The sequence below is a fragment of the Argentina anserina genome, unplaced genomic scaffold (genome assembly GCF_933775445.1).
Source record: "Argentina anserina unplaced genomic scaffold, drPotAnse1.1, whole genome shotgun sequence".
Lineage (NCBI taxonomy): Eukaryota > Viridiplantae > Streptophyta > Magnoliopsida > Rosales > Rosaceae > Argentina > Argentina anserina.
The window spans coordinates 589,836-661,924 of record NW_026089443.1 but is presented as its reverse complement, the minus strand read 5'-3'; positions in this window follow the sequence as shown (position 1 = coordinate 661,924).

Here is a 72,089-nt window from a genome sequence, read left to right as displayed (position 1 = left end):
GTGTATCTTTACATCGTTTGCGTATCTTTACTATTCCAATTGTGTATCTTTTCATTTCTCGTTTGAGTATCTTTCTGTAAGGCTTTCGGATGCGAGTTTCTATTGAATTTGAGAGTTTTGCAAGTGTGGGAGTGTGTTTCTTTCAAACTGAGTATCTTTACATCGTTTGCGTATCTTTACTATTCCAATTGTGTATCTTTACATCGTTTGCGTATCTTTACTATTCCAATTGTGTATCTTTTCATTTCTCGTTTGAGTATCTTTCTGTAAGGCTTCTGATGCGAGTTTCTATTGTATTTGAGAGTTTTGCAAGTGTGGGAGTGTGTTTCTTTCAAACTGAGTATCTTTACATCGTTTGCGTATCTTTACTATTCCAATTGTGTATCTTTACATCGTTTGCGTATCTTTACTATTCCAATTGTGTATCTTTTCATTTCTCGTTTGAGTATCTTTCTGTAAGGCTTTCGGATGCGAGTTTCTATTGAATTTGAGAGTTTTGCAAGTGTGGGAGTGTGTTTCTTTCAAACTGAGTATCTTTACATCGTTTGAGTATTTTTACTATTCCAATTGTGTATCTTTACATCGTTTGCGTATCTTTACTATTCCAATTGTGTATCTTTTCATTTCTCGTTTGAGTATCTTTCTGTAAGGCTTTTAGATGCGAGTTTCTATTGAATTTGAGAGTTTTGCAAGTGTGGGAGTGTGTTTCTTTCAAACTGAGTATCTTTACATCGTTTGCGTATTTTTACTATTCCAATTGTGTATCTTTACATCGTTTGCGTATCTTTACTATTCCAATTGTGTATCTTTTCATTTCTCGTTTGAGTATCTTTCTGTAAGGCTTCTGATGCGAGTTTCTATTGTATTTGAGAGTTTTGCAAGTGTGGGAGTGTGTTTCTTTCAAACTGAGTATCTTTACATCGTTTGCGTATCTTTACTATTCCAATTGTGTATCTTTACATCGTTTGCGTATCTTTACTATTCCAATTGTGTATCTTTTCATTTCTCGTTTGAGTATCTTTCTGTAAGGCTTCTGATGCGAGTTTCTATTGTATTTGAGAGTTTTGCAAGTGTGGGAGTGTGTTTCTTTCAAACTGAGTATCTTTACATCGTTTGCGTATCTTTACTATTCCAATTGTGTATCTTTACATCGTTTGCGTATCTTTACTATTCCAATTGTGTATCTTTTCATTTCTCGTTTGAGTATCTTTCTGTAAGGCTTTTAGATGCGAGTTTCTATTGTATTTGAGAGTTTTGCAAGTGTGGGAGTGTGTTTCTTTCAAACTGAGTATCTTTACAACGTTTGCGTATCTTTACTATTCCAATTGTGTATCTTTTCATTTCTCGTTTGAGTATCTTTCTGTAAGGCTTTCGGATGCGAGTTTCTATTGAATTTGAGAGTTTTGCAAGTGTGGGAGTGTGTTTCTTTCAAACTGAGTATCTTTACATCGTTTGCGTATTTTTACTATTCCAATTGTGTATCTTTACATCGTTTGCGTATCTTTACTATTCCAATTGTGTATCTTTTCATTTCTCGTTTGAGTATCTTTCTGTAAGGCTTTTAGATGCGAGTTTCTATTGAATTTGAGAGTTTTGCAAGTGTGGGAGTGTGTTTCTTTCAAACTGAGTATCTTTACATCGTTTGCGTATTTTTACTATTCCAATTGTGTATCTTTACATCGTTTGCGTATCTTTACTATTCCAATTGTGTATCTTTTCATTTCTCGTTTGAGTATCTTTCTGTAAGGCTTCTGATGCGAGTTTCTATTGTATTTGAGAGTTTTGCAAGTGTGGGAGTGTGTTTCTTTCAAACTGAGTATCTTTACATCGTTTGCGTATCTTTACTATTCCAATTGTGTATCTTTACATCGTTTGCGTATCTTTACTATTCCAATTGTGTATCTTTACATCGTTTGCGTATCTTTACTATTCCAATTGTGTATCTTTTCATTTCTCGTTTGAGTATCTTTCTGTAAGGCTTCTGATGCGAGTTTCTATTGTATTTGAGAGTTTTGCAAGTGTGGGAGTGTGTTTCTTTCAAACTGAGTATCTTTACATCGTTTGCGTATCTTTACTATTCCAATTGTGTATCTTTACATCGTTTGCGTATCTTTACTATTCCAATTGTGTATCTTTTCATTTCTCGTTTGAGTATCTTTCTGTAAGGCTTTTAGATGCGAGTTTCTATTGAATTTGAGAGTTTTGCAAGTGTGGGAGTGTGTTTCTTTCAAACTGAGTATCTTTACATCGTTTGCGTATTTTTACTATTCCAATTGTGTATCTTTACATCGTTTGCGTATCTTTACTATTCCAATTGTGTATCTTTTCATTTCTCGTTTGAGTATCTTTCTGTAAGGCTTCTGATGCGAGTTTCTATTGTATTTGAGAGTTTTGCAAGTGTGGGAGTGTGTTTCTTTCAAACTGAGTATCTTTACATCGTTTGCGTATCTTTACTATTCCAATTGTGTATCTTTACATCGTTTGCGTATCTTTACTATTCCAATTGTGTATCTTTACATCGTTTGCGTATCTTTACTATTCCAATTGTGTATCTTTTCATTTCTCGTTTGAGTATCTTTCTGTAAGGCTTCTGATGCGAGTTTCTATTGTATTTGAGAGTTTTGCAAGTGTGGGAGTGTGTTTCTTTCAAACTGAGTATCTTTACATCGTTTGCGTATCTTTACTATTCCAATTGTGTATCTTTTCATTTCTCGTTTGAGTATCTTTCTGTAAGGCTTCTGATGCGAGTTTCTATTGTATTTGACAGTATTGCAAGTGTGGGAGTGTGTTTCTTTCAAACTGAGTATCTTTACATCGTTTGCGTATCTTTACTATTCCAATTGTGTATCTTTACATCGTTTGCGTATCTTTACTATTCCAATTGTGTATCTTTTCATTTCTCGTTTGAGTATCTTTCTGTAAGGCTTCTGATGCGAGTTTCTATTGTATTTGAGAGTTTTGCAAGTGTAGGAGTGTGTTTCTTTCAAACTGAGTATCTTTACATCGTTTGCGTATCTTTACTATTCCAATTGTGTATCTTTACATCGTTTGCGTATCTTTACTATTCCAATTGTGTATCTTTTCATTTCTCGTTTGAGTATCTTTCTGTAAGGCTTCTGATGCGAGTTTCTATTGTATTTGAGAGTTTTGCAAGTGTGGGAGTGTGTTTCTTTCAAACTGAGTATCTTTACATCGTTTGCGTATCTTTACTATTCCAATTGTGTATCTTTTCATTTCTCGTTTGAGTATCTTTCTGTAAGGCTTCTGATGCGAGTTTCTATTGAATTTGAGAGTTTTGCAAGTGTGGGAGTGTGTTTCTTTCAAACTGAGTATCTTTACATCGTTTGCGTATCTTTACTATTCCAATTGTGTATCTTTACATCGTTTGCGTATCTTTACTATTCCAATTGTGTATCTTTTCATTTCTCGTTTGAGTATCTTTCTGTAAGGCTTCTGATGCGAGTTTCTATTGTATTTGAGAGTTTTGCAAGTGTGGGAGTGTGTTTCTTTCAAACTGAGTATCTTTACATCGTTTGCGTATCTTTACTATTCTAATTGTGTATCTTTACATCGTTTGCGTATCTTTACTATTCCAATTGTGTATCTTTTCATTTCTCGTTTGAGTATCTTTCTGTAAGGCTTTCGGATGCGAGTTTCTATTGAATTTGAGAGTTTTGCAAGTGTGGGAGTGTGTTTCTTTCAAACTGAGTATCTTTACATCGTTTGCGTATCTTTACTATTCCAATTGTGTATCTTTACATCGTTTGCGTATCTTTACTATTCCAATTGTGTATCTTTTCATTTCTCGTTTGAGTATCTTTCTGTAAGGCTTCTGATGCGAGTTTCTATTGTATTTGAGAGTTTTGCAAGTGTGGGAGTGTGTTTCTTTCAAACTGAGTATCTTTACATCGTTTGCGTATCTTTACTATTCCAATTGTGTATCTTTACATCGTTTGCGTATCTTTACTATTCCAATTGTGTATCTTTTCATTTCTCGTTTGAGTATCTTTCTGTAAGGCTTTCGGATGCGAGTTTCTATTGAATTTGAGAGTTTTGCAAGTGTGGGAGTGTGTTTCTTTCAAACTGAGTATCTTTACATCGTTTGCGTATTTTTACTATTCCAATTGTGTATCTTTACATCGTTTGCGTATCTTTACTATTCCAATTGTGTATCTTTTCATTTCTCGTTTGAGTATCTTTCTGTAAGGCTTTTAGATGCGAGTTTCTATTGAATTTGAGAGTTTTGCAAGTGTGGGAGTGTGTTTCTTTCAAACTGAGTATCTTTACATCGTTTGCGTATTTTTACTATTCCAATTGTGTATCTTTACATCGTTTGCGTATCTTTACTATTCCAATTGTGTATCTTTTCATTTCTCGTTTGAGTATCTTTCTGTAAGGCTTCTGATGCGAGTTTCTATTGTATTTGAGAGTTTTGCAAGTGTGGGAGTGTGTTTCTTTCAAACTGAGTATCTTTACATCGTTTGCGTATCTTTACTATTCCAATTGTGTATCTTTACATCGTTTGCGTATCTTTACTATTCCAATTGTGTATCTTTTCATTTCTCGTTTGAGTATCTTTCTGTAAGGCTTCTGATGCGAGTTTCTATTGTATTTGAGAGTTTTGCAAGTGTGGGAGTGTGTTTCTTTCAAACTGAGTATCTTTACATCGTTTGCGTATCTTTACTATTCCAATTGTGTATCTTTACATCGTTTGCGTATCTTTACTATTCCAATTGTGTATCTTTTCATTTCTCGTTTGAGTATCTTTCTGTAAGGCTTTTAGATGCGAGTTTCTATTGAATTTGAGAGTTTTGCAAGTGTGGGAGTGTGTTTCTTTCAAACTGAGTATCTTTACAACGTTTGCGTATCTTTACTATTCCAATTGTGTATCTTTTCATTTCTCGTTTGAGTATCTTTCTGTAAGGCTTTCGGATGCGAGTTTCTATTGAATTTGAGAGTTTTGCAAGTGTGGGAGTGTGTTTCTTTCAAACTGAGTATCTTTACATCGTTTGCGTATCTTTACTATTCCAATTGTGTATCTTTACATCGTTTGCGTATCTTTACTATTCCAATTGTGTATCTTTTCATTTCTCGTTTGAGTATCTTTCTGTAAGGCTTTTAGATGCGAGTTTCTATTGAATTTGAGAGTTTTGCAAGTGTGGGAGTGTGTTTCTTTCAAACTGAGTATCTTTACATCGTTTGCGTATTTTTACTATTCCAATTGTGTATCTTTACATCGTTTGCGTATCTTTACTATTCCAATTGTGTATCTTTTCATTTCTCGTTTGAGTATCTTTCTGTAAGGCTTCTGATGCGAGTTTCTATTGTATTTGAGAGTTTTGCAAGTGTGGGAGTGTGTTTCTTTCAAACTGAGTATCTTTACATCGTTTGCGTATCTTTACTATTCCAATTGTGTATCTTTACATCGTTTGCGTATCTTTACTATTCCAATTGTGTATCTTTACATCGTTTGCGTATCTTTACTATTCCAATTGTGTATCTTTTCATTTCTCGTTTGAGTATCTTTCTGTAAGGCTTCTGATGCGAGTTTCTATTGTATTTGAGAGTTTTGCAAGTGTGGGAGTGTGTTTCTTTCAAACTGAGTATCTTTACATCGTTTGCGTATCTTTACTATTCCAATTGTGTATCTTTACATCGTTTGCGTATCTTTACTATTCCAATTGTGTATCTTTTCATTTCTCGTTTGAGTATCTTTCTGTAAGGCTTTTAGATGCGAGTTTCTATTGAATTTGAGAGTTTTGCAAGTGTGGGAGTGTGTTTCTTTCAAACTGAGTATCTTTACATCGTTTGCGTATTTTTACTATTCCAATTGTGTATCTTTACATCGTTTGCGTATCTTTACTATTCCAATTGTGTATCTTTTCATTTCTCGTTTGAGTATCTTTCTGTAAGGCTTCTGATGCGAGTTTCTATTGTATTTGAGAGTTTTGCAAGTGTGGGAGTGTGTTTCTTTCAAACTGAGTATCTTTACATCGTTTGCGTATTTTTACTATTCCAATTGTGTATCTTTACATCGTTTGCGTATCTTTACTATTCCAATTGTGTATCTTTTCATTTCTCGTTTGAGTATCTTTCTGTAAGGCTTCTGATGCGAGTTTCTATTGTATTTGAGAGTTTTGCAAGTGTGGGAGTGTGTTTCTTTCAAACTGAGTATCTTTACATCGTTTGCGTATCTTTACTATTCCAATTGTGTATCTTTACATCGTTTGCGTATCTTTACTATTCCAATTGTGTATCTTTACATCGTTTGCGTATCTTTACTATTCCAATTGTGTATCTTTTCATTTCTCGTTTGAGTATCTTTCTGTAAGGCTTCTGATGCGAGTTTCTATTGTATTTGAGAGTTTTGCAAGTGTGGGAGTGTGTTTCTTTCAAACTGAGTATCTTTACATCGTTTGCGTATCTTTACTATTCCAATTGTGTATCTTTACATCGTTTGCGTATCTTTACTATTCCAATTGTGTATCTTTTCATTTCTCGTTTGAGTATCTTTCTGTAAGGCTTTTAGATGCGAGTTTCTATTGAATTTGAGAGTTTTGCAAGTGTGGGAGTGTGTTTCTTTCAAACTGAGTATCTTTACATCGTTTGCGTATTTTTACTATTCCAATTGTGTATCTTTACATCGTTTGCGTATCTTTACTATTCCAATTGTGTATCTTTTCATTTCTCGTTTGAGTATCTTTCTGTAAGGCTTCTGATGCGAGTTTCTATTGTATTTGAGAGTTTTGCAAGTGTGGGAGTGTGTTTCTTTCAAACTGAGTATCTTTACATCGTTTGCGTATCTTTACTATTCCAATTGTGTATCTTTTCATTTCTCGTTTGAGTATCTTTCTGTAAGGCTTCTGATGCGAGTTTCTATTGAATTTGAGAGTTTTGCAAGTGTGGGAGTGTGTTTCTTTCAAACTGAGTATCTTTACATCGTTTGCGTATCTTTACTATTCCAATTGTGTATCTTTACATCGTTTGCGTATCTTTACTATTCCAATTGTGTATCTTTTCATTTCTCGTTTGAGTATCTTTCTGTAAGGCTTCTGATGCGAGTTTCTATTGTATTTGAGAGTTTTGCAAGTGTGGGAGTGTGTTTCTTTCAAACTGAGTATCTTTACATCGTTTGCGTATCTTTACTATTCCAATTGTGTATCTTTACATCGTTTGCGTATCTTTACTATTCCAATTGTGTATCTTTTCATTTCTCGTTTGAGTATCTTTCTGTAAGGCTTTCGGATGCGAGTTTCTATTGAATTTGAGAGTTTTGCAAATGTGGGAGTGTGTTTCTTTCAAACTGAGTATCTTTACATCGTTTGCATATCTTTACTATTCCAATTGTGTATCTTTACATCGTTTGCGTATCTTTACTATTCCAATTGTGTATCTTTTCATTTCTCGTTTGAGTATCTTTCTGTAAGGCTTCTGATGCGAGTTTCTATTGAATTTGAGAGTTTTGCAAGTGTGGGAGTGTGTTTCTTTCAAACTGAGTATCTTTACATCGTTTGCGTATCTTTACTATTCCAATTGTGTATCTTTACATCGTTTGCGTATCTTTACTGTTCCAATTGTGTATCTTTTCATTTCTCGTTTGAGTATCTTTCTATAAGGCTTTCAGATGCGAGTTTCTATTGAATTTGAGAGTTTTGCAAGTGTGGGAGTGTGTTTCTATCAAACTGAGTATGTTTACATCGTTTGCGTATCTTTACTATTCCAATTGTGTATCTTTTCATTTCTCGTTTGAGTATCTTTCTGTAAGGCTTCTGATGCGAGTTTCTATTGTATTTGAGAGTTTTACAAGTGTGGGAGTGTGTTTCTTTCAAACTGAGTATCTTTACATCGTTTGCGTATCTTTACTATTCCAATTGTGTATCTTTACATCGTTTGCGTATCTTTACTATTCCAATTGTGTATCTTTTCATTTCTCGTTTGAGTATCTTTCTGTAAGGCTTCTGATGCGAGTTTCTATTGTATTTGAGAGTTTTGCAAGTGTAGGAGTGTGTTTCTTTCAAACTGAGTATCTTTACATCGTTTGCGTATCTTTACTATTCCAATTGTGTATCTTTACATCGTTTGCGTATCTTTACTATTCCAATTGTGTATCTTTTCATTTCTCGTTTGAGTATCTTTCTGTAAGGCTTCTGATGCGAGTTTCTATTGTATTTGAGAGTTTTGCAAGTGTGGGAGTGTGTTTCTTTCAAACTGAGTATCTTTACATCGTTTGCGTATCTTTACTATTCCAATTGTGTATCTTTTCATTTCTCGTTTGCTAATCTTTCTGTAAGGCTTCTGATGCGAGTTTCTATTGAATTTGAGAGTTTTGCAAGTGTGGGAGTGTGTTTCTTTCAAACTGAGTATCTTTACATCGTTTGCGTATCTTTACTATTCCAATTGTGTATCTTTACATCGTTTGCGTATCTTTACTGTTCCAATTGTGTATCTTTTCATTTCTCGTTTGAGTATCTTTCTATAAGGCTTTCAGATGCGAGTTTCTATTGAATTTGAGAGTTTTGCAAGTGTGGGAGTGTGTTTCTTTCAAACTGAGTATGTTTACATCGTTTGCGTATCTTTACTATTCCAATTGTGTATCTTTTCATTTCTCGTTTGAGTATCTTTCTGTAAGGCTTCTGATGCGAGTTTCTATTGTATTTGAGAGTTTTACAAGTGTGGGAGTGTGTTTCTTTCAAACTGAGTATCTTTACATCGTTTGCGTATCTTTACTATTCCAATTGTGTATCTTTACATCGTTTGCGTATCTTTACTATTCCAATTGTGTATCTTTTCATTTCTCGTTTGAGTATCTTTCTGTAAGGCTTCTGATGCGAGTTTCTATTGTATTTGAGAGTTTTGCAAGTGTAGGAGTGTGTTTCTTTCAAACTGAGTATCTTTACATCGTTTGCGTATCTTTACTATTCCAATTGTGTATCTTTACATCGTTTGCGTATCTTTACTATTCCAATTGTGTATCTTTTCATTTCTCGTTTGAGTATCTTTCTGTAAGGCTTCTGATGCGAGTTTCTATTGTATTTGAGAGTTTTGCAAGTGTGGGAGTGTGTTTCTTTCAAACTGAGTATCTTTACATCGTTTGCGTATCTTTACTATTCCAATTGTGTATCTTTTCATTTCTCGTTTGAGTATCTTTCTGTAAGGCTTCTGATGCGAGTTTCTATTGTATTTGACAGTTTTGCAAGTGTGGGAGTGTGTTTCTTTCAAACTGAGTATCTTTACATCGTTTGCGTATCTTTACTATTCCAATTGTGTATCTTTTCATTTCTCGTTTGAGTATCTTTCTGTAAGGCTTCTGATGCAAGTTTCTATTGTATTTGAGAGTTTTGCAAGTGTGGGAGTGTGTTTCTTTCAAACTGAGTATCTTTACATCGTTTGCGTATCTTTACTATTCCAATTGTGTATCTTTACATCGTTTGCGTATCTTTACTATTCCAATTGTGTATCTTTTCATTTCTCGTTTGAGTATCTTTCTGTAAGGCTTTCAGATGCGAGTTTCTATTGAATTTGAGAGTTTTGCAAGTGTGGGAGTGTGTTTCTTTCAAACTGAGTATCTTTACATCGTTTGCGTATCTTTACTATTCCAATTGTGTATCTTTACATCGTTTGCGTATCTTTACTATTCCAATTGTGTATCTTTTCATTTCTCGTTTGAGTATCTTTCTGTAAGGCTTCTGATGCGAGTTTCTAATGTATTTGAGAGTTTTGCAAGTGTGGGAGTGTGTTTCTTTCAAACTGAGTATCTTTACATCGTTTGCGTATCTTTACTATTCCAATTGTGTATCTTTTCATTTCTCGTTTGAGTATCTTTCTGTAAGGCTTCTGATGCGAGTTTCTATTGTATTTGAGAGTTTTGCAAGTGTGGGAGTGTGTTTCTTTCAAACTGAGTATCTTTACATCGTTTGCGTATCTTTACTATTCCAATTGTGTATCTTTTCATTTCTCGTTTGAGTATCTTTCTGTAAGGCTTCTGATGCGAGTTTCTATTGTATTTGAAAGTTTTGCAAGTGTGGGAGTGTGTTTCTTTCAAACTGAGTATCTTTACATCGTTTGCGTATCTTTACTATTCCAATTGTGTATCTTTACATCGTTTTCGTATCTTTACTATTCCAATTGTGTATCTTTTCATTTCTCGTTTGAGTATCTTTCTGTAAGGCTTCTGATGCGAGTTTCTATTGAATTTGAGAGTTTTGCAAGTGTGGGAGTGTGTTTCTTTCAAACTGAGTATCTTTACATCGTTTGCGTATCTTTACTATTCCAATTGTGTATCTTTACATCGTTTGCGTATCTTTACTATTCCAATTGTGTATCTTTTCATTTCTCGTTTGAGTATCTTTCTGTAAGGCTTTCAGATGCGAGTTTATATTGAATTTGAGAGTTTTGCAAGTGTGGGAGTGTGTTTCTTTCAAACTGAGTATCTTTACATCGTTTGCGTATCTTTACTATTCCAATTGTGTATCTTTACATCGTTTGCGTATCTTTACTATTCCAATTGTGTATCTTTTCAGTTCTCGTTTGAGTATCTTTCTGTAAGGCTTCTGATGCGAGTTTCTATTGTATTTGAGAGTTTTGCAAGTGTGGGAGTGTGTTTCTTTCAAACTGAGTATCTTTACATCGTTTGCGTATCTTTACTATTCCAATTGTGTATCTTTACATCGTTTGCGTATCTTTACTATTCCAATTGTGTATCTTTTCATTTCTCGTTTGAGTATCTTTCTGTAAGGCTTTCAGATGCGAGTTTCTATTGAATTTGAGAGTTTTGCAAGTGTGGGAGTGTGTTTCTTTCAAACTGAGTATCTTTACATCGTTTGCGTATCTTTACTATTCCAATTGTGTATCTTTACATCGTTTGCGTATCTTTACTATTCCAATTGTGTATCTTTTCATTTCTCGTTTGAGTATCTTTCTGTAAGGCTTTCAGATGCGAGTTTCTATTGAATTTGAGAGTTTTGCAAGTGTGGGAGTGTGTTTCTTTCAAACTAAGTATCTTTACATCGTTTGCGTATCTTTACTATTCCAATTGTGTATCTTTACATCGTTTGCGTATCTTTACTATTCCAATTGTGTATCTTTTCATTTCTCGTTTGAGTATCTTTCTGTAACGCTTCTGATGCGAGTTTCTATTGTATTTGAGAGTTTTGCAAGTGTGGGAGTGTGTTTCTTTCAAACTGAGTATCTTTACATCGTTTGCGTATCTTTACTATTCCAATTGTGTATCTTTACATCGTTTTCGTATCTTTACTATTCCAATTGTGTATCTTTTCATTTCTCGTTTGAGTATCTTTCTGTAAGGCTTCTGATGCGAGTTTCTATTGAATTTGAGAGTTTTGCAAGTGTGGGAGTGTGTTTCTTTCAAACTGAGTATCTTTACATCGTTTGCGTATCTTTACTATTCCAATTGTGTATCTTTACATCGTTTGCGTATCTTTACTATTCCAATTGTGTATCTTTTCATTTCTCGTTTGAGTATCTTTCTGTAACGCTTCTGATGCGAGTTTCTATTGTATTTGAGAGTTTTGCAAGTGTGGGAGTGTGTTTCTTTCAAACTGAGTATCTTTACATCGTTTGCGTATCTTTACTATTCCAATTGTGTATCTTTACATCGTTTGCGTATCTTTACTATTCCAATTGTGTATCTTTTCATTTCTCGTTTGAGTATCTTTCTGTAAGGCTTCTGATGCGAGTTTCTATTGTATTTGAGAGTTTTGCAAGTGTGGGAGTGTGTTTCTTTCAAACTGAGTATCTTTACATCGTTTGCGTATCTTTACTATTCCAATTGTGTATCTTTTCATTTCTCGTTTGAGTATCTTTCTGTAAGGCTTCTGATGCGAGTTTCTATTGTATTTGACAGTTTTGCAAGTGTGGGAGTGTGTTTCTTTCAAACTGAGTATCTTTACATCGTTTGCGTATCTTTACTATTCCAATTGTGTATCTTTTCATTTCTCGTTTGAGTATCTTTCTGTAAGGCTTCTGATGCAAGTTTCTATTGTATTTGAGAGTTTTGCAAGTGTGGGAGTGTGTTTCTTTCAAACTGAGTATCTTTACATCGTTTGCGTATCTTTACTATTCCAATTGTGTATCTTTACATCGTTTGCGTATCTTTACTATTCCAATTGTGTATCTTTTCATTTCTCGTTTGAGTATCTTTCTGTAAGGCTTTCAGATGCGAGTTTCTATTGAATTTGAGAGTTTTGCAAGTGTGGGAGTGTGTTTCTTTCAAACTGAGTATCTTTACATCGTTTGCGTATCTTTACTTTTCCAATTGTTTATCTTTACATCGTTTGCGTATCTTTACTATTCCAATTGTGTATCTTTTCATTTCTCGTTTGAGTATCTTTCTGTAAGGCTTCTGATGCGAGTTTCTATTGTATTTGAGAGTTTTGCAAGTGTGGGAGTGTGTTTCTTTCAAACTGAGTATCTTTACATCGTTTGCGTATCTTTACTATTCCAATTGTGTATCTTTACATCGTTTGCGTATCTTTACTATTCCAATTGTGTATCTTTTCATTTCTCGTTTGAGTATCTTTTTGTAAGGCTTCTGATGCGAGTTTCTATTGTATTTGAGAGTTTTGCAAGTGTGGGAGTGTGTTTCTTTCAAACTGAGTATCTTTACATCGTTTGCGTATCTTTACTATTCCAATTGTGTATCTTTACATCGTTTGCGTATCTTTACTATTCCAATTGTGTATCTTTTCATTTCTCGTTTGAGTATCTTTCTGTAAGGCTTTCAGATGCGAGTTTCTATTGAATTTGAGAGTTTTGCAAGTGTGGGAGTGTGTTTCTTTCAAACTGAGTATCTTTACATCGTTTGCGTATCTTTACTATTCCAATTGTGTATCTTTACATCGTTTGCGTATCTTTACTATTCCAATTGTGTATCTTTTCATTTCTCGTTTGAGTATCTTTCTGTAAGGCTTTCAGATGCGAGTTTCTATTGAATTTGAGAGTTTTGCAAGTGTGGGAGTGTGTTTCTTTCAAACTAAGTATCTTTACATCGTTTGCGTATCTTTACTATTCCAATTGTGTATCTTTACATCGTTTGCGTATCTTTACTATTCCAATTGTGTATCTTTTCATTTCTCGTTTGAGTATCTTTCTGTAAGGCTTCTGATGCGAGTTTCTATTGTATTTGAGAGTTTTGCAAGTGTGGGAGTGTGTTTCTTTCAAACTGAGTATCTTTACATCGTTTGCGTATCTTTACTATTCCAATTGTGTATCTTTACATCGTTTGCGTATCTTTACTGTTCCAATTGTGTATCTTTTCATTTCTCGTTTGAGTATCTTTCTGTAAGGCTTCTGATGCGAGTTTCTATTGAATTTGAGAGTTTTGCAAGTGTGGGAGTGTGTTTCTTTCAAACTGAGTATCTTTACATCGTTTGCGTATCTTTACTATTCCAATTGTGTATCTTTACATCGTTTTCGTATCTTTACTATTCCAATTGTGTATCTTTTCATTTCTCGTTTGAGTATCTTTCTGTAAGGCTTTCAGATGCGAGTTTATATTGAATTTGAGAGTTTTGCAAGTGTGGGAGTGTGTTTCTTTCAAACTGAGTATCTTTACATCGTTTGCGTATCTTTACTATTCCAATTGTGTATCTTTACATCGTTTGCGTATCTTTACTATTCCAATTGTGTATCTTTTCATTTCTCGTTTGAGTATCTTTCTGTAAGGCTTCTGATGCGAGTTTCTATTGTATTTGAGAGTTTTGCAAGTGTGGGAGTGTGTTTCTTTCAAACTGAGTATCTTTACATCGTTTGTGTATCTTTACTATTCCAATTGTGTATCTTTACATCGTTTGCGTATCTTTACTATTCCAATTGTGTATCTTTTCATTTCTCGTTTGAGTATCTTTCTGTAAGGCTTTCAGATGCGAGTTTCTATTGAATTTGAGAGTTTTGCAAGTGTGGGAGTGTGTTTCTTTCAAATTGAGTATCTTTACATCGTTTGCGTATCTTTACTATTCCAATTGTGTATCTTTACATCGTTTGCGTATCTTTACTATTCCAATTGTGTATCTTTTCATTTCTCGTTTGAGTATCTTTCTGTAAGGCTTTCAGATGCGAGTTTCTATTGAATTTGAGAGTTTTGCAAGTGTGGGAGTGTGTTTCTTTCAAACTGAGTATCTTTACATCGTTTGCGTATCTTTACTATTCCAATTGTGTATCTTTACATCGTTTTCGTATCTTTACTATTCCAATTGTTTATCTTTTCATTTCTCGTTTGAGTATCTTTCTGTAACGCTTCTGATGCGAGTTTCTATTGTATTTGAGAGTTTTGCAAGTGTGGGAGTGTGTTTCTTTCAAACTGAGTATCTTTACATCGTTTGCGTATCTTTACTATTCCAATTGTGTATCTTTACATCGTTTTCGTATCTTTACTATTCCAATTGTGTATCTTTTCATTTCTCGTTTGAGTATCTTTCTGTAAGGCTTCTGATGCGAGTTTCTATTGAATTTGAGAGTTTTGCAAGTGTGGGAGTGTGTTTCTTTCAAACTGAGTATCTTTACATCGTTTGCGTATCTTTACTATTCCAATTGTGTATCTTTACATCGTTTGCGTATCTTTACTATTCCAATTGTGTATCTTTTCATTTCTCGTTTGAGTATCTTTCTGTAACGCTTCTGATGCGAGTTTCTATTGTATTTGAGAGTTTTGCAAGTGTGGGAGTGTGTTTCTTTCAAACTGAGTATCTTTACATCGTTTGCGTATCTTTACTATTCCAATTGTGTATCTTTACATCGTTTGCGTATCTTTACTATTCCAATTGTGTATCTTTTCATTTCTCGTTTGAGTATCTTTCTGTAAGGCTTCTGATGCGAGTTTCTATTGTATTTGAGAGTTTTGCAAGTGTGGGAGTGTGTTTCTTTCAAACTGAGTATCTTTACATCGTTTGCGTATCTTTACTATTCCAATTGTGTATCTTTTCATTTCTCGTTTGAGTATCTTTCTGTAAGGCTTCTGATGCGAGTTTCTATTGTATTTGAGAGTTTTGCAAGTGTGGGAGTGTGTTTCTTTCAAACTGAGTATCTTTACATCGTTTGCGTATCTTTACTATTCCAATTGTGTATCTTTACATCGTTTGCGTATCTTTACTATTCCAATTGTGTATCTTTTCATTTCTCGTTTGAGTATCTTTCTGTAAGGCTTCTGATGCGAGTTTCTATTGTATTTGAGAGTTTTGCAAGTGTGGGAGTGTGTTTCTTTCAAACTGAGTATCTTTACATCGTTTGCGTATCTTTACTATTCCAATTGTGTATCTTTACATCGTTTGCGTATCTTTACTATTCCAATTGTGTATCTTTTCATTTCTCGTTTGAGTATCTTTCTGTAAGGCTTTCAGATGCGAGTTTCTATTGAATTTGAGAGTTTTGCAAGTGTGGGAGTGTGTTTCTTTCAAACTGAGTATCTTTACATCGTTTGCGTATCTTTACTATTCCAATTGTGTATCTTTACATCGTTTGCGTATCTTTACTATTCCAATTGTGTATCTTTTCATTTCTCGTTTGAGTATCTTTCTGTAAGGCTTTCAGATGCGAGTTTCTATTGAATTTGAGAGTTTTGCAAGTGTGGGAGTGTGTTTCTTTCAAACTAAGTATCTTTACATCGTTTGCGTATCTTTACTATTCCAATTGTGTATCTTTACATCGTTTGCGTATCTTTACTATTCCAATTGTGTATCTTTTCATTTCTCGTTTGAGTATCTTTCTGTAAGGCTTCTGATGCGAGTTTCTATTGTATTTGAGAGTTTTGCAAGTGTGGGAGTGTGTTTCTTTCAAACTGAGTATCTTTACATCGTTTGCGTATCTTTACTATTCCAATTGTGTATCTTTACATCGTTTTCGTATCTTTACTATTCCAATTGTGTATCTTTTCATTTCTCGTTTGAGTATCTTTCTGTAAGGCTTCTGATGCGAGTTTCTATTGAATTTGAGAGTTTTGCAAGTGTGGGAGTGTGTTTCTTTCAAACTGAGTATCTTTACATCGTTTGCGTATCTTTACTATTCCAATTGTGTATCTTTACATCGTTTGCGTATCTTTACTGTTCCAATTGTGTATCTTTTCATTTCTCGTTTGAGTATCTTTCTGTAAGGCTTTCAGATGCGAGTTTATATTGAATTTGAGAGTTTTGCAAGTGTGGGAGTGTGTTTCTTTCAAACTGAGTATCTTTACATCGTTTGCGTATCTTTACTATTCCAATTGTGTATCTTTACATCGTTTGCGTATCTTTACTATTCCAATTGTGTATCTTTTCATTTCTCGTATGAGTATCTTTCTGTAAGGCTTTCAGATGCGAGTTTCTATTGAATTTGAGAGTTTTGCAAGTGTGGGAGTGTGTTTCTTTCAAACTGAGTATCTTTACATCGTTTGCGTATCTTTACTATTCCAATTGTGTATCTTTACATCGTTTGCGTATCTTTACTATTCCAATTGTGTATCTTTTCATTTCTCGTTTGAGTATCTTTCTGTAAGGCTTTCAGACGCGAGTTTCTATTGAATTTGAGAGTTTTGCAAGTGTGGGAGTGTGTTTCTTTCAAACTGAGTATCTTTACATCGTTTACGTATCTTTACTATTCCAATTGTGTATCTTTTCATTTCTCGTTTGAGTATCTTTACTATACCAATTGTGTATCTTTTCATTTCTCGTTTGAGTATCTTTCTGTAAGGCTTCTGATGCGAGTTTCTATTGTATTTGAGAGTTTTGCAAGTGTGGGAGTGTGTTTCTTTCAAACTGAGTATCTTTACATCGTTTGCGTATCTTTACTATTCCAATTGTGTATCTTTTCATTTCTCGTTTGAGTATCTTTCTGTAAGGCTTCTGATGCGAGTTTCTATTGTATTTGAGAGTTTTGCAAGTGTGGGAGTGTGTTTCTTTCAAACTGAGTATCTTTACATCGTTTGCGTATCTTTACTATTCCAATTGTGTATCTTTTCATTTCTCGTTTCAGTATCTTTCTGTAAGGCTTTCTGATGCGAGTTTCTATTGAATTTGAGAGTTTTGCAACTGTGGGAGTGTGTTTCTTTTAAACTGAGTATCTTTACATCGTTTGCGTATCTTTACTATTCCAATTGTGTATCTTTACATCGTTTGCGTATCTTTACTATTCCAATTGTGTATCTTTTCATTTCTCGTTTAAGTATCTTTCTGTAAGGCTTTCTGATGCGAGTTTCTGTTGAATTTGAGAGTTTTGCAAGTGTGGGAGTGTGTTTCTTTCAAACTGAGTATCTTTACATCGTTTGCGTATCTTTACTATTCCAATTGTGTATCTTTTCATTTCTCGTTTGAGTATCTTTCTGTAAGGCTTCTGATGCGAGTTTCTATTTTATTTGAGAGTTTTGCAAGTGTGGGAGTGTGTTTCTTTCAAACTGAGTATCTTTACATCGTTTGCGTATCTTTACTATTCCAATTGTGTATCTTTACATCGTTTGCGTATCTTTACTATTCCAATTGTGTATCTTTTCATTTCTCGTTTGAGTATCTTTATGTAACGCTTATGATGCGAGTTTCTATTGTATTTGAGAGTTTTGCAAGTGTGGGAGTGTGTTTCTTTCAAACTGAGTATCTTTACATTGTTTGCGTATCTTTACTATTCCAATTGTGTATCTTTTCATTTCTCGTTTGAGTATCTTTCTGTAAGGCTTTCAGATGCGAGTTTCTATTGAATTTGAGAGTTTTGCAAGTGTGGGAGTGTGTTTCTTTCAAACTGTGTATCTTTACATCGTTTGCGTATCTTTACTATTCCAATTGTGTATCTTTACATCGTTTGCGTATCTTTACTATTCCAATTGTGTATCTTTTCATTTCTCGTTTGAGTATCTTTCTGTAAGGCTTTCAGATGCGAGTTTCTATTGAATTTGAGAGTTTTGCAAGTGTGGGAGTGTGTTTCTTTCAAACTGAGTATCTTTACATCGTTTGCGTATCTTTACTATTCCAATTGTGTATCTTTACATCGTTTGCGTATCTTTACTATTCCAATTGTGTATCTTTTCATTTCTCGTTTGAGTATCTTTCTGTAAGGCTTCTGATGCGAGTTTCTATTGTATTTGAGAGTTTTGCAAGTGTGGGAGTATGTTTCTTTCAAACTGAGTATCTTTACATCGTTTGCGTATCTTTACTATTCCAATTGTGTATCTTTACATCGTTTGCGTATGTTTACTATTCCAATTGTGTATCTTTTCATTTCTCGTTTGAGTATCTTTATGTAACGCTTATGATGCGAGTTTCTATTGTATTTGAGAGTTTTGCAAGTGTGGGAGTGTGTTTCTTTCAAACTGAGTATCTTTACATCGTTTGCGTATGTTTACTATTCCAATTGCGTATCTTTTCATTTCTCATTTGAGTATCTTTTTATAATGCTTCTGATGCGAGTTTCTATTGTATTTGAGAGTTTTGCAAGTGTGGGAGTGTGTTTCTTTCAAACTGAGTATCTTTACATCGTTTGCGTATCTTTACTATTCCAATTGTGTATCTTTACATCGTTTGCGTATCTTTACTATTCCAATTGTGTATCTTTTCATTTCTCGTTTGAGTATCTTTCTGTAAGGCTTCTGATGCGAGTTTCTATTTTATTTGAGAGTTTTGCAAGTGTGGGAGTGTGTTTCTTTCAAACTGAGTATCTTTACATCGTTTGCGTATCTTTACTATTCCAATTGTGTATCTTTAAATCGTTTGCGTATCATTACTATTCCAATTGTGTATCTTTTCATTTCTCGTTTGAGTATCTTTATGTAACGCTTATGATGCGAGTTTCTATTGTATTTGAGAGTTTTGCAAGTGTGGGAGTGTGTTTCTTTCAAACTGAGTATCTTTACATCGTTTGCGTATCTTTACTATTCCAATTGTGTATCTTTTCATTTCTCATTTGAGTATCTTTCTGTAAGGCTTCTGATGCGAGTTTCTATTGTATTTGAGAGTTTTGCAAGTGTGGGAGTGTGTTTCTTTCAAACTGAGTATCTTTACATCGTTTGCGTAACTTTACTATTCCAATTGTGTATCTTTACATCGTTTGCGTATCTTTACTATTCCAATTGTGTATCTTTTCATTTCTCGTTTGAGTATCTTTCTGTAAGGCTTCTGATGCGAGTTTCTATTGTATTTGAGAGTTTTGCAAGTGTGGGAGTGTGTTTCTTTCAAACTGAGTATCTTTACATCGTTTGCGTATCTTTACTATTCCAATTGTGTATCTTTACATCGTTTGCGTATCTTTACTATTCCAATTGTGTATCTTTTCATTTCTCGTTTGAGTATCTTTCTGTAAGGCTTTCAGATGCGAGTTTCTATTGAATTTGAGAGTTTTGCAAGTGTGGGAGTGTGTTTCTTTCAAACTGAGTATCTTTACATCGTTTGCGTATCTTTACTATTCCAATTGTGTATCTTTACATCGTTTGCGTATCTTTACTATTCCAATTGTGTATCTTTTCATTTCGCGTTTGAGTATCTTTCTGTAAGGCTTCTGATGCGAGTTTCTATTTTATTTGAGAGTTTTGCAAGTGTGGGAGTGTGTTTCTTTCAAACTGAGTATCTTTACATCGTTTGCGTATCTTTACTATTCCAATTGTGTATCTTTACATCGTTTGCGTATCTTTACTATTCCAATTGTGTATCTTTTCATTTCTCGTTTGAGTATCTTTCTGTAAGGCTTCTGATTCGAGTTTCTATTGTATTTGAGAGTTTTGCAAGTGTGGGAGTGTGTTTCTTTCAAACTGAGTATCTTTACATCGTTTGCGTATCTTTACTATTCCAATTGTGTATCTTTTCAATTCTCATTTGAGTATCTTTCTGTAAGGCTTCTGATGCGAGTTTCTATTGTATTTGAGAGTTTTGCAAGTGTGGGAGTGTGTTTCTTTCAAACTGAGTATCTTTACATCGTTTGCGTATCTTTACTATTCCAATTGTGTATCTTTTCATTTCTCGTTTGAGTATCTTTCTGTAAGGCTTCTGATGCGAGTTTCTATTTTATTTGAGAGTTTTGCAAGTGTGGGAGTGTGTTTCTTTCAAACTGAGTATCTTTACATCGTTTGCGTATCTTTACTATTCCAATTGTGTATCTTTACATCGTTTGCGTATCTTTACTATTCCAATTGTGTATCTTTTCATTTCTCGTTTGAGTATCTTTATGTAACTCTTATGATGCGAGTTTCTATTGTATTTGAGAGTTTTGCAAGTGTGGGAGTGTGTTTCTTTCAAACTGAGTATCTTTACATCGTTTGCGTATCTTTACTATTCCAATTGTGTATCTTTACATCGTTTTCGTATCTTTACTATTCCAATTGTGTATCTTTTCATTTCTCGTTTGAGTATCTTTCTGTAAGGCTTTCAGATGCGAGTTTCTATTGAATTTGAGAGTTTTGCAAGTGTGGGAGTGTGTTTCTTTCAAACTGAGTATCTTTACATCGTTTGCGTATCTTTACTATTCCAATTGTGTATCTTTACATCGTTTGCGTATCTTTACTATTCCAATTGTGTATCTTTTCATTTCTCATTTGAGTATCTTTCTGTAAGGCTTCTGATGCGAGTTTCTATTGTATTTGAGAGTTTTGCAAGTGTGGGAGTGTGTTTCTTTCAAACTGAGTATCTTTACATCGTTTGCGTATCTTTACTATTCCAATTGTGTATCTTTACATCGTTTGCGTATCTTTACTATTCCAATTGTGTATCTTTTCATTTCTCGTTTGAGTATCTTTCTGTAAGGCTTCTGATGCGAGTTTCTATTTTATTTGAGAGTTTTGCAAGTGTGGGAGTGTGTTTCTTTTTAAACTGAGTAGCTTTACATCGTTTGCGTATGTTTACTATTCCAATTGTGTATCTTTTCATTTCTCGTTTGAGTATCTTTACTATACCAATTGTGTATCTTTTCATTTCTCGTTTGAGTATCTTTCTGTAAGGCTTCTGATGCGAGTTTCTATTGTATTTGAGAGTTTTGCAAGTGTGGGAGTGTGTTTCTTTCAAACTGAGTATCTTTACATCGTTTGCGTATCTTTACTATTCCAATTGTGTATCTTTTCATTTCTCGTTTGAGTATCTTTCTGTAAGGCTTCTGATGCGAGTTTCTATTGTATTTGAGAGTTTTGCAAGTGTGGGAGTGTGTTTCTTTCAAACTGAGTATCTTTACATCGTTTGCGTATCTTTACTATTCCAATTGTGTATCTTTTCATTTCTCGTTTCAGTATCTTTCTGTAAGGCTTTCTGATGCGAGTTTCTATTGAATTTGAGAGTTTTGCAACTGTGGGAGTGTGTTTCTTTTAAACTGAGTATCTTTACATCGTTTGCGTATCTTTACTATTCCAATTGTGTATCTTTACATCGTTTGCGTATCTTTACTATTCCAATTGTGTATCTTTTCATTTCTCGTTTGAGTATCTTTCTGAAAGGCTTCTGATGCGAGTTTCTATTGTATTTGAGAGTTTTTCAAGTGTGGGAGTGTGTTTCTTTCAAACTGAGTATCTTTACATCGTTTGCGTATCTTTACTATTCCAATTGTGTATCTTTACATCGTTTGCGTATCTTTACTATTCCAATTGTGTATCTTTTCATTTCTCGTTTGAGTATCTTTCTGTAAGGCTTTCAGACGCGAGTTTCTATTGAATTTGAGAGTTTTGCAAGTGTGGGAGTGTGTTTCTTTCAAACTGAGTATCTTTACATCGTTTACGTATCTTTACTATTCCAATTGTGTATCTTTTCATTTCTCGTTTGAGTATCTTTACTATACCAATTGTGTATCTTTTCATTTCTCGTTTGAGTATCTTTCTGTAAGGCTTCTGATGCGAGTTTCTATTGTATTTGAGAGTTTTGCAAGTGTGGGAGTGTGTTTCTTTCAAACTGAGTATCTTTACATCGTTTGCGTATCTTTACTATTCCAATTGTGTATCTTTTCATTTCTCGTTTGAGTATCTTTCTGTAAGGCTTCTGATGCGAGTTTCTATTGTATTTGAGAGTTTTGCAAGTGTGGGAGTGTGTTTCTTTCAAACTGAGTATCTTTACATCGTTTGCGTATCTTTACTATTCCAATTGTGTATCTTTTCATTTCTCGTTTCAGTATCTTTCTGTAAGGCTTTCTGATGCGAGTTTCTATTGAATTTGAGAGTTTTGCAACTGTGGGAGTGTGTTTCTTTTAAACTGAGTATCTTTACATCGTTTGCGTATCTTTACTATTCCAATTGTGTATCTTTACATCGTTTGCGTATCTTTACTATTCCAATTGTGTATCTTTTCATTTCTCGTTTAAGTATCTTTCTGTAAGGCTTTCTGATGCGAGTTTCTGTTGAATTTGAGAGTTTTGCAAGTGTGGGAGTGTGTTTCTTTCAAACTGAGTATCTTTACATCGTTTGCGTATCTTTACTATTCCAATTGTGTATCTTTTCATTTCTCGTTTGAGTATCTTTCTGTAAGGCTTCTGATGCGAGTTTCTATTTTATTTGAGAGTTTTGCAAGTGTGGGAGTGTGTTTCTTTCAAACTGAGTATCTTTACATCGTTTGCGTATCTTTACTATTCCAATTGTGTATCTTTACATCGTTTGCGTATCTTTACTATTCCAATTGTGTATCTTTTCATTTCTCGTTTGAGTATCTTTATGTAACGCTTATGATGCGAGTTTCTATTGTATTTGAGAGTTTTGCAAGTGTGGGAGTGTGTTTCTTTCAAACTGAGTATCTTTACATCGTTTGCGTATCTTTACTATTCCAATTGTGTATCTTTTCATTTCTCGTTTGAGTATCTTTCTGTAAGGCTTTCAGATGCGAGTTTCTATTGAATTTGAGAGTTTTGCAAGTGTGGGAGTGTGTTTCTTTCAAACTGTGTATCTTTACATCGTTTGCGTATCTTTACTATTCCAATTGTGTATCTTTACATCGTTTGCGTATCTTTACTATTCCAATTGTGTATCTTTTCATTTCTCGTTTGAGTATCTTTCTGTAAGGCTTTCAGATGCGAGTTTCTATTGAATTTGAGAGTTTTGCAAGTGTGGGAGTGTGTTTCTTTCAAACTGAGTATCTTTACATCGTTTGCGTATCTTTACTATTCCAATTGTGTATCTTTACATCGTTTGCGTATCTTTACTATTCCAATTGTGTATCTTTTCATTTCTCGTTTGAGTATCTTTCTGTAAGGCTTCTGATGCGAGTTTCTATTGTATTTGAGAGTTTTGCAAGTGTGGGAGTATGTTTCTTTCAAACTGAGTATCTTTACATCGTTTGCGTATCTTTACTATTCCAATTGTGTATCTTTACATCGTTTGCGTATGTTTACTATTCCAATTGTGTATCTTTTCATTTCTCGTTTGAGTATCTTTATGTAACGCTTATGATGCGAGTTTCTATTGTATTTGAGAGTTTTGCAAGTGTGGGAGTGTGTTTCTTTCAAACTGAGTATCTTTACATCGTTTGCGTATGTTTACTATTCCAATTGCGTATCTTTTCATTTCTCATTTGAGTATCTTTTTATAATGCTTCTGATGCGAGTTTCTATTGTATTTGAGAGTTTTGCAAGTGTGGGAGTGTGTTTCTTTCAAACTGAGTATCTTTACATCGTTTGCGTATCTTTACTATTCCAATTGTGTATCTTTACATCGTTTGCGTATCTTTACTATTCCAATTGTGTATCTTTTCATTTCTCGTTTGAGTATCTTTCTGTAAGGCTTCTGATGCGAGTTTCTATTTTATTTGAGAGTTTTGCAAGTGTGGGAGTGTGTTTCTTTCAAACTGAGTATCTTTACATCGTTTGCGTATCTTTACTATTCCAATTGTGTATCTTTTCATTTCGCGTTTGAGTATCTTTCTGTAAGGCTTCTGATGCGAGTTTCTATTTTATTTGAGAGTTTTGCAAGTGTGGGAGTGTGTTTCTTTCAAACTGAGTATCTTTACATCGTTTGCGTATCTTTACTATTCCAATTGTGTATCTTTACATCGTTTGCGTATCTTTACTATTCCAATTGTGTATCTTTTCGTTTCTCGTTTGAGTATCTTTCTGTAAGGCTTCTGATTCGAGTTTCTATTGTATTTGAGAGTTTTGCAAGTGTGGGAGTGTGTTTCTTTCAAACTGAGTATCTTTACATCGTTTGCGTATCTTTACTATTCCAATTGTGTATCTTTTCAATTCTCATTTGAGTATCTTTCTGTAAGGCTTCTGATGCGAGTTTCTATTGTATTTGAGAGTTTTGCAAGTGTGGGAGTGTGTTTCTTTCAAACTGAGTATCTTTACATCGTTTGCGTATCTTTACTATTCCAATTGTGTATCTTTACATCGTTTGCGTATCTTTACTATTCCAATTGTGTATCTTTTCATTTCTCGTTTGAGTATCTTTCTGTAAGGCTTCTGATGTGAGTTTCTATTTTATTTGAGAGTTTTGCAAGTGTGGGAGTGTGTTTCTTTCAAACTGAGTATCTTTACATCGTTTGCGTATCTTTACTATTCCAATTGTGTATCTTTACATCGTTTGCGTATCTTTACTATTCCAATTGTGTATCTTTTCATTTCTCGTTTGAGTATCTTTATGTAACTCTTATGATGCGAGTTTCTATTGTATTTGAGAGTTTTGCAAGTGTGGGAGTGTGTTTCTTTCAAACTGAGTATCTTTACATCGTTTGCGTATCTTTACTATTCCAATTGTGTATCTTTACATCGTTTTCGTATCTTTACTATTCCAATTGTGTATCTTTTCATTTCTCGTTTGAGTATCTTTATGTAACTCTTATGATGCGAGTTTCTATTGTATTTGAGAGTTTTGCAAGTGTGGGAGTGTGTTTCTTTCAAACTGAGTATCTTTACATCGTTTGCGTATCTTTACTATTCCAATTGTGTATCTTTACATCGTTTGCGTATCTTTACTATTCCAATTGTGTATCTTTTCATTTCTCATTTGAGTATCTTTCTGTAAGGCTTCTGATGCGAGTTTCTATTGTATTTGAGAGTTTTGTAAGTGTGGGAGTGTGTTTCTTTCAAACTGAGTATCTTTACATCGTTTGCGTATCTTTACTATTCCAATTGTGTATCTTTACATCGTTTGCGTATCTTTACTATTCCAATTGTGTATCTTTTCATTTCTCGTTTGAGTATCTTTATGTAACGCTTATGATGCGAGTTTCTATTGTATTTGAGAGTTTTGCAAGTGTGGGAGTGTGTTTCTTTCAAACTGAGTATCTTTACATCGTTTGCGTATCTTTACTATTCCAATTGTGTATCTTTTCATTTCTCGTTTGAGTATCTTTCTGTAAGGCTTTCAGATGCGAGTTTCTATTGAATTTGAGAGTTTTGCAAGTGTGGGAGTGTGTTTCTTTCAAACTGTGTATCTTTACATCGTTTGCGTATCTTTACTATTCCAATTGTGTATCTTTACATCGTTTGCGTATCTTTACTATTCCAATTGTGTATCTTTTCATTTCTCGTTTGAGTATCTTTCTGTAAGGCTTTCAGATGCGAGTTTCTATTGAATTTGAGAGTTTTGCAAGTGTGGGAGTGTGTTTCTTTCAAACTGAGTATCTTTACATCGTTTGCGTATCTTTACTATTCCAATTGTGTATCTTTACATCGTTTGCGTATCTTTACTATTCCAATTGTGTATCTTTTCATTTCTCGTTTGAGTATCTTTCTGTAAGGCTTCTGATGCGAGTTTCTATTGTATTTGAGAGTTTTGCAAGTGTGGGAGTATGTTTCTTTCAAACTGAGTATCTTTACATCGTTTGCGTATCTTTACTATTCCAATTGTGTATCTTTACATCGTTTGCGTATGTTTACTATTCCAATTGTGTATCTTTTCATTTCTCGTTTGAGTATCTTTATGTAACGCTTATGATGCGAGTTTCTATTGTATTTGAGAGTTTTGCAAGTGTGGGAGTGTGTTTCTTTCAAACTGAGTATCTTTACATCGTTTGCGTATGTTTACTATTCCAATTGCGTATCTTTTCATTTCTCATTTGAGTATCTTTTTATAATGCTTCTGATGCGAGTTTCTATTGTATTTGAGAGTTTTGCAAGTGTGGGAGTGTGTTTCTTTCAAACTGAGTATCTTTACATCGTTTGCGTATCTTTACTATTCCAATTGTGTATCTTTACATCGTTTGCGTATCTTTACTATTCCAATTGTGTATCTTTTCATTTCTCGTTTGAGTATCTTTCTGTAAGGCTTCTGATGCGAGTTTCTATTTTATTTGAGAGTTTTGCAAGTGTGGGAGTGTGTTTCTTTCAAACTGAGTATCTTTACATCGTTTGCGTATCTTTACTATTCCAATTGTGTATCTTTTCATTTCGCGTTTGAGTATCTTTCTGTAAGGCTTCTGATGCGAGTTTCTATTTTATTTGAGAGTTTTGCAAGTGTGGGAGTGTGTTTCTTTCAAACTGAGTATCTTTACATCGTTTGCGTATCTTTACTATTCCAATTGTGTATCTTTACATCGTTTGCGTATCTTTACTATTCCAATTGTGTATCTTTTCGTTTCTCGTTTGAGTATCTTTCTGTAAGGCTTCTGATTCGAGTTTCTATTGTATTTGAGAGTTTTGCAAGTGTGGGAGTGTGTTTCTTTCAAACTGAGTATCTTTACATCGTTTGCGTATCTTTACTATTCCAATTGTGTATCTTTTCAATTCTCATTTGAGTATCTTTCTGTAAGGCTTCTGATGCGAGTTTCTATTGTATTTGAGAGTTTTGCAAGTGTGGGAGTGTGTTTCTTTCAAACTGAGTATCTTTACATCGTTTGCGTATCTTTACTATTCCAATTGTGTATCTTTACATCGTTTGCGTATCTTTACTATTCCAATTGTGTATCTTTTCATTTCTCGTTTGAGTATCTTTCTGTAAGGCTTCTGATGCGAGTTTCTATTTTATTTGAGAGTTTTGCAAGTGTGGGAGTGTGTTTCTTTCAAACTGAGTATCTTTACATCGTTTGCGTATCTTTACTATTCCAATTGTGTATCTTTACATCGTTTGCGTATCTTTACTATTCCAATTGTGTATCTTTTCATTTCTCGTTTGAGTATCTTTATGTAACTCTTATGATGCGAGTTTCTATTGTATTTGAGAGTTTTGCAAGTGTGGGAGTGTGTTTCTTTCAAACTGAGTATCTTTACATCGTTTGCGTATCTTTACTATTCCAATTGTGTATCTTTACATCGTTTTCGTATCTTTACTATTCCAATTGTGTATCTTTTCATTTCTCGTTTGAGTATCTTTCTGTAAGGCTTTCAGATGCGAGTTTCTATTGAATTTGAGAGTTTTGCAAGTGTGGGAGTGTGTTTCTTTCAAACTGAGTATCTTTACATCGTTTGCGTATCTTTACTATTCCAATTGTGTATCTTTACATCGTTTGCGTATCTTTACTATTCCAATTGTGTATCTTTTCATTTCTCATTTGAGTATCTTTCTGTAAGGCTTCTGATGCGAGTTTCTATTGTATTTGAGAGTTTTGCAAGTGTGGGAGTGTGTTTCTTTCAAACTGAGTATCTTTACATCGTTTGCGTATCTTTACTATTCCAATTGTGTATCTTTACATCGTTTGCGTATCTTTACTATTCCAATTGTGTATCTTTTCATTTCTCGTTTGAGTATCTTTCTGTAAGGCTTCTGATGCGAGTTTCTATTTTATTTGAGAGTTTTGCAAGTGTGGGAGTGTGTTACTTTCAAACTGAGTATCTTTACATCGTTTGCGTATCTTTACTATTCCAATTGTGTATCTTTAAATCGTTTGCGTATCTTTACTATTCCAATTGTGTATCTTTTCATTTCTCGTTTGAGTATCTTTATGTAACGCTTATGATGCGAGTTTCTATTGTATTTGAGAGTTTTACAAGTGTGGGAGTGTGTTTCTTTCAAACTGAGTATCTTTACATCGTTTGCGTATCTTTACTATTCCAATTGTGTATCTTTTCATTTCTCGTTTGAGTATTTTTCTGTAAGGCTTCTGATGCGAGTTTCTATAGTATTTGAGAGTTTTGCAAGTGTGGGAGTGTGTTTCTTTCAAACTGAGTATCTTTACATCGTTTGCTTATCTTTACTATTCCAATTGTGTATCTTTACATCGTTTGCGTATCTTTACTATTCCAATTGTGTATCTTTTCATTTCTCGTTTGAGTATCTTTATGTAACGCTTATGATGCGAGTTTCTATTGTATTTGAGAGTTTTACAAGTGTGGGAGTGTGTTTCTTTCAAACTGAGTATCTTTACATCGTTTGCGTATCTTTACTATTCCAATTGTGTATCTTTTCATTTCTCATTTGAGTATCTTTCTGTAAGGCTTCTGATGCGAGTTTCTATTGTATTTGAGAGTTTTGCAAGTGTGGGAGTGTGTTTCTTTCAAACTGAGTATCTTTACATCGTTTGCGTATCTTTACTATTCCAATTGTGTATCTTTACATCGTTTGCGTATCTTTACTATTCCAATTGTGTATCTTTTCATTTCTCGTTTGAGTATCTTTCTGTAAGGCTTCTGATGCGAGTTTCTATTATATTTGAGAGTTTTGCAAGTGTGGGAGTGTGTTTCTTTCAAACTGAGTATCTTTACATCGTTTGCGTATCTTTACTATTCCAATTGTGTATCTTTACATCGTTTGCGTATCTTTACTATTCCAATTGTGTATCTTTTCATTTCTCGTTTGAGTATCTTTCTGAAAGGCTTCTGATGCGAGTTTCTATTGTATTTGAGAGTTTTTCAAGTGTGGGAGTGTGTTTCTTTCAAACTGAGTATCTTTACATCGTTTGCGTATCTTTACTATTCCAATTGTGTATCTTTACATCGTTTGCGTATCTTTACTATTCCAATTGTGTATCTTTTCATTTCTCGTTTGAGTATCTTTCTGTAAGGCTTCTGATTCGAGTTTCTATTGTATTTGAGAGTTTTGCAAGTGTGGGAGTGTGTTTCTTTCAAACTGAGTATCTTTACATCGTTTGCGTATCTTTACTATTCCAATTGTGTATCTTTACATCGTTTGCGTATCTTTACTATTCCAATTGTGTATCTTTTCATTTCTCGTTTGAGTATCTTTCTGTAAGGCTTCTGATGCGAGTTTCTATTGTATTTGAGAGTTTTGCAAGTGTGGGAGTGTGTTTCTTTCAAACTGAGTATCTTTACATCGTTTGCGTATCTTTACTATTCCAATTGTGTATCTTTACATCGTTTGCGTATCTTTACTATTCCAATTGTGTATCTTTTCATTTCTCGTTTGAGTATCTTTCTGAAAGGCTTCTGATGCGAGTTTCTATTGTATTTGAGAGTTTTGTAAGTGTGGGAGTGTGTTTCTTTCAAACTGAGTATCTTTACATCGTTTGCGTATCTTTACTATTCCAATTGTGTATCTTTACATCGTGTGCGTATCTTTACTATTCCAATTGTGTATCTTTTCATTTCTCGTTTGAGTATCTTTCTGTAAGGCTTCTGATTCGAGTTTCTATTGTATTTGAGAGTTTTGCAAGTGTGGGAGTGTGTTTCTTTCAAACTGAGTATCTTTACATCGTTTGCGTATCTTTACTATTCCAATTGTGTATCTTTTCATTTCTCGTTTGAGTATTTTTCTGTAAGGCTTCTGATGCGAGTTTCTATTGTATTTGAGAGTTTTGCAAGTGTGGGAGTGTGTTTCTTTCAAACTGAGTATCTTTACATCGTTTGCGTATCTTTACTATTCCAATTGTGTATCTTTTCATTTCTCATTTGAGTATCTTTCTGTAAGGCTTCTGATGCGAGTTTCTATTGTATTTGAGAGTTTTGCAAGTGTGGGAGTGTGTTTCTTTCAAACTGAGTATCTTTACATCGTTTGCGTATCTTTACTATTCCAATTGTGTATCTTTACATCGTTTGCGTATCTTTACTATTCCAATTGTGTATCTTTTCATTTCTCGTTTGAGTATCTTTCTGTAAGGCTTCTGATGCGAGTTTCTATTGTATTTGAGAGTTTTGCAAGTGTGGGAGTGTGTTTCTTTCAAACTGAGTATCTTTACATCGTTTGCGTATCTTTACTATTCCAATTGTGTATCTTTACATCGTTTGCGTATCTTTACTATTCCAATTGTGTATCTTTTCATTTCTCGTTTGAGTATCTTTCTGAAAGGCTTCTGATGCGAGTTTCTATTGTATTTGAGAGTTTTGTAAGTGTGGGAGTGTGTTTCTTTCAAACTGAGTATCTTTACATCGTTTGCGTATCTTTACTATTCCAATTGTGTATCTTTACATCGTGTGCGTATCTTTACTATTCCAATTGTGTATCTTTTCATTTCTCGTTTGAGTATCTTTCTGTAAGGCTTCTGATTCGAGTTTCTATTGTATTTGAGAGTTTTGCAAGTGTGGGAGTGTGTTTCTTTCAAACTGAGTATCTTTACATCGTTTGCGTATCTTTACTATTCCAATTGTGTATCTTTTCATTTCTCGTTTGAGTATTTTTCTGTAAGGCTTCTGATGCGAGTTTCTATTGTATTTGAGAGTTTTGCAAGTGTGGGAGTGTGTTTCTTTCAAACTGAGTATCTTTACATCGTTTGCGTATCTTTACTATTCCAATTGTGTATCTTTTCATTTCTCATTTGAGTATCTTTCTGTAAGGCTTCTGATGCGAGTTTCTATTGTATTTGAGAGTTTTGCATGTGTGGGAGTGTGTTTCTTTCAAACTGAGTATCTTTACATCGTTTGCGTATCTTTCCTATTCCAATTGTGTATCTTTACATCGTTTGCGTATCTTTCCTATTCCAATTGTGTATCTTTACATCGTTTGCGTATCTTTCCTATTCCAATTGTGTATCTTTTCATTTCTCGTTTGAGTATCTTTCTGTAAGGCTTCTGATGCGAGTTTCTATTGTATTTGAGAGTTTTGCAAGTGTGGGAGTGTGTTTCTTTCAAACTGAGTATCTTTACATCGTTTGCGTATCTTTACTATTCCAATTATGTATCTTTACATCGTTTGCGTATCTTTACTATTCCAATTGTGTATCTTTTCATTTCTCGTTTGAGTATCTTTCTGAAAGGCTTCTGATGCGAGTTTCTATTGTATTTGAGAGTTTTGCAAGTGTGGGAGTGTGTTTCTTTCAAACTGAGTATCTTTACATCGTTTGCGTATCTTTACTATTCCAATTGTGTATCTTTACATCGTTTGCGTATCTTTACTATTCCAATTGTGTATCTTTTCATTTCTCGTTTGAGTATCTTTATGTAACGCTTATGATGCGAGTTTCTATTGTATTTGAGAGTTTTACAAGTGTGGGAGTGTGTTTCTTTCAAACTGAGTATCTTTACATCGTTTGCGTATCTTTACTATTCCAATTGTGTATCTTTTCATTTCTCGTTTGAGTATTTTTCTGTAAAGCTTCTGATGCGAGTTTCTATAGTATTTGAGAGTTTTGCAAGTGTGGGAGTGTGTTTCTTTCAAACTGAGTATCTTTACATCGTTTGCTTATCTTTACTATTCCAATTGTGTATCTTTACATCGTTTGCGTATCTTTACTATTCCAATTGTGTATCTTTTCATTTCTCGTTTGAGTATCTTTATGTAACGCTTATGATGCGAGTTTCTATTGTATTTGAGAGTTTTACAAGTGTGGGAGTGTGTTTCTTTCAAACTGAGTATCTTTACATCGTTTGCGTATCTTTACTATTCCAATTGTGTATCTTTTCATTTCTCATTTGAGTATCTTTCTGTAAGGCTTCTGATGCGAGTTTCTATTGTATTTGAGAGTTTTGCAAGTGTGGGAGTGTGTTTCTTTCAAACTGAGTATCTTTACATCGTTTGCGTATCTTTACTATTCCAATTGTGTATCTTTACATCGTTTGCGTATCTTTACTATTCCAATTGTGTATCTTTTCATTTCTCGTTTGAGTCTCTTTCTGAAAGGCTTCTGATGCGAGTTTCTATTGTATTTGAGAGTTTTGCAAGTGTGGGAGTGTGTTTCTTTCAAACTGAGTATCTTTACATCGTTTGCGTATCTTTACTATTCCAATTGTGTATCTTTTCATTTCTCGTTTGAGTATTTTTCTGTAAGGCTTCTGATGCGAGTTTCTATTGTATTTGAGAGTTTTGCAAGTGTGGGAGTGTGTTTCTTTCAAACTGAGTATCTTTACATCGTTTGCGTATCTTTACTATTCCAATTGTGTATCTTTACATCGTTTGCGTATCTTTACTATTCCAATTGTGTATCTTTTCATTTCTCGTTTGAGTATCTTTCTGTAAGGCTTCTGATGCGAGTTTCTATTTTATTTGAGAGTTTTGCAAGTGTGGGAGTGTGTTTCTTTCAAACTGAGTATCTTTACATCGTTTGCGTATCTTTACTATTCCAATTGTGTATCTTTACATCGTTTGCGTATCTTTACTATTCCAATTGTGTATCTTTTCGTTTCTCGTTTGAGTATCTTTATGTAACGCTTATGATGCGAGTTTCTATTGTATTTGAGAGTTTTGCAAGTGTGGGAGTGTGTTTCTTTCAAACTGAGTATCTTTACATCGTTTGCGTATCTTTACTATTCCAATTGTGTATCTTTTCATTTCTCGTTTGAGTATATTTCTGTAAGGCTTCTGATGCGAGTTTCTATAGTATTTGAGAGTTTTGCAAGTGTGGGAGTGTGTTTCTTTCAAACTGAGTATCTTTACATCGTTCGCTTATCTTTACTATTCCAATTGTGTATCTTTACATCGTTTGCGTATCTTTACTATTCCAATTGTGTATCTTTTCATTTCTCGTTTGAGTATCTTTATGTAACGCTTATGATGCGAGTTTCTATTGTATTTGAGAGTTTTACAAGTGTGGGAGTGTGTTTCTTTCAAACTGAGTATCTTTACATCGTTTGCGTATCTTTACTATTCCAATTGTGTATCTTTTCATTTCTCATTTGAGTATCTTTCTGTAAGGCTTCTGATGCGAGTTTCTATTGTATTTGAGAGTTTTGCAAGTGTGGGAGTGTGTTTCTTTCAAACTGAGTATCTTTACATCGTTTGCGTATCTTTACTATTCCAATTGTGTATCTTTACATCGTTTGCGTATCTTTACTATTCCAATTGTGTATCTTTTCATTTCTCGTTTGAGTATCTTTCTGTAAGGCTTCTGATGCGAGTTTCTATTGTATTTGAGAGTTTTGCAAGTGTGGGAGTGTGTTTCTTTCAAACTGAGTATCTTTACATCGTTTGCGTATCTTTACTATTCCAATTGTGTATCTTTACATCGTTTGCGTATCTTTACTATTCCAATTGTGTATCTTTTCATTTCTCGTTTGAGTATCTTTCTGAAAGGCTTCTGATGCGAGTTTCTATTGTATTTGAGAGTTTTGCAAGTGTGGGAGTGTGTTTCTTTCAAACTGAGTATCTTTACATCGTTTGCGTATCTTTACTATTCCAATTGTGTATCTTTACATCGTTTGCGTATCTTTACTATTCCAATTGTGTATCTTTTCATTTCTCGTTTGAGTATCTTTCTGTAAGGCTTCTGATTCGAGTTTCTATTGTATTTGAGAGTTTTGCAAGTGTGGGAGTGTGTTTCTTTCAAACTGAGTATCTTTACATCGTTTGCGTATCTTTACTATTCCAATTGTGTATCTTTTCATTTCTCGTTTGAGTATTTTTCTGTAAGGCTTCTGATGCGAGTTTTTATTGTATTTGAGAGTTTTGCAAGTGTGGGAGTGTGTTTCTTTCAAACTGAGTATCTTTACATCGTTTGCGTATCTTTACTATTCCAATTGTGTATCTTTTCATTTCTCATTTGAGTATCTTTCTGTAAGGCTTCTGATGCGAGTTTCTATTGTATTTGAGAGTTTTGCATGTGTGGGAGTGTGTTTCTTTCAAACTGAGTATCTTTACATCGTTTGCGTATCTTTCCTATTCCAATTGTGTATCTTTACATCGTTTGCGTATCTTTCCTATTGCAATTGTGTATCTTTTCATTTCTCGTTTGAGTATCTTTCTGTAAGGCTTCTGATGCGAGTTTCTATTGTATTTGAGAGTTTTGCAAGTGTGGGAGTGTGTTTCTTTCAAACTGAGTATCTTTTACATCGTTTGCGTATCTTTACTATTCCAATTGTGTATCTTTACATCGTTTGCGTATCTTTACTATTCCAATTGTGTATCTTTTCATTTCTCGTTTGAGTATCTTTCTGTAAGGCTTCTGATGCGAGTTTCTATTGTATTTGAGAGTTTTGCAAGTGTGGGAGTGTGTTTCTTTCAAACTGAGTATCTTTACATCGTTTGCGTATCTTTACTATTCCAATTGTGTATCTTTACATCGTTTGCGTATCTTTACTATTCCAATTGTGTATCTTTTCATTTCTCGTTTGAGTATCTTTCTGAAAGGCTTCTGATGCGAGTTTCTATTGTATTTGAGAGTTTTGCAAGTGTGGGAGTGTGTTTCTTTCAAACTGAGTATCTTTACATCGTTTGCGTATCTTTACTATTCCAATTGTGTATCTTTACATCGTTTGCGTATCTTTACTATTCCAATTGTGTATCTTTTCATTTCTCGTTTGAGTATCTTTATGTAACTCTTATGATGCGAGTTTCTATTGTATTTAAGAGTTTTGCAAGTGTGGGAGTGTGTTTCTTTCAAACTGAGTATCTTTACATCGTTTGCGTATCTTTACTATTCCAATTGTGTATGTTTTCATTTCTCATTTGAGTATCTTTCTGTAAGGCTTCTGATGCGAGTTTCTATTGTATTTGAGAGTTTTGCAAGTGTGGGAGTGTGTTTCTTTCAAACTGAGTATCTTTACATCGTTTGCGTATCTTTACTATTCCAATTGTGTATCTTTACATCGTTTGCGTATCTTTACTATTCCAATTGTGTATCTTTTCATTTCTCGTTTGAGTATCTTTCTGTAAGGCTTCTGATGCGAGTTTCTATTTTATTTCAGAGTTTTGCAAGTGTGGGAGTGTGTTTCTTTCAAACTGAGTATCTTTACATCGTTTGCGTATCTTTACTATTCCAATTGTGTATCTTTACATCGTTTGCGTATCTTTACTATTCCAATTGTGTATCTTTTCGTTTCTCGTTTGAGTATCTTTATGTAACGCTTATGATGCGAGTTTCTATTGTATTTGAGAGTTTTGCAAGTGTGGGAGTGTGTTTCTTTCAAACTGAGTATCTTTACATCGTTTGCGTATCTTTACTATTCCAATTGTGTATCTTTTCATTTCTCGTTTGAGTATTTTTCTGTAAGGCTTCTGATGCGAGTTTCTATAGTATTTGAGAGTTTTGCAAGTGTGGGAGTGTGTTTCTTTCAAACTGAGTATCTTTACATCGTTCGCTTATCTTTACTATTCCAATTGTGTATCTTTACATCGTTTGCGTATCTTTACTATTCCAATTGTGTATCTTTTCATTTCTCGTTTGAGTATCTTTATGTAACGCTTATGATGCGAGTTTCTATTGTATTTGAGAGTTTTACAAGTGTGGGAGTGTGTTTCTTTCAAACTGAGTATCTTTACATCGTTTGCGTATCTTTACTATTCCAATTGTGTATCTTTTCATTTCTCATTTGAGTATCTTTCTGTAAGGCTTCTGATGCGAGTTTCTATTGTATTTGAGAGTTTTGCATGTGTGGGAGTGTGTTTCTTTCAAACTGAGTATCTTTACATCGTTTGCGTATCTTTCCTATTCCAATTGTGTATCTTTACATCGTTTGCGTATCTTTCCTATTCCAATTGTGTATCTTTACATCGTTTGCGTATCTTTCCTATTCCAATTGTGTATCTTTTCATTTCTCGTTTGAGTATCTTTCTGTAAGGCTTCTGATGCGAGTTTCTATTGTATTTGAGAGTTTTGCAAGTGTGGGAGTGTGTTTCTTTCAAACTGAGTATCTTTACATCGTTTGCGTATCTTTACTATTCCAATTATGTATCTTTACATCGTTTGCGTATCTTTACTATTCCAATTGTGTATCTTTTCATTTCTCGTTTGAGTATCTTTCTGAAAGGCTTCTGATGCGAGTTTCTATTGTATTTGAGAGTTTTGCAAGTGTGGGAGTGTGTTTCTTTCAAACTGAGTATCTTTACATCGTTTGCGTATCTTTACTATTCCAATTGTGTATCTTTACATCGTTTGCGTATCTTTACTATTCCAATTGTGTATCTTTTCATTTCTCGTTTTAGTATCTTTATGTAACGCTTATGATGCGAGTTTCTATTGTATTTGAGAGTTTTACAAGTGTGGGAGTGTGTTTCTTTCAAACTGAGTATCTTTACATCGTTTGCGTATCTTTACTATTCCAATTGTGTATCTTTTCATTTCTCGTTTGAGTATTTTTCTGTAAAGCTTCTGATGCGAGTTTCTATAGTATTTGAGAGTTTTGCAAGTGTGGGAGTGTGTTTCTTTCAAACTGAGTATCTTTACATCGTTTGCTTATCTTTACTATTCCAATTGTGTATCTTTACATCGTTTGCGTATCTTTACTATTCCAATTGTGTATCTTTTCATTTCTCGTTTGAGTATCTTTATGTAACGCTTATGATGCGAGTTTCTATTGTATTTGAGAGTTTTACAAGTGTGGGAGTGTGTTTCTTTCAAACTGAGTATCTTTACATCGTTTGCGTATCTTTACTATTCCAATTGTGTATCTTTTCATTTCTCATTTGAGTATCTTTCTGTAAGGCTTCTGATGCGAGTTTCTATTGTATTTGAGAGTTTTGCAAGTGTGGGAGTGTGTTTCTTTCAAACTGAGTATCTTTACATCGTTTGCGTATCTTTACTATTCCAATTGTGTATCTTTACATCGTTTGCGTATCTTTACTATTCCAATTGTGTATCTTTTCATTTCTCGTTTGAGTATCTTTCTGAAAGGCTTCTGATGCGAGTTTCTATTGTATTTGAGAGTTTTGCAAGTGTGGGAGTGTGTTTCTTTCAAACTGAGTATCTTTACATCGTTTGCGTATCTTTACTATTCCAATTGTGTATCTTTTCATTTCTCGTTTGAGTATTTTTCTGTAAGGCTTCTGATGCGAGTTTCTATTGTATTTGAGAGTTTTGCAAGTGTGGGAGTGTGTTTCTTTCAAACTGAGTATCTTTACATCGTTTGCGTATCTTTACTATTCCAATTGTGTATCTTTACATCGTGTGCGTATCTTTACTATTCCAATTGTGTATCTTTTCATTTCTCGTTTGAGTATCTTTCTGTAAGGCTTCTGATTCGAGTTTCTATTGTATTTGAGAGTTTTGCAAGTGTGGGAGTGTGTTTCTTTCAAACTGAGTATCTTTACATCGTTTGCGTATCTTTACTATTCCAATTGTGTATCTTTTCATTTCTCGTTTGAGTATTTTTCTGTAAGGCTTCTGATGCGAGTTTCTATTGTATTTGAGAGTTTTGCAAGTGTGGGAGTGTGTTTCTTTCAAACTGAGTATCTTTACATCGTTTGCGTATCTTTACTATTCCAATTGTGTATCTTTTCATTTCTCATTTGAGTATCTTTCTGTAAGGCTTCTGATGCGAGTTTCTATTGTATTTGAGAGTTTTGCATGTGTGGGAGTGTGTTTCTTTCAAACTGAGTATCTTTACATCGTTTGCGTATCTTTCCTATTCCAATTGTGTATCTTTACATCGTTTGCGTATCTTTCCTATTCCAATTGTGTATCTTTACATCGTTTGCGTATCTTTCCTATTCCAATTGTGTATCTTTTCATTTCTCGTTTGAGTATCTTTCTGTAAGGCTTCTGATGCGAGTTTCTATTGTATTTGAGAGTTTTGCAAGTGTGGGAGTGTGTTTCTTTCAAACTGAGTATCTTTACATCGTTTGCGAATCTTTACTATTCCAATTATGTATCTTTACATCGTTTGCGTATCTTTACTATTCCAATTGTGTATCTTTTCATTTCTCGTTTGAGTATCTTTCTGAAAGGCTTCTGATGCGAGTTTCTATTGTATTTGAGAGTTTTGCAAGTGTGGGAGTGTGTTTCTTTCAAACTGAGTATCTTTACATCGTTTGCGTATCTTTACTATTCCAATTGTGTATCTTTACATCGTTTGCGTATCTTTACTATTCCAATTGTGTATCTTTTCATTTCTCGTTTGAGTATCTTTATGTAACGCTTATGATGCGAGTTTCTATTGTATTTGAGAGTTTTACAAGTGTGGGAGTGTGTTTCTTTCAAACTGAGTATCTTTACATCGTTTGCGTATCTTTACTATTCCAATTGTGTATCTTTTCATTTCTCGTTTGAGTATTTTTCTGTAAAGCTTCTGATGCGAGTTTCTATAGTATTTGAGAGTTTTGCAAGTGTGGGAGTGTGTTTCTTTCAAACTGAGTATCTTTACATCGTTTGCTTATCTTTACTATTCCAATTGTGTATCTTTACATCGTTTGCGTATCTTTACTATTCCAATTGTGTATCTTTTCATTTCTCGTTTGAGTATCTTTATGTAACGCTTATGATGCGAGTTTCTATTGTATTTGAGAGTTTTACAAGTGTGGGAGTGTGTTTCTTTCAAACTGAGTATCTTTACATCGTTTGCGTATCTTTACTATTCCAATTGTGTATCTTTTCATTTCTCATTTGAGTATCTTTCTGTAAGGCTTCTGATGCGAGTTTCTATTGTATTTGAGAGTTTTGCAAGTGTGGGAGTGTGTTTCTTTCAAACTGAGTATCTTTACATCGTTTGCGTATCTTTACTATTCCAATTGTGTATCTTTACATCGTTTGCGTATCTTTACTATTCCAATTGTGTATCTTTTCATTTCTCGTTTGAGTATCTTTCTGAAAGGCTTCTGATGCGAGTTTCTATTGTATTTGAGAGTTTTGCAAGTGTGGGAGTGTGTTTCTTTCAAACTGAGTATCTTTACATCGTTTGCGTATCTTTACTATTCCAATTGTGTATCTTTTCATTTCTCGTTTGAGTATTTTTCTGTAAGGCTTCTGATGCGAGTTTCTATTGTATTTGAGAGTTTTGCAAGTGTGGGAGTGTGTTTCTTTCAAACTGAGTATCTTTACATCGTTTGCGTATCTTTACTATTCCAATTGTGTATCTTTACATCGTTTGCGTATCTTTACTATTCCAATTGTGTATCTTTTCATTTCTCGTTTGAGTATCTTTCTGTAAGGCTTCTGATGCGAGTTTCTATTTTATTTGAGAGTTTTGCAAGTGTGGGAGTGTGTTTCTTTCAAACTGAGTATCTTTACATCGTTTGCGTATCTTTACTATTCCAATTGTGTATCTTTACATCGTTTGCGTATCTTTACTATTCCAATTGTGTATCTTTTCGTTTCTCGTTTGAGTATCTTTATGTAACGCTTATGATGCGAGTTTCTATTGTATTTGAGAGTTTTGCAAGTGTGGGAGTGTGTTTCTTTCAAACTGAGTATCTTTACATCGTTTGCGTATCTTTACTATTCCAATTGTGTATCTTTTCATTTCTCATTTGAGTATCTTTCTGTAAGGCTTCTGATGCGAGTTTCTATTGTATTTGAGAGTTTTGCATGTGTGGGAGTGTGTTTCTTTCAAACTGAGTATCTTTACATCGTTTGCGTATCTTTCCTATTCCAATTGTGTATCTTTACATCGTTTGCGTATCTTTCCTATTCCAATTGTGTATCTTTACATCGTTTGCGTATCTTTCCTATTCCAATTGTGTATCTTTTCATTTCTCGTTTGAGTATCTTTCTGTAAGGCTTCTGATGCGAGTTTCTATTGTATTTGAGAGTTTTGCAAGTGTGGGAGTGTGTTTCTTTCAAACTGAGTATCTTTACATCGTTTGCGTATCTTTACTATTCCAATTATGTATCTTTACATCGTTTGCGTATCTTTACTATTCCAATTGTGTATCTTTTCATTTCTCGTTTGAGTATCTTTCTGAAAGGCTTCTGATGCGAGTTTCTATTGTATTTGAGAGTTTTGCAAGTGTGGGAGTGTGTTTCTTTCAAACTGAGTATCTTTACATCGTTTGCGTATCTTTACTATTCCAATTGTGTATCTTTACATCGTTTGCGTATCTTTACTATTCCAATTGTGTATCTTTTCATTTCTCGTTTGAGTATCTTTATGTAACGCTTATGATGCGAGTTTCTATTGTATTTGAGAGTTTTACAAGTGTGGGAGTGTGTTTCTTTCAAACTGAGTATCTTTACATCGTTTGCGTATCTTTACTATTCCAATTGTGTATCTTTTCATTTCTCGTTTGAGTATTTTTCTGTAAAGCTTCTGATGCGAGTTTCTATAGTATTTGAGAGTTTTGCAAGTGTGGGAGTGTGTTTCTTTCAAACTGAGTATCTTTACATCGTTTGCTTATCTTTACTATTCCAATTGTGTATCTTTACATCGTTTGCGTATCTTTACTATTCCAATTGTGTATCTTTTCATTTCTCGTTTGAGTATCTTTATGTAACGCTTATGATGCGAGTTTCTATTGTATTTGAGAGTTTTACAAGTGTGGGAGTGTGTTTCTTTCAAACTGAGTATCTTTACATCGTTTGCGTATCTTTACTATTCCAATTGTGTATCTTTTCATTTCTCATTTGAGTATCTTTCTGTAAGGCTTCTGATGCGAGTTTCTATTGTATTTGAGAGTTTTGCAAGTGTGGGAGTGTGTTTCTTTCAAACTGAGTATCTTTACATCGTTTGCGTATCTTTACTATTCCAATTGTGTATCTTTACATCGTTTGCGTATCTTTACTATTCCAATTGTGTATCTTTTCATTTCTCGTTTGAGTATCTTTCTGAAAGGCTTCTGATGCGAGTTTCTATTGTATTTGAGAGTTTTGCAAGTGTGGGAGTGTGTTTCTTTCAAACTGAGTATCTTTACATCGTTTGCGTATCTTTACTATTCCAATTGTGTATCTTTTCATTTCTCGTTTGAGTATTTTTCTGTAAGGCTTCTGATGCGAGTTTCTATTGTATTTGAGAGTTTTGCAAGTGTGGGAGTGTGTTTCTTTCAAACTGAGTATCTTTACATCGTTTGCGTATCTTTACTATTCCAATTGTGTATCTTTACATCGTTTGCGTATCTTTACTATTCCAATTGTGTATCTTTTCATTTCTCGTTTGAGTATCTTTCTGTAAGGCTTCTGATGCGAGTTTCTATTTTATTTGAGAGTTTTGCAAGTGTGGGAGTGTGTTTCTTTCAAACTGAGTATCTTTACATCGTTTGCGTATCTTTACTATTCCAATTGTGTATCTTTACATCGTTTGCGTATCTTTACTATTCCAATTGTGTATCTTTTCATTTCTCGTTTGAGTATCTTTATGTAACGCTTATGATGCGAGTTTCTATTGTATTTGAGAGTTTTGCAAGTGTGGGAGTGTGTTTCTTTCAAACTGAGTATCTTTACATCGTTTGCGTATCTTTACTATTCCAATTGTGTATCTTTTCATTTCTCATTTGAGTATCTTTCTGTAAGGCTTCTGATGCGAGTTTCTATTGTATTTGAGAGTTTTGCATGTGTGGGAGTGTGTTTCTTTCAAACTGAGTATCTTTACATCGTTTGCGTATCTTTCCTATTCCAATTGTGTATCTTTACATCGTTTGCGTATCTTTCCTATTCCAATTGTGTATCTTTACATCGTTTGCGTATCTTTCCTATTCCAATTGTGTATCTTTTCATTTCTCGTTTGAGTATCTTTCTGTAAGGCTTCTGATGCGAGTTTCTATTGTATTTGAGAGTTTTGCAAGTGTGGGAGTGTGTTTCTTTCAAACTGAGTATCTTTACATCGTTTGCGTATCTTTACTATTCCAATTATGTATCTTTACATCGTTTGCGTATCTTTACTATTCCAATTGTGTATCTTTTCATTTCTCGTTTGAGTATCTTTCTGAAAGGCTTCTGATGCGAGTTTCTATTGTATTTGAGAGTTTTGCAAGTGTGGGAGTGTGTTTCTTTCAAACTGAGTATCTTTACATCGTTTGCGTATCTTTACTATTCCAATTGTGTATCTTTACATCGTTTGCGTATCTTTACTATTCCAATTGTGTATCTTTTCATTTCTCGTTTGAGTATCTTTATGTAACGCTTATGATGCGAGTTTCTATTGTATTTGAGAGTTTTACAAGTGTGGGAGTGTGTTTCTTTCAAACTGAGTATCTTTACATCGTTTGCGTATCTTTACTATTCCAATTGTGTATCTTTTCATTTCTCGTTTGAGTATTTTTCTGTAAAGCTTCTGATGCGAGTTTCTATAGTATTTGAGAGTTTTGCAAGTGTGGGAGTGTGTTTCTTTCAAACTGAGTATCTTTACATCGTTTGCTTATCTTTACTATTCCAATTGTGTATCTTTACATCGTTTGCGTATCTTTACTATTCCAATTGTGTATCTTTTCATTTCTCGTTTGAGTATCTTTATGTAACGCTTATGATGCGAGTTTCTATTGTATTTGAGAGTTTTACAAGTGTGGGAGTGTGTTTCTTTCAAACTGAGTATCTTTACATCGTTTGCGTATCTTTACTATTCCAATTGTGTATCTTTTCATTTCTCATTTGAGTATCTTTCTGTAAGGCTTCTGATGCGAGTTTCTATTGTATTTGAGAGTTTTGCAAGTGTGGGAGTGTGTTTCTTTCAAACTGAGTATCTTTACATCGTTTGCGTATCTTTACTATTCCAATTGTGTATCTTTACATCGTTTGCGTATCTTTACTATTCCAATTGTGTATCTTTTCATTTCTCGTTTGAGTATCTTTCTGAAAGGCTTCTGATGCGAGTTTCTATTGTATTTGAGAGTTTTGCAAGTGTGGGAGTGTGTTTCTTTCAAACTGAGTATCTTTACATCGTTTGCGTATCTTTACTATTCCAATTGTGTATCTTTTCATTTCTCGTTTGAGTATTTTTCTGTAAGGCTTCTGATGCGAGTTTCTATTGTATTTGAGAGTTTTGCAAGTGTGGGAGTGTGTTTCTTTCAAACTGAGTATCTTTACATCGTTTGCGTATCTTTACTATTCCAATTGTGTATCTTTACATCGTTTGCGTATCTTTACTATTCCAATTGTGTATCTTTTCATTTCTCGTTTGAGTATCTTTCTGTAAGGCTTCTGATGCGAGTTTCTATTTTATTTGAGAGTTTTGCAAGTGTGGGAGTGTGTTTCTTTCAAACTGAGTATCTTTACATCGTTTGCGTATCTTTACTATTCCAATTGTGTATCTTTACATCGTTTGCGTATCTTTACTATTCCAATTGTGTATCTTTTCGTTTCTCGTTTGAGTATCTTTATGTAACGCTTATGATGCGAGTTTCTATTGTATTTGAGAGTTTTGCAAGTGTGGGAGTGTGTTTCTTTCAAACTGAGTATCTTTACATCGTTTGCGTATCTTTACTATTCCAATTGTGTATCTTTTCATTTCTCGTTTGAGTATTTTTCTGTAAGGCTTCTGATGCGAGTTTCTATAGTATTTGAGAGTTTTGCAAGTGTGGGAGTGTGTTTCTTTCAAACTGAGTATCTTTACATCGTTCGCTTATCTTTACTATTCCAATTGTGTATCTTTACATCGTTTGCGTATCTTTACTATTCCAATTGTGTATCTTTTCATTTCTCGTTTGAGTATCTTTATGTAACGCTTATGATGCGAGTTTCTATTGTATTTGAGAGTTTTACAAGTGTGGGAGTGTGTTTCTTTCAAACTGAGTATCTTTACATCGTTTGCGTATCTTTACTATTCCAATTGTGTATCTTTTCATTTCTCATTTGAGTATCTTTCTGTAAGGCTTCTGATGCGAGTTTCTATTGTATTTGAGAGTTTTGCAAGTGTGGGAGTGTGTTTCTTTCAAACTGAGTATCTTTACATCGTTTGCGTATCTTTACTATTCCAATTGTGTATCTTTACATCGTTTGCGTATCTTTACTATTCCAATTGTGTATCTTTTCATTTCTCGTTTGAGTATCTTTCTGTAAGGCTTCTGATGCGAGTTTCTATTGTATTTGAGAGTTTTGCAAGTGTGGGAGTGTGTTTCTTTCAAACTGAGTATCTTTACATCGTTTGCGTATCTTTACTATTCCAATTGTGTATCTTTACATCGTTTGCGTATCTTTACTATTCCAATTGTGTATCTTTTCATTTCTCGTTTGAGTATCTTTCTGAAAGGCTTCTGATGCGAGTTTCTATTGTATTTGAGAGTTTTGCAAGTGTGGGAGTGTGTTTCTTTCAAACTGAGTATCTTTACATCGTTTGCGTATCTTTACTATTCCAATTGTGTATCTTTACATCGTTTGCGTATCTTTACTATTCCAATTGTGTATCTTTTCATTTCTCGTTTGAGTATCTTTCTGTAAGGCTTCTGATTCGAGTTTCTATTGTATTTGAGAGTTTTGCAAGTGTGGGAGTGTGTTTCTTTCAAACTGAGTATCTTTACATCGTTTGCGTATCTTTACTATTCCAATTGTGTATCTTTTCATTTCTCGTTTGAGTATTTTTCTGTAAGGCTTCTGATGCGAGTTTTTATTGTATTTGAGAGTTTTGCAAGTGTGGGAGTGTGTTTCTTTCAAACTGAGTATCTTTACATCGTTTGCGTATCTTTACTATTCCAATTGTGTATCTTTTCATTTCTCATTTGAGTATCTTTCTGTAAGGCTTCTGATGCGAGTTTCTATTGTATTTGAGAGTTTTGCATGTGTGGGAGTGTGTTTCTTTCAAACTGAGTATCTTTACATCGTTTGCGTATCTTTCCTATTCCAATTGTGTATCTTTACATCGTTTGCGTATCTTTCCTATTGCAATTGTGTATCTTTTCATTTCTCGTTTGAGTATCTTTCTGTAAGGCTTCTGATGCGAGTTTCTATTGTATTTGAGAGTTTTGCAAGTGTGGGAGTGTGTTTCTTTCAAACTGAGTATCTTTTACATCGTTTGCGTATCTTTACTATTCCAATTGTGTATCTTTACATCGTTTGCGTATCTTTACTATTCCAATTGTGTATCTTTTCATTTCTCGTTTGAGTATCTTTCTGTAAGGCTTCTGATGCGAGTTTCTATTGTATTTGAGAGTTTTGCAAGTGTGGGAGTGTGTTTCTTTCAAACTGAGTATCTTTACATCGTTTGCGTATCTTTACTATTCCAATTGTGTATCTTTACATCGTTTGCGTATCTTTACTATTCCAATTGTGTATCTTTTCATTTCTCGTTTGAGTATCTTTCTGAAAGGCTTCTGATGCGAGTTTCTATTGTATTTGAGAGTTTTGCAAGTGTGGGAGTGTGTTTCTTTCAAACTGAGTATCTTTACATCGTTTGCGTATCTTTACTATTCCAATTGTGTATCTTTACATCGTTTGCGTATCTTTACTATTCCAATTGTGTATCTTTTCATTTCTCGTTTGAGTATCTTTATGTAACTCTTATGATGCGAGTTTCTATTGTATTTAAGAGTTTTGCAAGTGTGGGAGTGTGTTTCTTTCAAACTGAGTATCTTTACATCGTTTGCGTATCTTTACTATTCCAATTGTGTATGTTTTCATTTCTCATTTGAGTATCTTTCTGTAAGGCTTCTGATGCGAGTTTCTATTGTATTTGAGAGTTTTGCAAGTGTGGGAGTGTGTTTCTTTCAAACTGAGTATCTTTACATCGTTTGCGTATCTTTACTATTCCAATTGTGTATCTTTACATCGTTTGCGTATCTTTACTATTCCAATTGTGTATCTTTTCATTTCTCGTTTGAGTATCTTTCTGTAAGGCTTCTGATGCGAGTTTCTATTTTATTTGAGAGTTTTGCAAGTGTGGGAGTGTGTTTCTTTCAAACTGAGTATCTTTACATCGTTTGCGTATCTTTACTATTCCAATTGTGTATCTTTACATCGTTTGCGTATCTTTACTATTCCAATTGTGTATCTTTTCGTTTCTCGTTTGAGTATCTTTATGTAACGCTTATGATGCGAGTTTCTATTGTATTTGAGAGTTTTGCAAGTGTGGGAGTGTGTTTCTTTCAAACTGAGTATCTTTACATCGTTTGCGTATCTTTACTATTCCAATTGTGTATCTTTTCATTTCTCGTTTGAGTATTTTTCTGTAAGGCTTCTGATGCGAGTTTCTATAGTATTTGAGAGTTTTGCAAGTGTGGGAGTGTGTTTCTTTCAAACTGAGTATCTTTACATCGTTCGCTTATCTTTACTATTCCAATTGTGTATCTTTACATCGTTTGCGTATCTTTACTATTCCAATTGTGTATCTTTTCATTTCTCGTTTGAGTATCTTTATGTAACGCTTATGATGCGAGTTTCTATTGTATTTGAGAGTTTTACAAGTGTGGGAGTGTGTTTCTTTCAAACTGAGTATCTTTACATCGTTTGCGTATCTTTACTATTCCAATTGTGTATCTTTTCATTTCTCATTTGAGTATCTTTCTGTAAGGCTTCTGATGCGAGTTTCTATTGTATTTGAGAGTTTTGCAAGTGTGGGAGTGTGTTTCTTTCAAACTGAGTATCTTTACATCGTTTGCGTATCTTTACTATTCCAATTGTGTATCTTTACATCGTTTGCGTATCTTTACTATTCCAATTGTGTATCTTTTCATTTCTCGTTTGAGTATCTTTCTGTAAGGCTTCTGATGCGAGTTTCTATTGTATTTGAGAGTTTTGCAAGTGTGGGAGTGTGTTTCTTTCAAACTGAGTATCTTTACATCGTTTGCGTATCTTTACTATTCCAATTGTGTATCTTTACATCGTTTGCGTATCTTTACTATTCCTATTGTGTATCTTTTCATTTCTCGTTTGAGTATCTTTCTGAAAGGCTTCTGATGCGAGTTTCTATTGTATTTGAGAGTTTTGCAAGTGTGGGAGTGTGTTTCTTTCAAACTGAGTATCTTTACATCGTTTGCGTATCTTTACTATTCCAATTGTGTATCTTTACATCGTTTGCGTATCTTTACTATTCCAATTGTGTATCTTTTCATTTCTCGTTTGAGTATCTTTCTGTAAGGCTTCTGATTCGAGTTTCTATTGTATTTGAGAGTTTTGCAAGTGTGGGAGTGTGTTTCTTTCAAACTGAGTATCTTTACATCGTTTGCGTATCTTTACTATTCCAATTGTGTATCTTTTCATTTCTCGTTTGAGTATTTTTCTGTAAGGCTTCTGATGCGAGTTTCTATTGTATTTGAGAGTTTTGCAAGTGTGGGAGTGTGTTTCTTTCAAACTGAGTATCTTTACATCGTTTGCGTATCTTTACTATTCCAATTGTGTATCTTTTCATTTCTCATTTGAGTATCTTTCTGTAAGGCTTCTGATGCGAGTTTCTATTGTATTTGAGAGTTTTGCATGTGTGGGAGTGTGTTTCTTTCAAACTGAGTATCTTTACATCGTTTGCGTATCTTTCCTATTCCAATTGTGTATCTTTACATCGTTTGCGTATCTTTCCTATTGCAATTGTGTATCTTTTCATTTCTCGTTTGAGTATCTTTCTGTAAGGCTTCTGATGCGAGTTTCTATTGTATTTGAGAGTTTTGCAAGTGTGGGAGTGTGTTTCTTTCAAACTGAGTATCTTTACATCGTTTGCGTATCTTTACTATTCCAATTGTGTATCTTTACATCGTTTGCGTATCTTTACTATTCCAATTGTGTATCTTTTCATTTCTCGTTTGAGTATCTTTATGTAACGCTTATGATGCGAGTTTCTATTGTATTTGAGAGTTTTACAAGTGTGGGAGTGTGTTTCTTTCAAACTGAGTATCTTTACATCGTTTGCGTATCTTTACTATTCCAATTGTGTATCTTTTCATTTCTCGTTTGAGTATTTTTCTGTAAGGCTTCTGATGCGAGTTTCTATAGTATTTGAGAGTTTTGCAAGTGTGGGAGTGTGTTTCTTTCAAACTGAGTATCTTTACATCGTTTGCTTATCTTTACTATTCCAATTGTGTATCTTTACATCGTTTGCGTATCTTTACTATTCCAATTGTGTATCTTTTCATTTCTCGTTTGAGTATCTTTATGTAACGCTTATGATGCGAGTTTCTATTGTATTTGAGAGTTTTACAAGTGTGGGAGTGTGTTTCTTTCAAACTGAGTATCTTTACATCGTTTGCGTATCTTTACTATTCCAATTGTGTATCTTTTCATTTCTCATTTGAGTATCTTTCTGTAAGGCTTCTGATGCGAGTTTCTATTGTATTTGAGAGTTTTGCAAGTGTGGGAGTGTGTTTCTTTCAAACTGAGTATCTTTACATCGTTTGCGTATCTTTACTATTCCAATTGTGTATCTTTACATCGTTTGCGTATCTTTACTATTCCAATTGTGTATCTTTTCATTTCTCGTTTGAGTATCTTTATGTAACTCTTATGATGCGAGTTTCTATTGTATTTGAGAGTTTTACAAGTGTGGGAGTGTGTTTCTTTCAAACTGAGTATCTTTACATCGTTTGCTTATCTTTACTATTCCAATTGTGTATCTTTACATCGTTTGCGTATCTTTACTATTCCAATTGTGTATCTTTTCATTTCTCGTTTGAGTATCTTTATGTAACGCTTATGATGCGAGTTTCTATTGTATTTGAGAGTTTTACAAGTGTGGGAGTGTGTTTCTTTCAAACTGAGTATCTTTACATCGTTTGCGTATCTTTACTATTCCAATTGTGTATCTTTTCATTTCTCATTTGAGTATCTTTCTGTAAGGCTTCTGATGCGAGTTTCTATTGTATTTGAGAGTTTTGCAAGTGTGGGAGTGTGTTTCTTTCAAACTGAGTATCTTTACATCGTTTGCGTATCTTTACTATTCCAATTGTGTATCTTTACATCGTTTGCGTATCTTTACTATTCCAATTGTGTATCTTTTCATTTCTCGTTTGAGTATCTTTCTGTAAGGCTTCTGATGCGAGTTTCTATTGTATTTGAGAGTTTTGCAAGTGTGGGAGTGTGTTTCTTTCAAACTGAGTATCTTTACATCGTTTGCGTATCTTTACTATTCCAATTGTGTATCTTTACATCGTTTGCGTATCTTTACTATTCCAATTGTGTATCTTTTCATTTCTCGTTTGAGTATCTTTCTGTAAGGCTTCTGATGCGAGTTTCTATTGTATTTGAGAGTTTTGCAAGTGTGGGAGTGTGTTTCTTTCAAACTGAGTATCTTTACATCGTTTGCGTATCTTTACTATTCCAATTGTGTATCTTTACATCGTTTGCGTATCTTTACTATTCCAATTGTGTATCTTTTCATTTCTCGTTTGAGTATCTTTCTGAAAGGCTTCTGATGCGAGTTTCTATTGTATTTGAGAGTTTTGCAAGTGTGGGAGTGTGTTTCTTTCAAACTGAGTATCTTTACATCGTTTGCGTATCTTTACTATTCCAATTGTGTATCTTTACATCGTTTGCGTATCTTTACTATTCCAATTGTGTATCTTTTCATTTCTCGTTTGAGTATCTTTCTGTAAGGCTTCTGATTCGAGTTTCTATTGTATTTGAGAGTTTTGCAAGTGTGGGAGTGTGTTTCTTTCAAACTGAGTATCTTTACATCGTTTGCGTATCTTTACTATTCCAATTGTGTATCTTTTCATTTCTCGTTTGAGTATTTTTCTGTAAGGCTTCTGATGCGAGTTTCTATTGTATTTGAGAGTTTTGCAAGTGTGGGAGTGTGTTTCTTTCAAACTGAGTATCTTTACATCGTTTGCGTATCTTTACTATTCCAATTGTGTATCTTTTCATTTCTCATTTGAGTATCTTTCTGTAAGGCTTCTGATGCGAGTTTCTATTGTATTTGAGAGTTTTGCATGTGTGGGAGTGTGTTTCTTTCAAACTGAGTATCTTTACATCGTTTGCGTATCTTTCCTATTCCAATTGTGTATCTTTACATCGTTTGCGTATCTTTCCTATTCCAATTGTGTATCTTTTCATTTCTCGTTTGAGTATCTTTCTATAAGGCTTCTGATGCGAGTTTCTATTGTATTTGAGAGTTTTGCAAGTGTGGGAGTGTGTTTCTTTCAAACTGAGTATCTTTACATCGTTTGCGTATCTTTACTATTCCAATTGTGTATCTTTACATCGTTTGCGTATCTTTACTATTCCAATTGTGTATCTTTTCATTTCTCGTTTGAGTATCTTTCTGAATGGCTTCTGATGCGAGTTTCTATTGTATTTGAGAGTTTTGCAAGTGTGGGAGTGTGTTTCTTTCAAACTGAGTATCTTTACATCGTTTGCGTATCTTTACTATTCCAATTGTGTATCTTTACATCGTTTGCGTATCTTTACTATTCCAATTGTGTATCTTTTCATTTCTCGTTTGAGTATCTTTATGTAACGCTTATGATGCGAGTTTCTATTGTATTTGAGAGTTTTACAAGTGTGGGAGTGTGTTTCTTTCAAACTGAGTATCTTTACATCGTTTGCGTATCTTTACTATTCCAATTGTGTATCTTTTCATTTCTCGTTTGAGTATTTTTCTGTAAGGCTTCTGATGCGAGTTTCTATAGTATTTGAGAGTTTTGCAAGTGTGGGAGTGTGTTTCTTTCAAACTGAGTATCTTTACATCGTTTGCTTATCTTTACTATTCCAATTGTGTATCTTTACATCGTTTGCGTATCTTTACTATTCCAATTGTGTATCTTTTCATTTCTCGATTGAGTATCTTTATGTAACGCTTATGATGCGAGTTTCTATTGTATTTGAGAGTTTTACAAGTGTGGGAGTGTGTTTCTTTCAAACTGAGTATCTTTACATCGTTTGCGTATCTTTACTATTCCAATTGTGTATCTTTTCATTTCTCATTTCAGTATCTTTCTGTAAGGCTTCTGATGCGAGTTTCTATTGTATTTGAGAGTTTTGCAAGTGTGGGAGTGTGTTTCTTTCAAACTGAGTATCTTTACATCGTTTGCGTATCTTTACTATTCCAATTGTGTATCTTTACATCGTTTGCGTATCTTTACTATTCCAATTGTGTATCTTTTCATTTCTCGTTTGAGTATCTTTCTGTAAGGCTTCTGATGCGAGTTTCTATTGTATTTGAGAGTTTTGCAAGTGTGGGAGTGTGTTTCTTTCAAACTGAGTATCTTTACATCGTTTGCGTATCTTTACTATTCCAATTGTGTATCTTTACATCGTTTGCGTATCTTTACTATTCCAATTGTGTATCTTTTCATTTCTCGTTTGAGTATCTTTCTGAAAGGCTTCTGATGCGAGTTTCTATTGTATTTGAGAGTTTTGCAAGTGTGGGAGTGTGTTTCTTTCAAACTGAGTATCTTTACATCGTTTGCGTATCTTTACTATTCAAACTGAGTATCTTTACATCGTTTGCGTATCTTTACTATTCCAATTGTGTATCTTTTCATTTCTCGTTTGAGTATCTTTCTGTAAGGCTTCTGATGCGAGTTTCTATTGTATTTGAGAGTTTTGCAAGTGTGGGAGTGTGTTTCTTTCAAACTGAGTATCTTTACATCGTTTGCGTATCTTTACTATTCCAATTGTGTATCTTTTCATTTCTCGTTTGAGTATTTTTCTGTAAGGCTTCTGATGCGAGTTTCTATTGTATTTGAGAGTTTTGCAAGTGTGGGAGTGTGTTTCTTTCAAACTGAGTATCTTTACATCGTTTGCGTATCTTTACTATTCCAATTGTGTATCTTTTCATTTCTCATTTGAGTATCTTTCTGTAAGGCTTCTGATGCGAGTTTCTATTGTATTTGAGAGTTTTGCATGTGTGGGAGTGTGTTTCTTTCAAACTGAGTATCTTTACATCGTTTGCGTATCTTTCCTATTCCAATTGTGTATCTTTACATCGTTTGCGTATCTTTCCTATTCCAATTGTGTATCTTTTCATTTCTCGTTTGAGTATCTTTCTGTAAGGCTTCTGATGCGAGTTTCTATTGTATTTGAGAGTTTTGCAAGTGTGGGAGTGTGTTTCTTTCAAACTGAGTATCTTTACATCGTTTGCGTATCTTTACTATTCCAATTGTGTATCTTTACATCGTTTGCGTATCTTTACTATTCCAATTGTGTATCTTTTCATTTCTCGTTTGAGTATCTTTCTGAAAGGCTTCTGATGCGAGTTTCTATTGTATTTGAGAGTTTTGCAAGTGTGGGAGTGTGTTTCTTTCAAACTGAGTATCTTTACATCGTTTGCGTATCTTTACTATTCCAATTGTGTATCTTTACATCGTTTGCGTATCTTTACTATTCCAATTGTGTATCTTTTCATTTCTCGTTTGAGTATCTTTCTATAAGGCTTTCAGATGCGAGTTTCTATTGAATTTGAGAGTTTTGCAAGTGTGGGAGTGTGTTTCTTTCAAACTGAGTATCTTTACATCGTTTGCGTATCTTTACTATTCCAATTGTGTATCTTTACATCGTTTGCGTATCTTTACTATTCCAATTGTGTATCTTTTCATTTCTAGTTTGAGTATCTTTCTGTAAGGCTTCTGATGCGAGTTTCTATTGTATTTGAGAGTTTTGCAAGTGTGGGAGTGTGTTTCTTTCAAACTGAGTATCTTTACATCGTTTGCGTATCTTTACTATTCCAATTGTGTATCTTTTCATTTCTCATTTGAGTATCTTTCTGTAAGGCTTCTGATGCGAGTTTCTATTGTATTTGAGAGTTTTGCATGTGTGGGAGTGTGTTTCTTTCAAACTGAGTATCTTTACATCGTTTGCGTATCTTTCCTATTCCAATTGTGTATCTTTACATCGTTTGCGTATCTTTCCTATTCCAATTGTGTATCTTTTCATTTCTCGTTTGAGTATCTTTCTGTAAGGCTTCTGATACGAGTTTCTATTGTATTTGAGAGTTTTGCAAGTGTGGGAGTGTGTTTCTTTCAAACTGAGTATCTTTACATCGTTTGCGTATCTTTACTATTCCAATTGTGTATCTTTACATCGTTTGCGTATCTTTACTATTCCAATTGTGTATCTTTTCATTTCTCGTTTGAGTATCTTTCTGTAAGGCTTCTGATGCGAGTTTCTATTGTATTTGAGAGTTTTGCAAGTGTGGGAGTGTGTTTCTTTCAAACTGAGTATCTTTACATCGTTTGCGTATCTTTACTATTCCAATTGTGTATCTTTACATCGTTTGCGTATCTTTACTATTCCAATTGTGTATCTTTTCATTTCTCGTTTGAGTATCTTTCTGAAAGGCTTCTGATGCGAGTTTCTATTGTATTTGAGAGTTTTGCAAGTGTGGGAGTGTGTTTCTTTCAAACTGAGTATCTTTACATCGTTTGCGTATCTTTACTATTCCAATTGTGTATCTTTACATCGTTTGCGTATCTTTACTATTCCAATTGTGTATCTTTTCATTTCTCGTTTGAGTATCTTTCTGTAAGGCTTCTGATTCGAGTTTCTATTGTATTTGAGAGTTTTGCAAGTGTGGGAGTGTGTTTCTTTCAAACTGAGTATCTTTACATCGTTTGCGTATCTTTACTATTCCAATTGTGTATCTTTTCATTTCTCGTTTGAGTATTTTTCTGTAAGGCTTCTAATGCGAGTTTCTATTGTATTTGAGAGTTTTGCAAGAGTGGGAGTGTGTTTCTTTCAAACTGAGTATCTTTACATCGTTTGCGTATCTTTACTATTCCAATTGTGTATCTTTTCATTTCTCATTTGAGTATCTTTCTGTAAGGCTTCTGATGCGAGTTTCTATTGTATTTGAGAGTTTTGCAAGTGTGGGAGTGTGTTTCTTTCAAACTGAGTATCTTTACATCGTTTGCGTATCTTTACTATTCCAATTGTGTATCTTTTCATTTCTCATTTGAGTAACTTTCTGTAAGGCTTCTGATGCGAGTTTCTATTGTATTTGAGAGTTTTGCAAGTGTGGGAGTGTGTTTCTTTCAAACTGAGTATCTTTACATCGTTTGCGTATCTTTACTATTCCAATTGTGTATCTTTACATCGTTTGCGTATCTTTACTATTCCAATTGTGTATCTTTTCATTTCTCGTTTGAGTATCTTTCTGAAAGGCTTCTGATGCGAGTTTCTATTGTATTTGAGAGTTTTGCAAGTGTGGGAGTGTGTTTCTTTCAAACTGAGTATCTTTACATCGTTTGCGTATCTTTACTATTCCAATTGTGTATCTTTACATCGTTTGCGTATCTTTACTATTCCAATTGTGTATCTTTTCATTTCTCGTTTGAGTATCTTTCTGTAAGGCTTCTGATGCGAGTTTCTATTGTATTTGAGAGTTTTGCAAGTGTGGGAGTGTGTTTCTTTCAAACTGAGTATCTTTACATCGTTTGCGTATCTTTACTATTCCAATTGTGTATCTTTACATCGTTTGCGTATCTTTACTATTCCAATTGTGTATCTTTTCATTTCTCGTTTGAGTATCTTTCTGAAAGGCTTCTGATGCGAGTTTCTATTGTATTTGAGAGTTTTGCAAGTGTGGGAGTGTGTTTCTTTCAAACTGAGTATCTTTACATCGTTTGCGTATCTTTACTATTCCAATTGTGTATCTTTACATCGTTTGCGTATCTTTACTATTCCAATTGTGTATCTTTTCATTTCTCGTTTGAGTATCTTTCTGTAAGGCTTCTGATTCGAGTTTCTATTGTATTTGAGAGTTTTGCAAGTGTGGGAGTGTGTTTCTTTCAAACTGAGTATCTTTACATCGTTTGCGTATCTTTACTATTCCAATTGTGTATCTTTTCATTTCTCGTTTGAGTATTTTTCTGTAAGGCTTCTAATGCGAGTTTCTATTGTATTTGAGAGTTTTGCAAGAGTGGGAGTGTGTTTCTTTCAAACTGAGTATCTTTACATCGTTTGCGTATCTTTACTATTCCAATTGTGTATCTTTTCATTTCTCATTTGAGTATCTTTCTGTAAGGCTTCTGATGCGAGTTTCTATTGTATTTGAGAGTTTTGCAAGTGTGGGAGTGTGTTTCTTTCAAACTGAGTATCTTTACATCGTTTGCGTATCTTTACTATTCCAATTGTGTATCTTTACATCGTTTGCGTATCTTTACTATTCCAATTGTGTATCTTTTCATTTCTCGTTTGAGTATCTTTCTGTAAGGCTTCTGATGCGAGTTTCTATTGTATTTGAGAGTTTTGCAAGTGTGGGAGTGTGTTTCTTTCAAACTGAGTATCTTTACATCGTTTGCGTATCTTTACTATTCCAATTGTGTATCTTTACATCGTTTGCGTATCTTTACTATTCCAATTGTGTATCTTTTCATTTCTCGTTTGAGTATCTTTCTGAAAGGCTTCTGATGCGAGTTTCTATTGTATTTGAGAGTTTTGCAAGTGTGGGAGTGTGTTTCTTTCAAACTGAGTATCTTTACATCGTTTGCGTATCTTTACTATTCCAATTGTGTATCTTTACATCGTTTGCGTATCTTTACTATTCCAATTGTGTATCTTTTCATTTCTCGTTTGAGTATCTTTCTGTAAGGCTTCTGATTCGAGTTTCTATTGTATTTGAGAGTTTTGCAAGTGTGGGAGTGTGTTTCTTTCAAACTGAGTATCTTTACATCGTTTGCGTATCTTTACTATTCCAATTGTGTATCTTTTCATTTCTCGTTTGAGTATTTTTCTGTAAGGCTTCTGATGCGAGTTTCTATTGTATTTGAGAGTTTTGCAAGTGTGGGAGTGTGTTTCTTTCAAACTGAGTATCTTTACATCGTTTGCGTATCTTTACTATTCCAATTGTGTATCTTTTCATTTCTCATTTGAGTATCTTTCTGTAAGGCTTCTGATGCGAGTTTCTATTGTATTTGAGAGTTTTGCATGTGTGGGAGTGTGTTTCTTTCAAACTGAGTATCTTTACATCGTTTGCGTATCTTTCCTATTCCAATTGTGTATCTTTACATCGTTTGCGTATCTTTCCTATTCCAATTGTGTATCTTTACATCGTTTGCGTATCTTTCCTATTCCAATTGTGTATCTTTTCATTTCTCGTTTGAGTATCTTTCTGTAAGGCTTCTGATGCGAGTTTCTATTGTATTTGAGAGTTTTGCAAGTGTGGGAGTGTGTTTCTTTCAAACTGAGTATCTTTACATCGTTTGCGTATCTTTACTATTCCAATTGTGTATCTTTACATCGTTTGCGTATCTTTACTATTCCAATTGTGTATCTTTTCATTTCTCGTTTGAGTATCTTTCTGAAAGGCTTCTGATGCGAGTTTCTATTGTATTTGAGAGTTTTGCAAGTGTGGGAGTGTGTTTCTTTCAAACTGAGTATCTTTACATCGTTTGCGTATGTTTACTATTCCAATTGTGTATCTTTACATCGTTTGCGTATCTTTACTATTCCAATTGTGTATCTTTTCATTTCTCGTTTGAGTATCTTTCTGTAAGGCTTCTGATTCGAGTTTCTATTGTATTTGAGAGTTTTGCAAGTGTGGGAGTGTGTTTCTTTCAAACTGAGTATCTTTACATCGTTTGCGTATCTTTACTATTCCAATTGTGTATCTTTTCATTTCTCGTTTGAGTATTTTTCTGTAAGGCTTCTGATGCGAGTTTCTATTGTATTTGAGAGTTTTGCAAGTGTGGGAGTGTGTTTCTTTCAAACTGAGTATCTTTACATCGTTTGCGTATCTTTACTATTCCAATTGTGTATCTTTTCATTTCTCATTTGAGTATCTTTCTGTAAGGCTTCTGATGCGAGTTTCTATTGTATTTGAGAGTTTTGCATGTGTGGGAGTGTGTTTCTTTCAAACTGAGTATCTTTACATCGTTTGCGTATCTTTCCTATTCCAATTGTGTATCTTTACATCGTTTGCGTATCTTTCCTATTCCAATTGTGTATCTTTTCATTTCTCGTTTGAGTATCTTTCTGTAAGGCTTCTGATGCGAGTTTCTATTGTATTTGAGAGTTTTGCAAGTGTGGGAGTGTGTTTCTTTCAAACTGAGTATCTTTACATCGTTTGCGTATCTTTACTATTCCAATTGTGTATCTTTACATCGTTTGCGTATCTTTACTATTCCAATTGTGTATCTTTTCATTACTCGTTTGAGTATCTTTCTGAAAGGCTTCTGATGCGAGTTTCTATTGTATTTGAGAGTTTTGCAAGTGTGGGAGTGTGTTTCTTTCAAACTGAGTATCTTTACATCGTTTGCGTATCTTTACTATTCCAATTGTGTATCTTTACATCGTTTGCGTATCTTTACTATTCCAATTGTGTATCTTTTAATTTCTCGTTTGAGTATCTTTCTATAAGGCTTTCAGATGCGAGTTTCTATTGAATTTGAGAGTTTTGCAAGTGTGGGAGTGTGTTTCTTTCAAACTGAGTATCTTTACATCGTTTGCGTATCTTTACTATTCCAATTGTGTATCTTTACATCGTTTGCGTATCTTTACTATTCCAATTGTGTATCTTTTCATTTCTAGTTTGAGTATCTTTCTGTAAGGCTTCTGATGCGAGTTTCTATTGTATTTGAGAGTTTTGCAAGTGTGGGAGTGTGTTTCTTTCAAACTGAGTATCTTTACATCGTTTGCGTATCTTTACTATTCCAATTGTGTATCTTTTCATTTCTCATTTGAGTATCTTTCTGTAAGGCTTCTGATGCGAGTTTCTATTGTATTTGAGAGTTTTGCATGTGTGGGAGTGTGTTTCTTTCAAACTGAGTATCTTTACATCGTTTGCGTATCTTTACTATTCCAATTGTGTATCTTTACATCGTTTGCGTATCTTTACTATTCCAATTGTGTATCTTTTCATTTCTAGTTTGAGTATCTTTCTGTAAGGCTTCTGATGCGAGTTTCTATTGTATTTGAGAGTTTTGCAAGTGTGGGAGTGTGTTTCTTTCAAACTGAGTATCTTTACATCGTTTGCGTATCTTTACTATTCCAATTGTGTATCTTTTCATTTCTCATTTGAGTATCTTTCTGTAAGGCTTCTGATTCGAGTTTCTATTGTATTTGAGAGTTTTGCAAGTGTGGGAGTGTGTTTCTTTCAAACTGAGTATCTTTACATCGTTTGCGTATCTTTACTATTCCAATTGTGTATCTTTTCATTTCTCGTTTGAGTATTTTTCTGTAAGGCTTCTGATGCGAGTTTCTATTGTATTTGAGAGTTTTGCAAGTGTGGGAGTGTGTTTCTTTCAAACTGAGTATCTTTACATCGTTTGCGTATCTTTACTATTCCAATTGTGTATCTTTTCATTTCTCATTTGAGTATCTTTCTGTAAGGCTTCTGATGCGAGTTTCTATTGTATTTGAGAGTTTTGCATGTGTGGGAGTGTGTTTCTTTCAAACTGAGTATCTTTACATCGTTTGCGTATCTTTCCTATTCCAATTGTGTATCTTTACATCGTTTGCGTATCTTTCCTATTCCAATTGTGTATCTTTACATCGTTTGCGTATCTTTCCTATTCCAATTGTGTATCTTTTCATTTCTCGTTTGAGTATCTTTCTGTAAGGCTTCTGATGCGAGTTTCTATTGTATTTGAGAGTTTTGCAAGTGTGGGAGTGTGTTTCTTTCAAACTGAGTATCTTTACATCGTTTGCGTATCTTTACTATTCCAATTGTGTATCTTTACATCGTTTGCGTATCTTTACTATTCCAATTGTGTATCTTTTCATTTCTCGTTTGAGTATCTTTCTGTAAGGCTTCTGATGCGAGTTTCTATTGTATTTGAGAGTTTTGCAAGTGTGGGAGTGTGTTTCTTTCAAACTGAGTATCTTTACATCGTTTGCGTATCTTTACTATTCCAATTGTGTATCTTTACATCGTTTGCGTATCTTTACTATTCCAATTGTGTATCTTTTCATTTCTCGTTTGAGTATCTTTCTGAAAGGCTTCTGATGCGAGTTTCTATTGTATTTGAGAGTTTTGCAAGTGTGGGAGTGTGTTTCTTTCAAACTGAGTATCTTTACATCGTTTGCGTATCTTTACTATTCCAATTGTGTATCTTTACATCGTTTGCGTATCTTTACTATTCCAATTGTGTATCTTTTCATTTCTCGTTTGAGTATCTTTCTGTAAGGCTTCTGATTCGAGTTTCTATTGTATTTGAGAGTTTTGCAAGTGTGGGAGTGTGTTTCTTTCAAACTGAGTATCTTTACATCGTTTGCGTATCTTTACTATTCCAATTGTGTATCTTTTCATTTCTCGTTTGAGTATTTTTCTGTAAGGCTTCTGATGCGAGTTTCTATTGTATTTGAGAGTTTTGCAAGTGTGGGAGTGTGTTTCTTTCAAACTGAGTATCTTTACATCGTTTGCGTATCTTTACTATTCCAATTGTGTATCTTTTCATTTCTCATTTGAGTATCTTTCTGTAAGGCTTCTGATGCGAGTTTCTATTGTATTTGAGAGTTTTGCATGTGTGGGAGTGTGTTTCTTTCAAACTGAGTATCTTTACATCGTTTGCGTATCTTTACTATTCCAATTGTGTATCTTTACATCGTTTGCGTATCTTTCCTATTCCAATTGTGTATCTTTTCATTTCTCGTTTGAGTATCTTTCTGTAAGGCTTCTGATGCGAGTTTCTATTGTATTTGAGAGTTTTGCAAGTGTGGGAGTGTGTTTCTTTCAAACTGAGTATCTTTACATCGTTTGCGTATCTTTACTATTCCAATTGTGTATCTTTACATCGTTTGCGTATCTTTACTATTCCAATTGTGTATCTTTTCATTACTCGTTTGAGTATCTTTCTGAAAGGCTTCTGATGCGAGTTTCTATTGTATTTGAGAGTTTTGCAAGTGTGGGAGTGTGTTTCTTTCAAACTGAGTATCTTTACATCGTTTGCGTATCTTTACTATTCCAATTGTGTATCTTTACATCGTTTGCGTATCTTTACTATTCCAATTGTGTATCTTTTAATTTCTCGTTTGAGTATCTTTCTATAAGGCTTTCAGATGCGAGTTTCTATTGAATTTGAGAGTTTTGCAAGTGTGGGAGTGTGTTTCTTTCAAACTGAGTATCTTTACATCGTTTGCGTATCTTTACTATTCCAATTGTGTATCTTTACATCGTTTGCGTATCTTTACTATTCCAATTGTGTATCTTTTCATTTCTAGTTTGAGTATCTTTCTGTAAGGCTTCTGATGCGAGTTTCTATTGTATTTGAGAGTTTTGCAAGTGTGGGAGTGTGTTTCTTTCAAACTGAGTATCTTTACATCGTTTGCGTATCTTTACTATTCCAATTGTGTATCTTTTCATTTCTCATTTGAGTATCTTTCTGTAAGGCTTCTGATGCGAGTTTCTATTGTATTTGAGAGTTTTGCATGTGTGGGAGTGTGTTTCTTTCAAACTGAGTATCTTTACATCGTTTGCGTATCTTTCCTATTCCAATTGTGTATCTTTACATCGTTTGCGTATCTTTCCTATTCCAATTGTGTATCTTTACATCGTTTGCGTATCTTTCCTATTCCAATTGTGTATCTTTTCATTTCTCGTTTGAGTATCTTTCTGTAAGGCTTCTGATGCGAGTTTCTATTGTATTTGAGAGTTTTGCAAGTGTGGGAGTGTGTTTCTTTCAAACTGAGTATCTTTACATCGTTTGCGTATCTTTACTATTCCAATTGTGTATCTTTACATCGTTTGCGTATCTTTACTATTCCAATTGTGTATCTTTTCATTTCTCGTTTGAGTATCTTTCTGTAAGGCTTCTGATGCGAGTTTCTATTGTATTTGAGAGTTTTGCAAGTGTGGGAGTGTGTTTCTTTCAAACTGAGTATCTTTACATCGTTTGCGTATCTTTACTATTCCAATTGTGTATCTTTACATCGTTTGCGTATCTTTACTATTCCAATTGTGTATCTTTTCATTTCTCGTTTGAGTATCTTTCTGAAAGGCTTCTGATGCGAGTTTCTATTGTATTTGAGAGTTTTGCAAGTGTGGGAATGTGTTTCTTTCAAACTGAGTATCTTTACATCGTTTGCGTATCTTTACTATTCCAATTGTGTATCTTTACATCGTTTGCGTATCTTTACTATTCCAATTGTGTATCTTTTCATTTCTCGTTTGAGTATCTTTCTGTAAGGCTTCTGATTCGAGTTTCTATTGTATTTGAGAGTTTTGCAAGTGTGGGAGTGTGTTTCTTTCAAACTGAGTATCTTTACATCGTTTGCGTATCTTTACTATTCCAATTGTGTATCTTTTCATTTCTCGTTTGAGTATTTTTCTGTAAGGCTTCTAATGCGAGTTTCTATTGTATTTGAGAGTTTTGCAAGTGTGGGAGTGTGTTTCTTTCAAACTGAGTATCTTTACATCGTTTGCGTATCTTTACTATTCCAATTGTGTATCTTTTCATTTCTCATTTGAGTATCTTTCTGTAAGGCTTCTGATGCGAGTTTCTATTGTATTTGAGAGTTTTGCATGTGTGGGAGTGTGTTTCTTTCAAACTGAGTATCTTTACATCGTTTGCGTATCTTTCCTATTCCAATTGTGTATCTTTACATCGTTTGCGTATCTTTCCTATTCCAATTGTGTATCTTTTCATTTCTCGTTTGAGTATCTTTCTGTAAGGCTTCTGATGCGAGTTTCTATTGTATTTGAGAGTTTTGCAAGTGTGGGAGTGTGTTTCTTTCAAACTGAGTATCTTTACATCGTTTGCGTATCTTTACTATTCCAATTGTGTATCTTTACATCGTTTGCGTATCTTTACTATTCCAATTGTGTATCTTTTCATTTCTCGTTTGAGTATCTTTCTGAAAGGCTTCTGATGCGAGTTTCTATTGTATTTGAGAGTTTTGCAAGTGTGGGAGTGTGTTTCTTTCAAACTGAGTATCTTTACATCGTTTGCGTATCTTTACTATTCCAATTGTGTATCTTTACATCGTTTGCGTATCTTTACTATTCCAATTGTGTATCTTTTCATTTCTCGTTTGAGTATCTTTCTGTAAGGCTTCTGATTCGAGTTTCTATTGTATTTGAGAGTTTTGCAAGTGTGGTAGTGTGTTTCTTTCAAACTGAGTATCTTTACATCGTTTGGGTATCTTTACTATTCCAATTGTGTATCTTTTCATTTCTCATTTGAGTATCTTTCTGTAAGGCTTCTGATGCGAGTTTCTATTGTATTTGAGAGTTTTGCATGTGTGGGAGTGTGTTTCTTTCAAACTGAGTATCTTTACATCGTTTGCGTATCTTTCCTATTCCAATTGTGTATCTTTACATCGTTTGCGTATCTTTCCTATTCCAATTGTGTATCTTTACATCGTTTGCGTATCTTTCCTATTCCAATTGTGTATCTTTCAATTTCTCGTTTGAGTATCTTTCTGTAAGGCTTCTGATGCGAGTTTCTATTGTATTTGAGAGTTTTGCAAGTGTGGGAGTGTGTTTCTTTCAAACTGAGTATCTTTACATCGTTTGCGTATCTTTACTATTCCAATTGTGTATCTTTACATCGTTTGCGTATCTTTACTATTCCAATTGTGTATCTTTTCATTTCTCGTTTGAGTATCTTTCTGTAAGGCTTCTGATGCGAGTTTCTATTGTATTTGAGAGTTTTGCAAGTGTGGGAGTGTGTTTCTTTCAAACTGAGTATCTTTACATCGTTTGCGTATCTTTACTATTCCAATTGTGTATCTTTACATCGTTTGCGTATCTTTACTATTCCAATTGTGTATCTTTTCATTTCTCGTTTGAGTATCTTTCTGAAAGGCTTCTGATGCGAGTTTCTATTGTATTTGAGAGTTTTGCAAGTGTGGGAGTGTGTTTCTTTCAAACTGAGTATCTTTACATCGTTTGCGTATCTTTACTATTCCAATTGTGTATCTTTACATCGTTTGCGTATCTTTACTATTCCAATTGTGTATCTTTTCATTTCTCGTTTGAGTATCTTTCTGTAAGGCTTCTGATTCGAGTTTCTATTGTATTTGAGAGTTTTGCAAGTGTGGGAGTGTGTTTCTTTCAAACTGAGTATCTTTACATCGTTTGCGTATCTTTACTATTCCAATTGTGTATCTTTTCATTTCTCGTTTGAGTATTTTTCTGTAAGGCTTCTAATGCGAGTTTCTATTGTATTTGAGAGTTTTGCAAGTGTGGGAGTGTGTTTCTTTCAAACTGAGTATCTTTACATCGTTTGCGTATCTTTACTATTCCAATTGTGTATCTTTTCATTTCTCATTTGAGTAACTTTCTGTAAGGCTTCTGATGCGAGTTTCTATTGTATTTGAGAGTTTTGCAAGTGTGGGAGTGTGTTTCTTTCAAACTGAGTATCTTTACATCGTTTGCGTATCTTTACTATTCCAATTGTGTATCTTTACATCGTTTGCGTATCTTTACTATTCCAATTGTGTATCTTTTCATTTCTCGTTTGAGTATCTTTCTGTAAGGCTTCTGATGCGAGTTTCTATTGTATTTGAGAGTTTTGCAAGTGTGGGAGTGTGTTTCTTTCAAACTGAGTATCTTTACATCGTTTGCGTATCTTTACTATTCCAATTGTGTATCTTTACATCGTTTGCGTATCTTTACTATTCCAATTGTGTATCTTTTCATTTCTCGTTTGAGTATCTTTCTGAAAGGCTTCTGATGCGAGTTTCTATTGTATTTGAGAGTTTTGCAAGTGTGGGAGTGTGTTTCTTTCAAACTGAGTATCTTTACATCGTTTGCGTATCTTTACTATTCCAATTGTGTATCTTTACATCGTTTGCGTATCTTTACTATTCCAATTGTGTATCTTTTCATTTCTCGTTTGAGTATCTTTCTGTAAGGCTTCTGATTCGAGTTTCTATTGTATTTGAGAGTTTTGCAAGTGTGGGAGTGTGTTTCTTTCAAACTGAGTATCTTTACATCGTTTGCGTATCTTTACTATTCCAATTGTGTATCTTTACATCGTTTGCGTATCTTTACTATTCCAATTGTGTATCTTTTCATTTCTAGTTTGAGTATCTTTCTGTAAGGCTTCTGATGCGAGTTTCTATTGTATTTGAGAGTTTTGCAAGTGTGGGAGTGTGTTTCTTTCAAACTGAGTATCTTTACATCGTTTGCGTATCTTTACTATTCCAATTGTGTATCTTTTCATTTCTCATTTGAGTATCTTTCTGTAAGGCTTCTGATGCGAGTTTCTATTGTATTTGAGAGTTTTGCATGTGTGGGAGTGTGTTTCTTTCAAACTGAGTATCTTTACATCGTTTGCGTATCTTTCCTATTCCAATTGTGTATCTTTACATCGTTTGCGTATCTTTCCTATTCCAATTGTGTATCTTTACATCGTTTGCGTATCTTTACTATTCCAATTGTGTATCTTTTCATTTCTCGTTTGAGTATCTTTCTGTAAGGCTTCTGATGCGAGTTTCTATTGTATTTGAGAGTTTTGCAAGTGTGGGAGTGTGTTTCTTTCAAACTGAGTATCTTTACATCGTTTGCGTATCTTTACTATTCCAATTGTGTATCTTTACATCGTTTGCGTATCTTTACTATTCCAATTGTGTATCTTTTCATTTCTCGTTTGAGTATCTTTCTGTAAGGCTTCTGATGCGAGTTTCTATTGTATTTGAGAGTTTTGCAAGTGTGGGAGTGTGTTTCTTTCAAACTGAGTATCTTTACATCGTTTGCGTATCTTTACTATTCCAATTGTGTATCTTTACATCGTTTGCGTATCTTTACTATTCCAATTGTGTATCTTTTCATTTCTCGTTTGAGTATCTTTCTGAAAGGCTTCTGATGCGAGTTTCTATTGTATTTGAGAGTTTTGCAAGTGTGGGAGTGTGTTTCTTTCAAACTGAGTATCTTTACATCGTTTGCGTATCTTTACTATTCCAATTGTGTATCTTTACATCGTTTGCGTATCTTTACTATTCCAATTGTGTATCTTTTCATTTCTCGTTTGAGTATCTTTCTGTAAGGCTTCTGATTCGAGTTTCTATTGTATTTGAGAGTTTTGCAAGTGTGGGAGTGTGTTTCTTTCAAACTGAGTATCTTTACATCGTTTGCGTATCTTTACTATTCCAATTGTGTATCTTTTCATTTCTCGTTTGAGTATTTTTCTGTAAGGCTTCTAATGCGAGTTTCTATTGTATTTGAGAGTTTTGCAAGTGTGGGAGTGTGTTTCTTTCAAACTGAGTATCTTTACATCGTTTGCGTATCTTTACTATTCCAATTGTGTATCTTTTCATTTCTCATTTGAGTATCTTTCTGTAAGGCTTCTGATGCGAGTTTCTATTGTATTTGAGAGTTTTGCATGTGTGGGAGTGTGTTTCTTTCAAACTGAGTATCTTTACATCGTTTGCGTATCTTTCCTATTCCAATTGTGTATCTTTACATCGTTTGCGTATCTTTCCTATTCCAATTGTGTATCTTTTCATTTCTCGTTTGAGTATCTTTATGTAACGCTTATGATGCGAGTTTCTATTGTATTTGAGAGTTTTACAAGTGTGGGAGTGTGTTTCTTTCAAACTGAGTATCTTTACATCGTTTGCGTATCTTTACTATTCCAATTGTGTATCTTTTCATTTCTCATTTGAGTATCTTTCTGTAAGGCTTCTGATGCGAGTTTCTATTGTATTTGAGAGTTTTGCAAGTGTGGGAGTGTGTTTCTTTCAAACTGAGTATCTTTACATCGTTTGCGTATCTTTACTATTCCAATTGTGTATCTTTACATCGTTTGCGTATCTTTACTATTCCAATTGTGTATCTTTTCATTTCTCGTTTGAGTATCTTTCTGTAAGCCTTCTGATGCGAGTTTCTATTTTATTTGAGAATTTTGCAAGTGTGGGAGTGTGTTTCTTTCAAACTGAGTATCTTTACATCGTTTGCGTATCTTTACTATTCCAATTGTGTATCTTTACATCGTTTGCGTATCTTTACTATTCCAATTGTGTATCTTTTCATTTCTCGTTTGAGTATCTTTATGTAACGCTTATGATGCGAGTTTCTATTGTATTTGAGAGTTTTACAAGTGTGGGAGTGTGTTTCTTTCAAACTGAGTATCTTTACATCGTTTGCGTATCTTTACTATTCCAATTGTGTATCTTTTCATTTCTCATTTGAGTATCTTTCTGTAAGGCTTCTGATGCGAGTTTCTATTGTATTTGAGAGTTTTGCAAGTGTGGGAGTGTGTTTCTTTCAAACTGAGTATCTTTACATCGTTTGCGTATCTTTACTATTCCAATTGTGTATCTTTACATCGTTTGCGTATCTTTACTATTCCAATTGTGTATCTTTTCATTTCTCGTTTGAGTATCTTTCTGTAAGCCTTCTGATGCGAGTTTCTATTTTATTTGAGAATTTTGCAAGTGTGGGAGTGTGTTTCTTTCAAACTGAGTATCTTTACATCGTTTGCGTATCTTTACTATTCCAATTGTGTATCTTTACATCGTTTGCGTATCTTTACTATTCCAATTGTGTATCTTTTCATTTCTCGTTTGAGTATCTTTCTGTAAGGCTTCTGATGCGAGTTTCTATTGTATTTGAGAGTTTTGCAAGCCAAAATGATAGAGCGTTCGGTTAGAACGTCTATAAAATACCCTGTAAAACATCATCGTTAGTATAGAATAAGCAGGGATCGTTCAGTCCGGGGAATCAAAAGGGCCTCAACACTTATCATGTTATTGGGAGATTTGAGTTGGATTCTAAAACTACAACTTAAAATAAATCCTAAATTACTTATATACAATTGATCAACCATTCATCACATAAACAAAACACGAATTTCACTCAAGAAACATGTATGACACGCATAGAACAACATATAGGCAGCAAGTATTTTCGATTCTTCTTAAGTCTATTTCAATTCCAATTCTAATTAGAGTCCGAAGCGGTTCATCTAATCGTTAAGACTTCTTAATTATTTAGAATCAACGAAGCGTTCAATTCTAAACATATGCTAAAGATAGTTCAACATAACGAAGCGTCTAGTTAAACAACAAAGTAGCACATAAGCACATTAAGTCGAATTGGAGACATGTTACACAACCATGGCGTCACTCATCTTGATTAAACATGCAAATTCCTAGAACTATCACAGCCCTATATAAGTATCCATAATTGAAACACGAAGCGCATATTCAATCAATGAACACTTTGGTGAATGAAATCGCAACCTTAGGAGAACCATGGCCTTGGCTTCCTCAAGCATTGATTTAGATGTACAAGTTCAAGGAACAAATCGAAATAAAACCTAAAAACAATTCGGAAACCTACTGCCCATAATCATCTAACACGTCAAACATACATATTTCAATGAATTCATACAATCAAAACATAAAACCAAAGAAGTCTGAATTTATGTTCTTCATATATAAAACCGAAAATCACATCCAAGAATTCATACAATGAAATCGAAAATTGCAGAAAACCAAAAGAAAAATTACAAGACATGGATGAATCACACTTTAGAAACCTTAAGGATTCGGCAAGAATGGATTCGGATTTGGATGAGGAGGAAGATGAGCACGGTTTTGTGGTGATGGATGAAGATTTTGTGGCTTGAATTTTCTGGATGTGTTTGGGCAGCAATTCGGCTGTGTTTGTGGGAGAATGGAGATGGTGAATTGTGAGGGAGGCCATGCCTTTTATAGAGGAAGGAGGAGAGGAGAGGCTGCTAGGGTTTTGAATGGGCTGATCCATGTATGCACGGCTGGGATTTCTTCTTTTTAATTAGATCTAATGGCTGCCCTTCTTTTCCTTGTAGAACAAGCTCTTATCTCCTTGTTTCTCTAGGGTTAGCATGGCATGGGCTGGGCTCCTTCTCCTTGGCTGATTTGGATAGCATGGCAAGAACTTCTTCTCCTTGAATTATCTCTTCAAATCTGAAAATAAGAAAAGAAAATCAATAGTAAGAGATAATGCATTTCGAAAATCATGTCCTAATCTAGATATTTGTTTTCTTAAAAAGACACATGTAATAGATGAACTCAACTAGATTAGGAAAGTTTCTAATTTGCAAAAAGGAAACTTACTAGAATAAGTAAGTTACTAGAACAAGGAAGTTCATTTAGGAAAGTTTCGTGATAAGAGTTTGAGTTCAAGTAGGACTTTCCAAAATGGTACGTTTCCTAGTTTAACAAGGATTCCTAATGCAAGAATGACTCTCAAGATATCGCCAATGCGACCAAAACGTAGAAAGATGAAGACTCCTAATTCAACTAGGTTTCCTTGTCCTATAAGGATTCCTACTCAAACTAGGACTTTAGACCAATTCTTCGTTTTTAACTCGTTTAAGCACAAAGACACATCCAATACCATCCTAGACTCCTATTGTGACTCAATGACTCTATACTACAATAATAAGGGCTAAGTAAAGTACGAACGGAGGTAAAAACATGTTAAGAACGTCGCACAAAGTGCTCCTATCAGTGTGGGAGTGTGTTTCTTTCAAACTGAGTATCTTTACATCGTTTGCGTATCTTTACTATTCCAATTGTGTATCTTTACATCGTTTGCGTATCTTTCCTATTCCAATTGTGTATCTTTTCATTTCTCGTTTGAGTATCTTTCTGTAAGGCTTCTGATGCGAGTTTCTATTGTATTTGAGAGTTTTGCAAGTGTGGGAGTGTGTTTCTTTCAAACTGAGTATCTTTACATCGTTTGCGTATCTTTACTATTCCAATTGTGTATCTTTTCATTTCTCGTTTGAGTATCTTTCTGTAAGGCTTCTGATGCGAGTTTCTATTGTATTTGAGAGTTTTGCAAGTGTGGGAGTATGTTTCTTTCAAACTGAGTATCTTTACATCGTTTGCTTATCTTTACTATTCCAATTGTGTATCTTTACATCGTTTGCGTATCTTTACTATTCCAATTGTGTATCTTTTCATTTCTCGTTTGAGTATCTTTCTGTAAGGCTTTCAGATGCGAGTTTCTATTGTATTTGAGAGTTTTGCAAGTGTGGGAGTGTGTTTCTTTCAAACTGAGTATCTTTACATCGTTTGCGTATCTTTACTATTCCAATTGTGTATCTTTACATCGTTTGCGTATCTTTACTATTCCAATTGTGTATCTTTTCATTTCTCATTTGAGTATCTTTCTGTAAGGCTTCTGATGCGAGTTTCTATTGAATTTGAGAGTTTTGCAAGTGTGGGAGTGTGTTTCTTTCAAACTGAGTATCTTTACATCGTTTGCGTATCTTTACTATTCCAATTGTGTATCTTTACATCGTTTGCGTATCTTTACTATTCCAATTGTGTATCTTTTCATTTCTCGTTTGAGTATCTTTCTGTAAGGCTTTCAGATGCGAGTTTCTATTGAATTTGAGAGTTTTGCAAGTGTGGGAGTGTGTTTCTTTCAAACTGAGTATCTTTACATCGTTTGCGTATCTTTACTATTCCAATTGTGTATCTTTACATCGTTTGCGTATCTTTACTATTCCAATTGTGTATCTTTTCATTTCTCGTTTGAGTATCTTTCTGTAAGGCTTCTGATGCGAGTTTCTATTGTATTTGAGAGTTTTGCAAGTGTGGGAGTGTGTTTCTTTCAAACTGAGTATCTTTACATCGTTTGCGTATCTTTACTATTCCAATTGTGTATCTTTTCATTTCTCGTTTGAGTATCTTTCTGTAAGGCTTCTGATGCGAGTTTCTATTGTATTTGAGAGTTTTGCAAGTGTGGGATTGTGTTTCTTTCAAACTGAGTATATTTACATCGTTTGCGTATCTTTACTATTCCAATTGTGTATCTTTTCATTTCTCATTTGAGTATCTTTCTGTAAGGCTTTCTGATGCGAGTTTCTGTTGAATTTGAGAGTTTTGCAAGTGTGGGAGTGTGTTTCTTTTAAACTGAGTATCTTTACATCGTTTGCGTATCTTTACTTTTCCAATTGTTTATCTTTACATCGTTTGCGTATCTTTACTATTCCAATTGTGTATCTTTTCATTTCTCGTTTGAGTATCTTTCTGTAAGGCTTCTGATGCGAGTTTCTATTGTATTTTAGAGTTTTGCAAGTGTGGGAGTGTGTTTCTTTCAAACTGAGTATCTTTACATCGTTTGCGTATCTTTACTATTCGAATTGTGTATCTTTACATCGTTTGCGTATCTTTACTATTCCAATTGTGTATCTTTTCATTTCTCGTTTGAGTATCTTTCTGTAAGGCTTTCTGATGCGAGTTTCTATTAAATTTGAGAGTTTTGCAAGTGTGGGAGTGTGTTTCTTTCAAACTGAGTATCTTTACATCGTTTGCGTATCTTTACTATTCCAATTGTGTATCTTTACATCGTTTGCGTATCTTTACTATTCCAATTGTGTATCTTTTCATTTCTCGTTTGAGTATCTTTCTGTAAGGCTTCTGATGCGACTTTCTATTGTATTTGAGTGTTTTGCAAGTGTGGGAGTGTGTTTCTTTCAAACTGAGTATCTTTACATCGTTTGCGTATCTTTACTATTCCAATTGTGTATCTTTTCATTTCTCGTTTGAGTATCTTTCTGTAAGGCTTTCTGATGCGAGTTTCTATTAAATTTGAGAGTTTTGCAAATGTGGGAGTGTGTTTCTTTCAAACTTAGTATCTTTACATTGTTTGCGTATTTTTACTATTCCAATTGTGTATCTTTACATCGTTTGCGTATCTTTACTATTCCAATTATGTATCTTTTCATTTCTCGTTTGAGTATCTTTCTGTAAGGCTTCTGATGCGAGTTTCTATTGTATTTGAGAGTTTTGCAAGTGTGGGAGTGTGTTTCTTTCAAACTGAGTATCTTTACATCGTTTGCGTATCTTTACTATTCCAATTGTGTATCTTTTCATTTCTCGTTTGCGTATCTTTACTATTCCAATTGTGTATCTTTTCATTTCTCGTTTGCGTATCTTTACTATTCCAATTGTGTATCTTTTCATTTCTCGTTTGCGTATCTTTACTATTCCAATTGTGTATCTTTTCATTTCTCGTTTGCGTATCTTTACTATTCCAATTGTGTATCTTTTCATTTCTCGTTTGCGTATCTTTACTATTCCAATTGTGTATCTTTTCATTTCTCGTTTGAGTATCTTTCTGTAAGGCTTCTGATGCGAGTTTCTATTGTATTTGAGAGTTTTGCAAGTGTGGGAGTGTGTTTCTTTCAAACTGAGTAACTTTACATCGTTTGCGTATCTTTACTATATCAATTGTGTATCTTTTCATTTCTCGTTTGAGTATCTTTCTGTAAGGCTTCTGATGCGAGTTTCTATTGTATTTGAGAGTTTTGCAAGTGTGGGATTGTGTTTCTTTCAAACTGAGTATGTTTACATCGTTTGCGTATCTTTACTATTCCAATTGTGTATCTTTTCATTTCTCATTTGAGTATCTTTCTGTAAGGCTTTCTGATGCGAGTTTCTGTTGAATTTGAGAGTTTTGCAAGTGTGGGAGTGTGTTTCTTTTAAACTGAGTATCTTTACATCGTTTGCGTATCTTTACTTTTCCAATTGTTTATCTTTACATCGTTTGCGTATCTTTACTATTCCAATTGTGTATCTTTTCATTTCTCGTTTGAGTATCTTTCTGTAAGGCTTCTGATGCGAGTTTCTATTGTATTTTAGAGTTTTGCAAGTGTGGGAGTGTGTTTCTTTCAAACTGAGTATCTTTACATCGTTTGCGTATCTTTACTATTCCAATTGTGTATCTTTACATCGTTTGCGTATCTTTACTATTCCAATTGTGTATCTTTTCATTTCTCATTTGAGTATCTTTCTGTAAGGCTTCTGATGCGAGTTTCTATTGAATTTGAGAGTTTTGCAAGTGTGGGAGTGTGTTTCTTTCAAACTGAGTATCTTTACATCGTTTGCGTATCTTTACTATTCCAATTGTGTATCTTTACATCGTTTGCGTATCTTTACTATTCCAATTGTGTATCTTTTCATTTCTCGTTTGAGTATCTTTCTGTAAGGCTTTCAGATGCGAGTTTCTATTGAATTTGAGAGTTTTGCAAGTGTGGGAGTGTGTTTCTTTCAAACTGAGTATCTTTACATCGTTTGCGTATCTTTACTATTCCAATTGTGTATCTTTACATCGTTTGCGTATCTTTACTATTCCAATTGTGTATCTTTTCATTTCTCGTTTGAGTATCTTTCTGTAAGGCTTCTGATGCGAGTTTCTATTGTATTTGAGAGTTTTGCAAGTGTGGGAGTATGTTTCTTTCAAACTGAGTATCTTTACATCGTTTGCTTATCTTTACTATTCCAATTGTGTATCTTTACATCGTTTGCGTATCTTTACTATTCCAATTGTGTATCTTTTCATTTCTCGTTTGAGTATCTTTCTGTAAGGCTTTCAGATGCGAGTTTCTATTGTATTTGAGAGTTTTGCAAGTGTGGGAGTGTGTTTCTTTCAAACTGAGTATCTTTACATCGTTTGCGTATCTTTACTATTCCAATTGTGTATCTTTACATCGTTTGCGTATCTTTACTATTCCAATTGTGTATCTTTTCATTTCTCATTTGAGTATCTTTCTGTAAGGCTTCTGATGCGAGTTTCTATTGAATTTGAGAGTTTTGCAAGTGTGGGAGTGTGTTTCTTTCAAACTGAGTATCTTTACATCGTTTGCGTATCTT